Genomic DNA, 60,948 nt, shown 5'->3' with positions numbered 1-60,948 from the left:
GCGTCAAGTGGAGAATTGAGCCAAAAATTCTTTCTTTATCATCAATCAAATCACTATTCACGACCCAGGTTCCATCAATCCAATCACTATTCAGTTAGAGATTATATGGCTAAAAAATTAAGCCCAAATTTCACCACAAAAATAGATCATGAAGAAGTGCCGCATATCTACATATGAATCCTAGGACTCATAAAAATTGTTTCATTATTAAATAGCCACCGTAAGTTTCCAGCACAAATGGGGATTAAATTAATTTAGAACAACCAATCTTTGAGGGGAAACTGATTGGAAGCATTTATTGTTGGAGTTTACATCCCATCCTTCGAGCAAGTCTTCCTAATGCTATCATAAACTTAAAGAAATAATTGTGTTTTTTTTTTTCTTACTCGAGCTATTATCAAAGGGAAAAGTTTATGTAAAGCTATAAACTTATGTTGTAGAAGTAAAGTGCTCCTCAAAAATTACAGTAGAAAATAGTGCTCTGAAGTTAGAAAACCTAATATTGTTATTTATGAAGAAAAACAAAATTTTAAGTCTAAACAATAATGTATCTTGTATCAAGTTATCTTGATTGTTTATTTTCAAGATTTTTAAATACTTATGGATTATGTACCATTTTTAGAATTTTTAATTTTATAACTAGGAATGCAAATTTTGGAGCCATCTCACAAGTTTCTGATACTAAAATTATATCTCCAAATAAAATAGAGAAGTACGCCATACCTTGCTTTTTTTTTTACCACATAAGAAGGCAACTTAGGTAAGGGTGCGGTTTTTATAGAGCCTAGGCTCTAAACAATCAAATTAGAGCCTACCTTCAAATAGTGTCGAGAAATATGGTTTCATATTGGAAATCTTTGTGATAGCCTTAAAATATATTTTCATATTTATTTATAAAGTTTAAAGCTTCAAAAATAATGTAGATCGGGAGATCTATGAAAACTTGAAAGTCTTGAAAATACATTATTTCCAAAAACTTGAATTGACAGTGGACCTTGTAGTAGCGGTGGAATGGCAGAGCACCAAATCCTTTTCCTTCTTTCCGAATTTCTCTGCTCCTTACTTTTTACTTTTTTTTAAATGAAAATTCGCGGCAAGTCCGGTGGCCCTTTCCATGTGATGAGCCAACGGCCACTCTCTCTCTAAAACTCCCAACTCTCTCTCTCTCTCTCTCTCAAACTCCCATCCAGTTGCAGAGCCTTGAGAATTCTTTTTGGGGGATTCTTATCTGCTTCTTCTGGTTTTGAGCTTGTATTGTTAAATCCTGCTGATCTTGTTTCTCCTATTTCAAGCTTGGCATTCCTGAGTTTCTCCCCATCCAGCCATAAATGCCGCCATTTAAGGCTCAGATCTTGTTTAATGGTGGAAATGCAGATTACGTAGATAATTTGAACAAATTTTGAGGTTTAATTTAGAAATTCATGTCAATTTACAATTGAATTGGTGATTTGTGGAGTACCTTCTTGAGCTGACATTGAATAGCTAATTAGAAGCTTTGGTATTGAAATTTGGGTCATCCTGATACGTAATTACCGTTTTATTCACCGAAATTGGAAATTTTTTGGAGATTTGGAGATACATTGTTCTTGATCAATTTGCATTTCAGAGATTCAAGATTTCTTTTTGAATATATCTTGTTATTTAAGTGAAGTTTAGGGTTCAGATTTCTAGGATTGGCTTCTTCAGGACTTGAAAATTTCTCTTGCATTGCGATCTTACTAATTTTGATTGAGATTTCGAGCGTGGGTCTTTTAGATCTTTACAGTTTTAGGATTACCTTTTGGTTCCAAAATGGCAACAATGGAGAGTTTGATTGGGCTGGTGAATAGGATTCAAAGGGCCTGCACTGTGTTAGGTGATCATGGGGGTGAAGGATCCACTCTCCCTACTCTCTGGGAAGCCCTTCCTTCTGTTGCTGTGGTTGGAGGCCAGGTGATTAATAGTTAAACTTTCGTACAATTGTTTCTTCACCATTACCATATAATTCTTTGATGGATCTCTGGTTCGTAGAGTTTCATTTATTATCTTTTCTGAAGGCCTGTATTTTGATTGTAGATTATGAGTTAGGAAGAACCTATCTAAATAATGCTACATTTTCCGCATCTGTTCCCGGCCTTTTATTGGCGTATTTTATTTTGTTTGCTTTTGATGGGTTTTGATTGTAAATATTGTTTTGGTGTTTAGATTGTCATTATGGATGCTTTGTTTTGAAGCTTTGATTTTTTTTGTTTCCAGAGCTCGGGAAAATCGTCAGTTTTGGAAAGCATTGTTGGAAGGGATTTCCTTCCTCGTGGATCTGGTAATTTTGGATTGATATAATTGTTGACAAGTGCGGTTGCAATCTTGAGCCATAAATTACAAATCTAAAATTCGTGCCACTTTTTCTTATTTTTTTAAAAAATTCAGGTATTGTTACTAGGAGGCCTTTGGTGTTGCAGCTTCATAAGACAGACGACGGGCAGCAAGAGTATGCGGAGTTTCTTCATGCCCCAAATAAAAGATATACAGATTTTGGTATATATAACCCCAAAAATATCTCTCTCTTCATGTTATTTCCTTTTCATTTATTCATTCTATTTAAATTATTCATGTTATTTCCTTTTCATTTATTCATTCTATTTAAATTACTCACTTGGGGTGTGTACATTTGAGTGATATTTATGTTCTTTCCATTCATGACATGAAGTTCAATATTGACATAGTTTCTATTGATAGAACTGATATCATTGTTGTAAGTTCAAGGTCTTACTCTTATTTTTTGCAAAAAAGAGTGACAGGTCAGTTCTTTTTTTTTCATTCATTGTGCCTGCATGTGCAGCTGCTGTGCGAAAGGAGATTCAGGATGAAACTGATCGAATAACTGGGCGGACAAAACACATCTCCAACATTCCAATTCAGCTTAGCATTTACTCTCCAAATGGTATGCCGTACTTATGTGTTTCACTTTTGCTCGTAAGATTTACTTCAATAGCCGAAATATGTTTCTTTAAACTGAACTACATGAGTGACTTATTAAGCTCTAGTAGTTTTGTAGAGTCATAAATTTGAAAGTTGTTTGTGGTTTTCTGCATTTTTCATTTGAACTCATTGAAATTTTAAATGGTGAATTTATTGGTCACTGTGTTGCAAAGAATTTTGACAGGCATGTAAATATAATTTCTGCCATACCCAAATAAAATGGGACACAGTGCACTGGAGTCCTGCTGAACACTTGAGATATGTGGTAATGAGGCTCATCACCGTCCAATCAATGTTTTGGACAGTGATGGAGAGAGTGGGGGCCATCATCCAAGTCATGTCATGTTAGGTGGGTTCCATCCTCTCTCCATTGTATCCAACACAGTGATTGGATGTTGATGGAGCGTAGTGGACCTACCATCCAAGCCATGTCATGTTCAAGTGTGTCCTACTCACTCTCTGTTGACTCCAATCCTTTGATTGGATGGCAATGATCCTTGGCTCCATATCGCCTGTTGTCATGAGGATTACAACATACTTCCCCTTAAGTCATCTGACCTTCCCATAGAATCTTTGGCGGCAGTGGTGGAGGAAAAATTACTGCTTGCCCTACACTGAATTCATTAGAAGGTTTTATAATTAAAACTGGACAGCTGGGTTACCTAGGTTGGTGAGACGCCAGGAGGTTTCTATTTGAATTCCATTGTAGTTTTACTTGGGGTAAACAAAGCAGCCTCTTGCATGAATTGCCTGGAGTTAACTGGGCAGCTAAGGTGACTGAGTTTAGTTAAAATGAGATACCTTTTCAGGGAAATGAATAGTGAGGAGGGGCAAAAAGGTCATTTTCCCTCCCCACTGGCCCCACATGATACTCATGGAAGTTGTCGCGTGATAATTGCGAGTTGCTGCAATTAAGTTACGATAAGGTAGCTTTTAGGAAAAGAGCTGTGTGGAGGGACAAGATAGCCCTTTTCCCTTGCTGTCCAACTGGTATTGCATGGAAATGGTCGGGTGACTACTGTTATTTCAGAAGTTATGTTTTTGTGTTTGGTGATGGCAGGTATTATATGGATAAACTTGTCAAAAATATTTTTAAATAATGATCATAGTCGTACAAGAAAATTGGCTATTCTCTAAATATCACATGTTATCTGAGTTTTATGGTGCATCATGCATACAAGGAAAATCTAGTTTTACAATTCTACATGTTTATAGGCAAATCTACCACACATATCTTTCTGATCATTTATTAAACAAGCATGTAGCTGTTGACCCATTGATCTAACATGTGAAAAATGAATTTTACACCCTGCATGCTTAATAATTTCATAGTTTCTTTGTCAAGATAAATTTCATGCATTGTGAAGTTTCTAGTTTGTGCTTTGGACCACAACTCTTGCAGCTATTTCACAGTTTTATTCTTTCTATTCGTGTCCTTAAATTCTCTTCTGTTCAGTTCTCTTCCCATGCATTTAGTGGATAATGCATTTCTCATTTAGCATTTGAAATTTGAAGTTGCTATTGTGCTCATTTTACTCAGTCTACCGATAATATATGGATTTAAATTTGCACCTTTTTTAAATTGTCATTCAATCTCATATGGTTGTCTATTCTTTGGCAGTTGTAAATTTAACCCTCATTGACCTGCCTGGAATGACAAAGGTAGCTATAGGTGATAATCCTTATCCTTCCTCTTGTTATGTTAGTACTAAATCAAATTTGTTTTTCCACAGTGACCAAAAGGGTTTCTCTATTTATGCAGAGGGACAGGCGGATAGCATTGTTCAAGATATTGATAATATGGTTCGCTCTTATGTTGAAAAGGTACAGGTTATATAATTCACGATGCTGAGAAATTTGATTTGCCAAGGAGCAAACTTGCTCAAACCATGCGGACAGGGAATGAATATTGATAGAATCTAGAATAATTTGAATATTACCATGATCTTAGTTTATTTTGTTCCCACTTCTTGTAATTGTTTTGTTTACTTCCATGCAGCCTAATAGCATTATCCTGGCCATATCTCCTGCTAACCAGGATATAGCAACCTCTGATGCCATAAAGCTTGCAAGAGAAGTTGATCCTTCAGGTATTGCATCTGGTTCTCCTCACTCTTTCATTTGACTGCATACTGCCACAGTTTATTACTTTCTTTGTTTCAAAAAATCAATCATTTGGTCAATACTACGATCTATTTTAGGTGAAAGGACATTTGGAGTTCTAACAAAGCTTGATTTGATGGACAAGGGAACCAATGCATTGGATGTGAGCTGTTATCCATCTTAAAAATTGTCCCATTTTTTTCTCCATTCTATCTTTGTTATCTGTTCATTATTTCATGATTCACCTTTTCATATGAAACATGGAAAACTGATAGGTTCAGTAGTATTGAATCCCCTCTCCTATATTGTGGGAACTCCCTGCATTCATTGATTGCCAATCACTACTTTTCTTGTGTTTAAGGTGCTTGAAGGAAGAGCATATCGCTTGCAGCATCCCTGGGTTGGAATTGTGAACCGCTCCCAAGCTGATATTAACAAAAATGTTGACATGATTGCTGCTCGTAGGAGGGAACGTGAATACTTCTCTTCTAGCCCTGACTATGGACACTTGACAAATAAAATGGGTTCTGAGTATCTTGCGAAACTCCTCTCAAAGGTATATTCCTGGATGATTCCTCAAAATTTCACTTCTTTTGGCTCTGTGAAATATCACTTGCAATGTTTTCTTGTTCAGCATTTGGAGACTGTAATCAAGGCACGAATCCCAAGTATTATATCATTGATTAACAAAACGATTGATGAGCTTGAAAGGGAATTGGATCATCTTGGCAGACCTATTGCAGTTGATGCAGGGGTAAGGAAATCATTGTCAAGTATCTATTTGAACTACTATTCATTGATACAACTCCTGTCCTTTCTACATGTTGCTGAAAGAACAAACACATCATTATCTTCAGGCCCAGTTGTATACAATTTTGGAGCTGTGCCGTGCTTTTGACCGTGTATTCAAAGAACATCTGGATGGAGGGTAATTGCTATTGCTGCAACGTTTTCATTTTTATTAGTTAGTTGAGAGACCTCCTAGCAGCAATGATGCAGAAGCCAACATGATAAGATGGGATTTTGATATTTGTGGGAATATCAAATCATTCTCACAACACTTGCATAATTCATGCAAGTGCCTAAAAAACTTGAAATTTTGAGACAGTGCTTGGACTTTTTTTTTTTTTGAAAAATGGCTCAAGTGTTACTGATATACTTGTTTAGTATTTTAAATATCTGACTTAACAATCATTATTTAAAAGTAATGTCTGGGATCTATTTCAAAATGTGAAGTTGATGGAGCACTCGATTGCTGATGCAGGTGGTCAAAACGTCTTCTTGATATTTTCCTTAGATATTATCAGATCCGAAAAGAACTGCCTTCTGATGATATGATATTTTTTCCGTTTTGGGGAAATGCATGGGTTCTAATTTGAAATCTAATATGCTTTTGCCTACTGTTGCTCAGGCGACCTGGAGGAGATAGAATATATGGTGTTTTTGACAATCAACTTCCAGCTGCACTTAGAAAGCTTCCATTTGATCGCCATCTTTCCCTGCAAAATGTGAGGAAAGTTGTGTCTGAGGCTGACGGTTATCAGCCTCATTTGATTGCTCCTGAACAAGGATATAGGCGCCTCATTGATAGCTCTCTTAGCTTCTTTAAAGGCCCTGCTGAGGCTTCTGTTGATGCTGTAAGTTCTCTCTTCCTTCCATTTTTTTCTGAATGTTTGTCTTTGCATGCCTAATAGCTTGATTCACGCTTGCTTATCCCTTGCAGGTGCATTTCGTATTGAAGGAGCTTGTTCGGAAGTCTATAGGAGAAACCCAGGTGAGAAATTCAGTGATATATGTGATTCTAGTGTTATGGGACTTTTCATTCCTCAATTTAATTTCCATGTCTGTCATGGATCCTCTTATTTCTTCTATGAAATTCGATTTTTTGTGGTCTTATATTTGCGTTAGGAAGCTTTGCCTTTTCTTCAGCACTTATATCCTAGTACAAATGTGCATGACTTTTTTTTATCTTGTTCAATACCATGCTATTGACCCTGAGATCTTGTGATCTATGATGTCTTTAAAGTGTCGTAGGCAACCTTTTCTTTCAAAAGAGACCTCAAATTGCCCATCTAATTTTACAAAACTGGAAGTATACCTTGCATGTCGGAATGGGCCAACAACCAAAATACACTTCATGTCTTGTTTCTTTTCTTCTCTTGCTAGGTAAGTAAATGATATATTAAAGAATAAATGTTGAAACCTTGCTGAGGTTTTTCCCTCCAGTTGAGAAACTGCTATTCATTTGTCCAATTGTAAATCCTCCGTTTCCTTTCCAATTGAGAAATTACTTTTCAATTCTCCAACTGATGTGTCCCCAGTTTCTGCCACAATTCTTGTTCTCCTGATCAACAACCTTAAACACTAATCATCACAGGTTTGTATAACATAGATTCTATTTTCTTGTATTGGTTTAGTGCGATAAAACTCAGGAACAATAAGTAACCAATGATTTTTTGAGATGACCACAAATCCCGGCTGATATACATATTAGAAAAGTGTACCATAGTCCTGTGGGGATCTGTACATGGCACTCTCTAAGCTACAGCCACAATAAGCCTCCATTAAGAGATGATTGGAGATTAAAGGCACCGGATTGAATGTCCCTTGGGCTCCATTCAAGTTAATCTCTTACCATCCATTTGTGGGAATGGTTGATGTTTTGGTGGTTGTATCCTTGAATACCATATAGCAGTCTATTGGACTATACCTCAAGAATCTAATCAAATTTCCCCATAATTTCCAGAATGTGGGCGCAAACACACGTGAGCATGCATGAGAGTTTTAACACAAAGAATTCATTGGAGAGAGAGAGAGAGAGAGAGAGAGAGAGAGAGAGAGAGAGGGGGGGAATGTGTTGGTTTAACTCGCATGGTTTGTCTACAGGAGCTAAAACGGTTTCCAACTCTTCAGGCTGATTTGGCTGCAGCAGCCAATGAAGCCCTCGAGAGATTTCGAGAGGACAGTCGTAAGACTATCCTGAGGCTGGTCGAGATGGAATCAAGCTACCTTACGGTTGACTTTTTCAGGAAGCTCCCTCTAGAAGCTGAGAAGGGTGGGAATCCAACTGCCCCCACCAATGACCGCTATGGTGAAGGCCACCTCAGGAGGATTGGTAAGTTTCTCACTTAATGTCTGATGCCCCGGTTTTAAAGAATATGACTGTAAGTACTGAACAGTCTTCTGGTTTTGAAAACATACTGGAGAGAAAAATTTATCTTCATGATTTGCCCACTTTAGACCCCAACACCTCACAAAGTCTCTCTATTCCAGTGGTGGGCAATATGAAATTTCTAGGGGATGAATGGGTCCCCCACATACTTTAGAGATTGTAATTTTCACTACAATTGCTGGTATTTTATTAAAGATATTCTTAGAAACGGTAACTATTTTACGAATGCTGGTGATAGAAATACTCATCAGCTGCATGGGTTAGTTATCCCTTGCGTACTAACAAGTTCCTCTACTTTTCAAAATTTGCTGCTCTTCTTGGGACATGGCCATATGATGTCCCCTAATGTTTGTGGTTGTCTGCAAAACACACTAGACTGCCAGCCCTTGACACAACATTAAAAAACAAATGGAAGACTGAAATGCTGAATATCTAATGAAGTAAGCACTTCTTTTAGTCTGTTCAACATTTTTTATATTCTACAGATAATCACTTTATAGTTTTTAAATGTGCCGTAACAATGAGTGTCTATACTATGATCCTGCGGGAGCATACTGTATACTTACTCCCTCGTGTAGAAAACTTATTTGGGAAGGCTTTTTTTCATAATCAGTAGATGATTATGTTCAAGAGAAAAATATTCGATTTTGAGTTTTCTGACACTTGGATCTCAGGCTTGAAAAATTGGACGGTTTTTATTTAATCTTGAGGCATTATTTTTTTTCAAGCCCATAGAGAATGCGATTAGGATTTTTTTTATTGACTTTAGCATATGGGTTGGTGAAGTTACATCCCCGAATTTGGGGTCCTAAAATTACTCCTAGATTGGATTTTATCCGGGCGAGTAAATGTTCATTATACGCCCTTGGAAGCATGAAATCTTTTTGCAATATCAATTTAGCCATTGACTGTAGCTGATAAAAATGAAGAATTCCTCCATTTCAAACATTGCATGATCAAAGTTTAAAATAAGTCACAAATTAAGATGACCACAATGCCCTAACTTTGTTAGAATCTTGGAGGAATAGGTTCTGCCATTTGTGATAAATGTTAACATTTATTACAAGATGATTTTCTATCAAGAGTTTTTTTAATGACATTTACAAGCGATTAGAGTTGATTGGCATTTTGGATTAGGGTCAATGCATCTGAATTTGTTCCAGCGAAATCTTTTTTTGTTTTTGGGGGTGGAGAGAGGGGGACCATATGCTAAATTTTACATTGGACAGTATATAACATAAGTATCCTTTGTATGCATATGTGTGTACACTACATATCTACAGGCATCCACCATCTGTTTCCAAAACAGATGGTGGAGAAGGACTGTAATTCCAAGGTAGAGTGTCAGTCATGGTATATCTTCACTTGTCTTGAGAATGCACAGTATACCATGCCTAGGACATGTATGGTATAATTTTCCGCGATTTTTTTCTTCATATTGTTTATGTGTGAGTCTTATGTGGTTGCGTTATCAGGATCCAATGTATCATCCTATGTGGGCATGGTGTGTGATACTCTGAGGAATTCAATCCCTAAAGCCGTGGTTCACTGTCAGGTTCGAGAGGCCAAGCGATCTTTATTGGACCACTTCTATTCTCAAGTTGGTAAAAGAGAGGTGAGCTTCCTGTTACTTTTCTTTCTTATCTCTTTGCATTTCCTGAAAGCACAATTTTGGTCTGTTTTATTTTTCAAATAGTTCTCTTCCCATCAATTTTCTAAAATGTTCCTAGCATTTCACTTGATGGTGGATATGTTATGGTTATCTCTTATCTCAGTCGCTATAAAGGCCCATGGTTATCTTTTCCCTGATTATTATTTTGTGTTGGAGAGAATTTTTGACATTTGTTTGCCGGGTTTTTCCAAAACAAAAATTTTAACAATTTTGTTGCAAGTTCCCACATTAGGGAACTTTTTGAGCCCCTGAGACTCTTGGACTCCCAAATAGGAGGCCTTGTTCCCTGCTTCCATGGTGGATGTGACATTGTCCTAGTTGTTTATTTAGCTATGAAAGAACACATTCATTCAGAAGTATGAGTTTAAGTAGAGGAAAAGTATACAATGAGACCATTTATATTTGGTACATGGATGTCACAATTAATCTTGATCATCAGATGGCCACATTTGTTCAATTGACTAGGCTCAGAGCTCAAAAGAAATCTTTTCGAACTTCAAGACACACCTAAGCTATCAGGTTTCACATCTGATGGTTACATGTAATTGTGTCCTCTTTGTACCAAAAGTAAATGGTCTCATAATTATACAATCCCTTAAATATATCATACAGATCCCATAGATGGTATGAACCATCTATATGACCTCATGGGGTTCTTATACTTTTCTTTTCCTGTAATGTTTTAATTGTAAAATATATCAGCAAAGTCTTGATTCTGTTGGTCTTCCATACACCATGCTATTTACCTCGATGCAATAAATTTTTTTTCAATGTAATGTTCTCTTATGATTTCCATATAAGTTAGATTGGTGTGGTCTGCTATCTTATCTTGGGAAAATATACCATACACTATGGTGTGGTGTGTGCTAAATGGTACACAATGGTGACATCCACTGTTTCCAAAGACTTGATCTTATCCATGCTAGGGTGAACGTCTGCCATTAGGAACTATGGTCAGTCGTCACCATCGATGTCTCCACTACACATCATATAGTCAGTCATCACCATCGATGTCTCAACTACACATCACACTAGCTATAGGGAATGGCCAAGCTTACGGTGTATGATGTGATAAATATTAAGTGTTATTTTAGGGGTTTGGTCTAGTCAAATCTTGTCGGATCGTCAGTCAAACCAATTTGACTGGATTTTAAAAATATTATGAACAATAGTTTAAAAACATATAATATATTAGAAAAAAAGATGTCTACTTTGTTTAGATAATCGAACTTTGTCGAAACTGGTTGGTCGGATCGGTAAAACCATTCAAACATTGATTTTGACAAGTTTTTAAATAAATTAGGTTTTTTAACTCTCGCCTAGATTGACAAAAGCACCAGTCGAACTATTGGTTAGGTTCGGTCTTGTGAACTACAATGTATAATACTTTCCCATTACTTTTCTTCATTTCGGGTGTTTTTAAATTGGGACAAAGTTTTCGAATCGTCAACCCCATGACAATCGAGCCAGTGTCTGATTCCAAACAATTGTGCATTTTCTTTCCACTAACTTGTCTCCTTTTTCACACACACATCCGTTCGAAGTCTCTAAAAAATGGTAAAAGAAAGAAAAAGAGATAAAGCATCTCATGATTAGACATGAGATAAAGTATCCTTAGACAAAGCTCAAAACCATGTTGACTTTTGCGACAGGGTCACCGATGTCCTGCCAATGAACCAATGGATTATAATTGGACCAGTCAATGCACTGATTAAGGGCTTGATCTAATCAAAATTAGTCTAAATGTTGGTCAAACTGGCTAGATTAGTTTTCTTAGTAAAAAAATGTAAGAATAATAGCTAAACATATAAGATATATTATTAAAAATAATTGCCTTAATTTTATCTTGTCAATCCAACCAGTCAAAAATAGCCAATTAAACAAATCAAATTTTTGTTGACTGATTTTCTACCGAACCTCATTTGTGCTCTGGACCATATACATACTAAGGTATCATGTATGATAAGTTTGATTGGCCTGTACATTTTGGTCTTGATATCAGTGCTATGGACTCCCTATCTCTCGCATATGCGCACTCACACACATTTACTTTTCCCCTATGCATCCCAAAAAGATTTCGAGTTTCCATGCTTTGGGTTATTCTTGCCCAAACAATGCTAGTTTACACATTGTAAAAGCTCATTTAGGATTTTGGGGATGTAACCTGTTCAATCCATAAATTAACCTCCACAATAAGAATTCATAATCGCTCTCTCTATACAATTGAAAAAAATAATGTCTCGAGAATAAGCTCATTTATGATTTTGGGGATTTAACCTGTTCAATCCATAAATTAACTTCCACAAAAAGAATTCCTAATGGCACTCTCTATACAATTCAAAAAAATAATGTCTCGAGAATAAAACAGAGACTGTCTAATTTTTAGACAGTAGATGTGAGTGCTAAAAAAAACATTCCAAACTTCAGATTTTTATTTTAAGATTAATCATCTTCGTATTCTTAGGTGGTTCCTAAAATTTTAAGAAAAATAGTTTGATAGGGCTGCAGTCCTATCAAAATAAGTAAAGCCTCAACTCATAACTCATAAAAAATTACAATTCAAGCATTTGGAAAACCTTTACATCCATCATCTTGGCTTGAACATGATGATTGTCAAAATAAAATTGAGATTTCAAACTCTAAAACAAGTGTATGTTGTGACAAATTATCTATACTATTCATTTCACCCTAAAACTAAGTGTTCACAGATCTTGCATTTTTTTAGTTTCAAAATTTGTCTTCAGTGTTGGAAATTGGTTTTAGACGTTGCCGAAAGTGCTCTCGAGAATTTGAGATAAGACTTCTATTTTGTTTTCTTAAAGCCTATCCCTTAAAAGAAACTTCATCCAAATTTCAAATTGAAAATATCCTCCAAGTAGGTCTCAGACCGAGGGAGTACATGTAACCCAGAAGCACAGCATAGGGCGTCGATATAAAGATGGAAAGCTTATACATGTCCCAAAAAAAAAGAAAAAAAAAAGTGAAAAAAAAAATTCAAAAACAAGGGAAAGTGACTTTATGCAATGACGCAAGGAAGTAAAGGCTGAGGTAAATTCAAAAGGGTAGCCAAAGCACAGGAACCAAAGTAGAATCCAAGGATAAACCAGCCTTAATCTTTAGAGAGAGAAACAGCTTCTCTTTTCTTGTGTCACATCTCTCTAACTTTTTATTGTCAATCGCCTTTTTTCACTAAAGATTATGAAGCTTTTTTCTCTCTGATGATTTTCAGCTTTAAAATTTGAAGTACAAATGTTGTTGGTTTCGCGCAGAAGAAGCAATTGGGGGTCATGCTTGATGAGGATCCTGCTCTCATGGAGAAGAGAGAAGCCATCGCCAAGCGCCTCGAGCTCTACAAGTCGGCTCGTGATGAGATCGATTCCGTTGCATGGAAATAGAGAGAAAGAGAAATCATACAACTGCTTTCTCTCTCATCATTCTCTCACATGAGCTTCCCTTTTTTTGAAAAAAAAAAAAAATTCTTTTTTCCTCTAGAAAAATAATTCTCTCCCCTCTCTACACGTGTTGGTCATCAAACCCTACAAATTTTTGGTGATTATTTTTATTTTATTTTTGGGTAATTGGTGATTATTTCTATTGGGGCACCAGGTTGTACCATTAAAAAGTAAGGTGTAAGTCCAAACTTTGTCATGTAATTTGGGGTCGAAAATTCTTGGAATTGCTTGAGAATATGTTTTCATTTTTAATTATAAAATTTTAAAATTCAAAAGCGGTTAAATCAAGTAGATTTACAAATGTATGAAAATGTTGAAAATGGATGGTTCAGATACTCAGTTGCAAATGTACAGTTTTTAAATTTAAAATCTTTTTTTTTTTTTCCATATCTATACATTTTGATGTCGAGATGATCAACATAGATGGTTTTCTAATGTCAAAATGACATTTTCCGGTGGAATTTTAAAGTGCAGTTTAATTCTATAATATAAGGTGTCAACCTTATATAAATTTTTTCCTTTTTATTCAACGAGGGTTCTATAAGACCATGTTTAATACCTCATTTCCTTTATAGTTAAACATTCTTTTTCTTGAGAGATATATATTTAAATATTCACCACGTGCTCCCTTTCACGTGGTTCGGGATGGATGTTTTTGTGGGAGAGAAGACGAGCAAAAATAAAAAGAAAGAAGGGTAGCGGAGAGTTATGGCTTTCAGATTGTCAGTTTCAAGTCTACAAGATTGCAGCCAGTCAAATGAGGTTTTCTCGATAAATGTCAACTGAAAAATTTTAGTCTTTGGCTTTAATTTTTGATAAAAGAAGGCAAAATATTTGGAAAAGAGCCCCTGTTTCCCTATTGTTTTGTTCAAAATTCAAACTCCTAATTCTGGATACTGGGTAATGGGAAGATATTCTTTGTTGTGTTCAAAATTCAAACTCCTAATTCTGGATACTGGGCAATGGGAAGATATTCTCATGGGTCATTGTTCTAAGTTACTCTTTATGCTAGATGGAATTGGATTAATTAATGTTTCATAAAGGTTTTATTAAATATTTCATAAGGCTTTGACTGTTAAATAAAATATTAACCTTAAATTTTCATCTTTTGACTCCTTTTTCTTTTATGAAATAATGGGAAAGTGTTTCTTAGGGTTGCGGTTTTTTGAACATGCAACTCAAATCTCATCTAAACACAGTTGCAGCGGCCGCATGGATACAGATTCATTCTTCTGGTCTAGCCTAAAACACAGTTGCAGCAGCCGCATAGACATAGATTCGTTCTTCTGGTCTAGCCTAAACACAGTTGCAGCGGCCGCACATACATAGATTCATTCTTCTGGTCTAGCCAGACAATTGGGTTGGCAAGAGGTTTGTGTTGGTTGGAAAGACAGAAAGTCGGCCAGCTAAGAGCGTAACTACGTAGATAAGTTTCTGATAGTGGATCCGTTCGGTTGCCGGAAAGACGACATCACCTTCCAGACTTGTATTACACTTTCAATTTCAAGTTCTCACATATGCGTTGGATTTGCACCACATTTTAAACTTCAAATTTCACCATCAAGGGTGCAAATGGATTTGTAAGCCATCATAATGTTTTTTTAAGCTAATTCTTTCAAGGAAAAATTATTGAAATACTCGTGAGAGATAAATTATATATATATATATATATATATATATATATATATATATATATATATATAGCCAAGGCTCTAAACAATCACATTTGAGCCTACCTAAAAAATTTCACTAAACGAAATTGTTTTGATGTCCAAATATCTTCAAATTTATCATCTCGACATCAAGATGCATGGATACAAGAAAAAATTGATTTCAAGTTTTGGAAATAATATACTTTGTAATGCATTTTTTGACTGTCAATTTTCAAGAGTTTCAAGTTTTTATAGATCTACATCATTTTTGAAGCTTTAAACTTTATAAATAAAGATGAAAATATATTTTCAAGCTGTCACAAAGATTTTCGGTGTTAAAACCATATTTGTTGACACTATTTGAAATAGGCTCAAATTTGATTGTTCAGAGCCCAGGCTCTATACAAACCACACCCTCTCCATATATATATATATATATATGGGAAATGACCTTGTGAGACCCTCACACACCTATGTGTATAGGACTCCAAAGGATCACCATTAAATTTGGTATAGATATCTAGAAAAGTCAAGCCCCACACCCATGTGATGACTTTTCTAAAGATCTGTGCCAAATTTAATGAAGATCCTTTAGGTGTGGGAAGGTATCGTAGGATAATATATATATATATATATATATATATATATATATATATATATATATATATATATATATATATATATATATATATATATATATATATATATATATATATATATAAGCTGGGATTAGCCCACTAGTTCATATGAACATATCAGCCCAACGGCCTAAATTGAATGTAGACCAATTTGATGGTCACGACATCATTTCGTGTTTGAATTTTAAATTTTTTTCTACTAATCCAAATCATTTGAAATTTTAGGCATGTGTTCTTCTCATAAAGATACATCTAATAAAAATATAAAAAAAAGTATTCACAAAAAAATGACCAACATATCTTTTCGGGGGAATTTTGGTCAATTTATTTTATGTAAAATATTTTTTTAATATTTTTCAAAAATTCAACTATTTTTTATGAACACACTCCAAAAATTTCAAATGATTTGGATTTATATAAGAAAATTCAAATACTACCATACATATGTGATTGTCGGATCAACTCAGATTCAATTTGAACTAATTCCAACTTTTTCCATATATATATATATATATATATAATAAAAACAATAATGACAAGAGCTGGCCTCTTTCATTGGGGCAAAACAGTCATAATCTTTAGAATCCCGCTCCGAGAGTCATTATGGTTTGATGGTATTCATTTCATCCCATAAAGCAATCAGGGGCTTTTCCGTAATTTTATCTTCCCGCTCCCATATAGATACACTGGCTCGATACCCACTCCATTTCGCAATCAGATATTCATTTTGTGCGTTTTATAATTGATATAGTGAGAGAAAATGCAAAAGCATAGAAGAAGCTTTGATTCAATCCATGGAACAAGAAGAATTTCGGTAGAGAAAGAGGAGCAGGAAATAGTGAAGAGATCAAATCTAATTTCTCAGCTTCTCGAGATCGAAAGAAGGCTGCAGAAGCTGCAAAACAAATCGGAGTCGAGAGAAGAGCAACTCAAAGCTTGCACTGAGGATTCAGGGAGGAGTTCCAAGCCTGAATCCCTACTTTCATCGAAATCGACGGTGAATTTGTCTCTCATTTCATATATAATCTGTCATTTCTCGATTCAACTGCAAACTTTGATTCCGGCATTTGTGATTCTTTCTCATTCTTTGAACTGCAAATTGTTTTCCTCTGTTTGTTACCGAGTTCGAAAAAGAGTCGAAATGTTTGCTGTCTCTGATAATGGAAAGAACCTGGAAATGCCTTTGATTTCCTTTGCCTTTTCCTCTGTGAACTTATAATCAGTCCTGACGCCATTTCAAACTTGAGTTTCTCTCTCTAAACTCTGCTTCTCATTTTCTTGTGTGATTGTGGATGTAGAGTGTGGAAAATTTTTACTTTGAGAAAAGGTGAAAATAAAGAAAGAGGACCTATTTCACAGGGAAATGCGGTTGATTTTCTTCTAGACTTTTTAAACTTTCCATTTTTTGTATTAATTATTTTCCATTGAAGCATAACATAACAATTACTCTTCTGAGTTCCAATCTCGAGATATAAACTTTATTTACTTGAAATTTTGTGACTGTAGTCCATCCTAATTCCTAATCTTCTATACAAACGCAGGAAAGAAGCCGCAGTCGAAGCCACGAGCTCGATGATACCGTTTCTTCTGCCAACTCGGTAATTGCAATAATTTTTTGGAATGATATTTCGCTCATTTTGCAAAATTGATTCACATTTGTATACAAACTTATCAGGAGACTATGGAAAATTATAAATTGAGGAACAGCTCTGTCTTAGATGTATTTTCTTTGGCTAAAATGTACACTCTGGAGTTTTTTCTCTTTTTAACTGTTGTTGAAGAAAATTTGCTGCTCATGTTTAATCTATTGAATTGCATTTTAACCTTCTAATCTAACTTACCCATTTCATAAATAATTAACTTAAAGAGAATCTATATGGATAGTTATTAATTCAATAATTATGGTCTGAATGAGGATACGACTCTCGGTAGACTAGAACGGCGGAACAAGATTTATGTAACCGACATTGAAAGAAGGTGATAATTTTAACCCTGAAGTGTAATTATTCAATAATTATGATCTTATTAAACCCTTGATAGAGTAGAATGATGGAACATGATTCATATAAGCGACATTAAAAAAACCTGATTATTTAACCCTGGAGTGTAATTCTTTGTCTTCCATCTCATTTTGTTTCTTTCTTCTTTCTTTTATACTTTGATGAATTTGTTGATGTTGGCTACTGTGTGCATTGCATTACAAAGGGCATGCATCAGGAGGCATATAAGAGGATGATGAGGCATGTTTTAAAGCAATTAGAAGAAGAGGCAGAACAATGGGTAGAGGTGGATCGCACCTTGGTTCTCTTAAACCAACAACTCCACTCCCTAAGGGAAGATAGAGACCACTGGCAAAACCAAGCCATATACAATGACAAGAAGTTAACCAAACTTGAAGACCAGGTAACATTCAAAACTTTTATGATGATTTTTTCTAATTTTTTGGTTTGAGAGATCATAGATGAGTCCAACAAGGCCATTATTTTGGGTTTATCAGAATCTCCTCTTTAGAGGGGAAAGTTTTCTATATGCTGCTTGGTGTATGGAAATTATGCATACCACCCTTCTCCCAATCACCCTATCGGAATCGGATAACTAAGATAACCCCAATCATAATGTCGTACCTAAGCATTATTTTATTTTCAATTTTTTTATATAAATCATATTAACACCAAATTTGGGGCATCTCTCCTCTCATAGAGTCATACTTATGAAAAATATTAAAACAATATTTTCAAAAAAAAAAAAGACCTAAATACCCTTGAAATTTGAGGGATCATTTGGTCTTTTTATTTGAAAGTATTTTTTGATATATTTTTATGGGTGTGCCCTATTAAGATCATTACTCTAGGAATAAATATGATACACTAAGAATAAATTTGATACATTACTCTTTATAGGGTCTCATGGGATCATTACTCTAAGAATAAATATGATACACATCAAACTTCACTTTCATATGATTTGTAATTTTTTTTTTTCAAAAAATATTATGAAATGTCAAATCTAGATCAAAGAGTGAGAAGCTCACTCGTGACATTGTAATTGGCGTCATCTCAACCACCCATTTAGATCGGATGACTCGAGGAGAGTGGCATGTAAAAATTTTATATATGTAGTGGCATATAGAAAGCTTTCCCCTATCAAAATTCAAACACAATGCTAGCCATTCATTCATTGATATCTCCTTTAATATGGGTTCGCCTAAGGGCTAGCAATGGGTTGTGCACAAGCTGGGTTAGCCTTGGCCTTGCTCAATACTAGTCCTCATGGGTGCCAGCCCAAGCCTAGCCAGGTTTTGAGTCCTTGGCTTAGGGTTGGCTGAATCAGACCACCTTGTCATGGCCATGGCCGGCCAGGAAATAGCCCTTAAGCTACGGTGGCTTGGTCCTGGCCCGGCCCTCCAGCCAAATTTTGTGGCCCAAGCCGCTCGGAACCTGAAATTTTCTTCCTTTTGCATATATGCATGTATATTTATCTTTTCTCAGCTCCTTCATTGTAATTAGACATGAATATCATATCTAATGGATGTAGGATAGGATATCAAGGAGAAATATCAATCCATTTTCCTGCCCTTTTTTGTAATTCCAGATGCTGACGTGGCGGAAGAGGGCAATGAGGTCAGAGCAGAGAGCACGTAAGCTTGACGCCACGAACTCAAAACTTCAACAAGTGTATCTGGAGCTTCTCTTTTGCGGGGCCCACCATTCATCCGACGTGGAAACTCCTTTTCAGACTCAATTATTATCGCGCAAGAAAATAGATCGTCCCTTCTCAAGTCCTGGGGTTCCAAAAGCAACCAAACCAATAGGGACTCTTGGAAAAGAGAATGTGACGAAAACACCCTCAAACTATTCTAGAAATGGTAGACGAGTACTATCGGATATGGGAAACGTGGTAGGACACTCTTTGTAAAATGTGAGCTTCACGTCAGAAATGCCTCCGATCTTTTATGGAAATTGCAACGGTGATCTTGATCTTAATAAGTAAAAAGTTTATATAAGGTTGTCCCTTTAAAATGTAGAATTAAAAAAATCTATTGGAAAAAGCTGTTTAAATATTGGAAAACTTTTTAATTAAATATTTTGATATTGAAATGTAAATATATATAAAAAAGGATCTCGAGTTTAAAAAATAGTCCGTTTTCAATATTTACATATGTTTATAGATTTACTTAATTAGAGATGAAAATAAAATCTTAGGCCATCTTAAAAAATTTCGATACCAAAATTACATGTTATAATAAAATGTGGAAGTGTGCCTTAATTTAATTGTTTAAAGTTACAACTTTATACAAACCACTTATACCGTTGATTTTGGCTTTTGCCTAAAAAATTTGGCGGGAATACCCTTCTCAAACAATGAAAGTGTTTGTTTTACATTAAAATTCAGGGAAATTGTGGCCAGCTTCCATACTGTTGCCAGAGCCCAGAAAAGGATACAAAACCCAAATCAATAATGTCTCTCAATACCTAATAAATTAAAGCACTCATTTTGAATTTTAAACCCAAAAGTTGTCCAAACTTTGGCCTGAACTGTTCCACTACTTCATACTAAATCAAACCTTTCCAAATTTGGGTTTAAAAAACTGAGATGCCAAGTTTCATGCCTACACCAAACAAGCATCTCACGGGAAACTACATAAATTTTGGTACTTTTATTCTGAAAATTGCATAAATATGGGTTGTGTTTTTAGGCTGTTCTTTTAATTCAGATTGGGCCTTGGCATTCCCATTTTAGATCATGTGTTGATAAAAAGTGGTCATTTCGGGGAAAAGATTGGGGAATCTTGGTCATTTAAGAAAGTGATGTGGTGGGTTTTAGGGTAGGCAGGTGAGTGGAGAGAGCATTTTGATTTAATGGGCATTGAATTTGGACGTATTTCTGTTTCTCTACGCACACGTTCTTTTTGCATGTTGGGCAAGTGGCATGGCATGTACTTTTTATAATCCTGATGGGGCTTTTATATATTTCGTTTTGAATTTCGACATGGCAGAATCTGCACAATCCATTTCATTTGCAGTCGGAACAGTATTTCAGAACTCAAGACCTGTGGGGTGATCGTCCACCCCACGGATCCCTGTCGGATTGTTGTATCAATCATCCAAATTGGTTTGGATGGGTCTGAATGAGAAATCCAAAAAACTATAAAAAATAAATAATAAAATTAAAATTATAGTTTTTGGGGTAGGGATTTTTTTCTTTTTTTTGCCAAAGTTGCTTTATTTATTGTATTTTTTTGACAAGCATGTTGCTTTATTTATTAATGGAAGAAAGTTAAATAAAAAGAATTGCATCATCCAACACTAAAAACGACAGCACAGATGCTCTACTGTTAGCAAGAATATCAACCTCCACATTAGCTTCCTTGAAAATATGATGAAAAGAAATAATCAATGATTCCGTCATATCTAAAATCTATATCAAAATCGTTTTAAATTTTTAAGGCACTTTTTGCTCCTTACTGTACCATCAATAGCATTCATAGAATCCCCTACCACCATGCAACACATACCCAAATTCTTACTTTTGAAATGCTTCATCCCGTGGAAGAGAGTAAGAATTTCAGTGTGGTTAGCAGGCGCCACACCAATGGGACCGGAATAGGTAAAGATTGAAGCCCCGTTCCAATTCCTAACTAGCTCCCCTATACCTGTCACCCCCCCATTACCAAGGGAGCTCCCATCAAAATTTAGTTTGAAACCTTCCATCGTAAGCGGAACCCAAATGCTTCTAAGCCGACATCTGACGATACCCAACCGAAACCAATTTTGAAGGTTGAGCATAACATTTACCTCCGAAATACCCCACCCCTCTTTAGTAACTGACAACCGACACCATAGAGTATGCTTAACATTGTAAAGCACTATATCATAAGATAAAATATCCTCATTAAAAGTTCTCATATTCTGTTATTTTCAAATTTCCCATAAAATTGCTCCTCACAATTTTCTAAATCGCACTTTTTGGTAAATGTTTAAAGGCCAGTGGGTGCACAATCCCCATAACAAATTGGGGCATAGCAACCCTCAAACCTCTAAAAGTTAAAAAAACCAACACCATATAAATAAATGGGCCTTAGATTCTCCATCCTTCTTACACATGAGACGAATGTTCAACAGAATTTCCTTCGTCTTGATCAAATTGTCTATAGTTAGAAACTTATCTTGAACAACTAGCCACACAAGCACCTGGAATTTGTGGGGGATCGACCTTTCCAAATTTGGGCAACTTTCGGTAAAGACCAATGCTAATGATCATGGAACAACAACCTATGGATTGATTTGACCGAAAATTTCCTATCGCTTTCAACATCCCATACAATCTCATCTTCCAAACTTTGAGAAATATATATATATGTTCCAACTCCAATAATAAGCTCAACCGAGGGTAAAGCCCATCATTTGGCCTATTATACATAAAATTTAAATTCCAAACAACTTGATTTCCCCAAATCTAAAAAACTTCAGCCACCTTAGCATTTGGTTAAGCCACCTTGTAAAAAATCTCTGGATAGCAATATTCAATGCCCTATCCCCAATCCATTTGCCAAAATGACACTTGGTTGCCATTTCGAATAAACCATCGCAAATTCCGCTCTAATAAAAGCGTACATAGAAAAATGGATATCCAAAAAATTGATCGATGCGCATTTCCTCTACTACTTCCAATTCACATTCCTATTCTATCGAAGCCATATTTTGCAATTAGAACACGATACCACAAATGATCTTTCAGATGAAAGCTCCGCCACCACCATTTGCAAAGTACGGCCTTATTAATGAGCACATTTTTCTTTAACCCAAGGCTCCCTTCATTATTGGGAGTGCAAACCTTATCCCACCTCAAAAGATGGTATTTGCATTCTTCACTATAGTAGCCCCATAAAAGTTATGCATCATTCACTCAATCAGTTTTGCTATTGAATTAGGCATATGAATGAGCGACATTTGATAGATGTGTAGATTTGCCAAGCAAGATCTCAGTAGAGTAACTCTCCCACCCAAAGACAAAAAGTTAAGCTTCCATAGATCCAATTTAAATTGAACTCTTTACACAACTTTATCCTACAACAAAACTAAAAGTTTTCCATTTGAAATAGGAAAGCCTGAGTAGGTAATAGGGAAATAGTTTACCTTACATCCCATAAAAGTTTCTCATCCCCACACAAGACTTTCATCATAATTAATACCTATCACATATATCTTCTCAAAGTTGATTTTAAGCCACATGGCTTCTTCACAACATCTCAAGAATCTAGCAATATTATTCATTTGGGTCAGATCAACCTCACAAAAGATGAGTGTCTCATCCACGTATTGGATATGAGACAAACTCAGCTCTTGAGTGGCAACTTTGAAGCCTGAGAAATTGCCCTTACTTTCCACATTCTGAACTGGAAGACTAAAACACTCGACGTAAAGGGTAAACAACAAAGGCGACAATGGATCACCCTGACATAAACACCTATAGGCTATGAAAAAACCTTTTGGGCTTCCATTGATCAATATTGAAAAGTGAGCTGATGAAAGGTAACCGAAGATCCAATTTTTCCATTTGGCTCCAAACCCATCTTCTTCATGATCTCCATAAGAATACCCCACTCTACTCTGCCATGAGCTTTTTCCATATCTAACTTAATGAGCACTCCTAACAATTGACTCAGAATTCTAGAATGGATACATTCATGTGCCACAAAATACTGTCTATAATCAAACGATATTGAATAAAAGTTGACTGAGGATCAGAGATAATAACGGACAACATTAACTTAAACCTTTCAGCTAAAATTTTAGCCACAATTTTATTAATGCTTGTGAGCAGGCTAATGGGTCTGGTATCTAATAGAGTAGCAAGTACTGATTTTTTGGAATCAATATGATATATGTGAAATTGACAATACTATCTTCCATACCAACATGATCACCTTCAGCAACCCCTGGAATAACAATTCTGGAGATATCATCTTGTCTCTTTCTAGCATTAGCTCTGACTTGAAAGAATTTGGTATTGAGATCACCTACTTTAAACTACTTAGCTTTGGATCTTTGCTTCCAATAAACTTCTTCCAACCTATGGCAATCATGCAGAGCCTTAAATTTTGCATTTCTATCCACCACTATATCATCTATTAAAGCACCCGTCAACTGAACATTGTAGTCTATCAATTCATTATCCATAAGAACCGTCTCTATTTTTCCTCTCAATTGATATCCGCTCTCTACCTTGCAAGCAATCAATTTATGCTTAATATTAAAAAGTTTCTTTTGTAATTGGTAATCCAAAGAGCTATAAGTGATAGTATTTTTCCACGTACTTCTAATAATATCCACAACCTCTTGTTCCTCCAACCACCCTATATCCATTCTGAAAAGTTAGGACCGCTGCACAAATTACTAGAGTTGAGCAAAATCAGTGTATGGTCTGATGAAAGTCTAAAAATAGCCTTTGCAAAGACAAAAAGAAAAGGTTCCACTCAACGTCCAGAAACAAAAAACTTGTCAAGCTTGGACATAATAAGATTAATAATACTGATATTCAATAAAACTATTGAACATCTACATTGCATAATTAATAGAGCCTCCTGAGGAGGATTCATTTGGCCAACGAATGAGATTGAAATTCCCCCAATGCAAATAGGAGAATTGTAATTGAATAACACATCGGTCATATCATTAACAAAAAGTTGTTTATGCGCTGAAAAATTCGGACCATACATTCATTGACCCCCCCCAGAGAAATCAAGTAAAGGCCCATGAAAGAAAACAATTAACAGTAACTTTTTTTAATGATCTCAAAACTTTGTAAGATCAGATGATCCCACAAAATCCATAACCCAATCGAGGTGCCTAGCAAGCCTATTCCATCCAAATTAATAAACTCAGAGCCCCAAACTACTCTAGGTATTAATTAACTCCCTAAAAAAACGGATTAAAAAATTAAATAAAAATGAAATAGGTTTTCTTTTCTTTTTTTTTTTTTTTTTTTTTTTGTGGGTTGGGTAGGTGGGGGGGCTAGGCCGCGTTACAAAAACACTATTGAGTGCTAAATTTTGAGAGGCACTTATATTTGCAAATGTTTTTACTCTATAGATTATTAGTGGTAATTACTTGATTAAAATGTTTGGGTTAATGTGTCATTGCACTAAGTTCTAGCAAGGATAGTGACGTAGGGTTTGTATGAAATGTTAGCACTTGGGTTTCCTACAGTACGCTAGGACCTTCCCAACGGTGGTACTAAATCTCCCGGAGCCATTCCTCTACCGAAAGTCTCAATTTGTTGGAGACTTCCGGCGGCATAGTGATACAAATCACTGGTTGAGGTGATGCCAGCTAAGGGTAGGGAAATCCAAAGTATTTCAGGTGGCAATGGACCCAGATTCAACTCGGGAGCCGAGGGGTAGATCCGATCCAGGTCCAAGTTAATAAAAACAAAGTTCAAAATAAAAAGGTGTAACAGGAAAGACAAGGAAAAAAAGATAGGGTCAAAAAAATTGGACCCCATGGATTGGATCCGGGTTTAAATCTTAGACCTGAACACGATTTGGATCCGGGTCCAGTCGGGTCCGAGACCGATAATATTTTGTAAGTCCCAATATTTCATAAATATAATTAAATATAGATATTTAAAATTTTGGATCGAGTCTCGGTCCCACACTATATTTTCAGGTCCGGGATCTGGCCGGACCGAGACCCGACCTATCCCGTTGCCACCTATAAAAAAGTATAAGTATAAGGTGCTTTTCTAATAAAGTATTGGTTACACTGTTAAAAAATAAAGGAATTGGTATGTTGAGCTCTATGTAGGATAAAACAGCAAGCAAGTTACATGTAGAACAACGCATGTCACAAATCCCATTAGCATTATTTACGGTATGCACTATATGATTAAGGTTCCTCATTCTTCCTCGAGCAAAAGTGCAACTTTGAGATGGTTTTTTCTCGATTTGAAATTTGGAGATCCACTTAAAAATCATCAGTTAATTAATTTTATAAAAAGAAGTTTAGGGTTCCTAATCTCACTGTCCAAGACTTCACGGTCTTCGTTCAATTTTGATATTTTTTAAGGCACATATTGAGTGTAATTCGATTTCGTTTTATTCTTCATCAATACGTTGAAGGGGTTTGGGTTACATCCCAGAAATTTGGGACCCTAAGAATGCTCCAATATTAGGTTCCATCCGAGTAAATGGACAATATGCCCCGGCAGGAACACAAAATCTTTTGGAATAAAGTAGGTAGTGGTCTAGTTGGCCATATTTTGGACTTTAAATGTGCTTGTTAAAGGAATTCAATAGAAGAGAGCCATGCTTATTACGTTTATAGGAACGAAGCTCATCCTTACCTCCCAGTGTCTTAGAATTTAGCCGAGTCCTTTCCGACTCAGCCGAGTTACCCAGCCTCAGCCTCGTACCAAGCCAAATACCCATACACTGAGTTGGGAAAATAATTTGAATAAGATCTCTAAAAAATTGTAAAAAAAAATGCTTTTCTGAAAACTTGATGAATTTGGTACATATTTTGACCAAATTATCCAAAAAGACAAGAATAGTGAAAATTTGATTCTTGTTTGAGTACCACATAGTCATTTTACACTATAAAATGAAGTAAATATGAAAAAAAAGTAAAAAAATTAAACCCTAATTAATGAAAATACAATGACAACCCTAGCTAACAAAGAAAAAAAAGAAGATATTTATAAAAGTTTTAGATTTTCTAAAATCTATTCAGTAAAGGGAAACCCTATCAAAATAAGTAAAGCCTCACCACATAACTCATTAAAAATTGCAATTCAAGTGTTGAAAAACCTTTAAATCAATCATCTCATCTTGAACATTATAGTTGTAAAAAAAAATTCGGATTTCCAGTTCTAGAAATAGCGTATATTGCAACAAATCATCTCGACCATCTATTTCACCTTAAAAATAAGTATTCACAGTTCCGCAAAATATGTACAATTTTTTAACTTCAAATTTTATTGTTGGTGTTAGAAATTGATTGTAAAGCCACCATGAGGATTTCTGATGCTCGCTCAAAGTTCTATTCTCGATGAGAAATTGAGGTGAAGCTTTGTTTTCGTTTTATAAATCCTAAGCCCTACAGAAACTTCATCAGGGAATACCCTAAGCAAAGACAAAAAAAGTACAGTTAATACAAATATTATTAAAACATTAACTACACCCTACGTAAGGGATATCAGACAAAAATCATTGTAATATTTATGAAAATTTAGATATCTCAAACATTTTTTGGGAAGCCTTGAGTCGACACAAAAAAAAAACCATCCAACATAACTCGGAATATACATAAATATAAAGAAAACCTTTCTAATCTACAAAAAGTTTCCAATTCTTTTCAAATTTTCAGAAAACAAAATGAATACATATATTTTAAAAATTATCTAAGCCTTTCCAAAGACAATCTAGGGCTTAAAAAAGGGGAAAAAATGACAAAAAAAAGGAAAAAACCTAAAATAACAAAATTTGGTTAAAGTATATAAAAAAACTGTAAAAAAAAAAAAAAATCATTCGGAATCTAAGTCGATATTATTTCATCTATAAAACAAAATCAAAATAAAAAATCACTTCGAAAATAACATGAGCAAAAAATGGAAGAAAAACAAAAGTCAAAATTGGAGATTTCCAGGGTTTTTCTTTTTTTTAACCAGAAAAAGTGCTAGGGAGTAGATCAATGCGATAGGAACACTTGAGGACAAATTTCAGCAAATTTCGTGAAAAATGAGATAAATCAAATTATTTCATTTTTAAGTACAGAAAACCCACAAAATTTGAACTTCCGATTTCTTGTATTTTTACTTTTACATCCAACAAAATTTGAGCTTTGATTTCTTCTATTTTTACTTTTACATCCAACAAATTTCTATAGAAATCCATTAGAGGGCTCCAAGACCAATAATCTGAATCACATATAAGATGATTTGGTTAAAAAACGATATTAGAATAAAAGAAAGGCCGACATTTTTTTTCCAAAAAATCCCAAATGCAAATTTTTTTTTTGATAATTCAGTGGGGAAGAAAACCCCTAACTATTTTTTCAATAGATTAGAGAGATATTTTGAAGGAGTTAATTGATAGTGTCAGCAGTAAGAATGGATACGATCGAAACAGGTAAAAATAGGGATTGGATATGAATAAAAACTAAAAAATCCAACTCTCCTTGGTTTTTCATGTACAAACTCAAAAAAAGATACTCAAGCCGATAGCCCGAGTCCACCTGCTGATTCTGAGTGGAGTAGAAAATCCCCATTTTCATTAGTAGAGATAATAAGATCTGTACCAATGCTTTAAAACCCAAACTGTCACACCAAAACGGTCACCAACCAAGCCAATTCAAACCAGTAAACCGGATTAAGACTCTGTTTTCAAAGGATATTTCTTTATAAACCAAAAAGAATACAACAGATAAATAGATCGGTGGAAACCGCATGAGTCAAGAGGCTCTTTAAAGCTAGACCGATCCCCACCACTTCTAGAGCTCCAGAGGCAGCTCCGAGCTGGCTCACCGGTTTTTTAAGACACTGACCCGTACACTTGAGGAAACATGACTTTAATACCGTAGTTAGCTCGAAGTAAAATTTCAGTTTAAAAAATACTGGTGCAATGTGAATCCATGCAATCAATGCCAACATGCACAAAACACGATAGATTAAACTCATCCATCAATCCTGTCACCAAACAGTTGTACAACATAAATAACTCATAGTTAGAAGACAACATGGAGAAGTGTGGTATGCTCTAAGCCAAGAAAATATGCACGATGTTAGACAACAGAAGTATGAAACCATAACCCTAATCTTGATCAGTGACCAACTATGATACACTCTTCAATTGAGTTTATAGAGGATAAAGACTACACAAATGTTACATGACAGCCGTGTTCTGAAAAACAAAAAGAATATCATACCCACAATACCCTACCAACTCTACTGAAATTAAGAGGCACACAAACACATCCCAACCCAAAATCCAAAAAAAAAGAAAAAGTAAACGAAACTACAGTGATCCAGTTAGATGTTAATGTACAAAGATAGTGGTTTCAGTCCCCTGCAAAGTCGGTTGCTCGCTTAATGGTTACTGGTCATCATCTCCGGATCCATCTCTGGTTTGCTCACCAACGATAACTCATGGAGCTCATTCAATATCCACTCTTCACCAGTGTTACCACCTAACACCAAAACTCTAGTTCCTCCAACCACACAGGTGCTGTGACCCCACGCAAATTTCGGTTGCTGACCAGGAACATTTAACATCCTCCATGTTGGTTTCTCTTCTCTTGGATCAAGAAGAAAGAGCTGAGAAGCTGAGTGCAAACCAGCAACCGAACCTCCAAATATGATACTCCTCCCACAAGGCAAGCTCACTGCAACATGGTCAAGTCTAGGAGGAGGTGCTATGGCACTCTGGCTACCAACACTAGGAAACCCAGTTCCACTATGTTGCCTCCACCTTGGCTCTTCCTCTTCAATATCAATTGTGTATGCCTCATTAGATCTCAAACGAAGAGGCCCACTCTTTGCTAGACCACCAAACATCAGTATCTTCTTACCATCGTAGACAGAAAGCGTGTGCCCTAGCCTAGAGGGCGGGGTCCAAGATGTGGGTATCTCCCTCCACATGGGCTTGTCCACCGTGAGATCCAACAAGAATGTATCACTTAAGAGCACTCCAGCATCAGTGCAGCCACCCGAAACAACTAGTTTTGAGCCATCGACTGTGCAAGAGCTATGCCATGATCTTGGAAGGGGAGGTGCAATACCTAAAACCTCTTTCCAAGCTGGTTGTTGGGCATCTAAGTCCAAAACAAATACATCGTTTAGAAGTCCTTGACTTCCACAACCCCCAAAAACCACAAGCCATGAGCCATTCAAACATGAGAGTGTGTGGCCCCACCGACCAGGTGGGGTTGATGAGACCTTAACTCTTCGCCATTCTGGATTGGCTGAATCAAGATCGAGCACAAAAGTATCATCCATAGGCTGCATATTAACCCCCTCTCCACCAAAGAGAACCAGTCGATTACCAGCTGCACAAGCACTAAAGTTGCATCTTGAAGGCTCTACAGCACCACCAACTGTGAGCTTCTTCCAAGCTGCTGCTTCCAATGTAGTGAGCTCTCTAGCTAAACGGCCCCAACCCAATCTTTTAGTAACAGGAATTGACTCTAAGATCCCGGTTGCCTCTCTTCCCCATGCATTTTGACACACCATCTTCCACAAATGCTCATTTTTCGTTAGCTGGCGAAGCCTTCGACACACCAAACCAACTGATGCCACATCTCTAGGTGACAGGCGGGCCAAGATATTTTGTGATAGAACTTCATCAGAGAGCTGAAGAATTCCACATATGTGGCGACAAGGGTGACCATGGCTATTGGGTGCTTGGAGATAGTAGAAAGAATCAGTGTTCACTTCATTGGGGTGGTGGCAAGATGTTTGCTTGAAGACTGGGTAGGATAATCGGTCTATGTCAATGTTTGCTTCACTGAATATTTGGATACCGAGTATGTGGGTCACTATGCCATCATCATTGTGTATAGGACTCAGCCTTAGCCTGTTCACTAGGGGAGTTCCATCCTTTCGGAAATTGAGGAGCTCCCCTTGGAATTCAATCCCTTCTTCAAGGCATTTACGTATCTCTGAGACGACCACAGGGTCCACCAAGGGGTGTCGCCTTTGTGCGAAGGGGTCCCTATATTGTAAGAAACGGCTGCAAAGGGAACAGAGACAGAGAGGCAATTTAAGTGTCAAAGGATTGAAACTGTGACAAACTATATAAATTAGGAAAAGTAAATGATACATGTCCTCTGTATGTGCAGCTGCACTATCTACCGTCTGTCCTCAATATGGACAGTGGAGACAAACTGCAGTTCCAACCACCAAAATATGTAACTGGAATTGTGGTTTATTTCCAGTGTCCAATGTTGAGGATCCATGGTGGATGACACAGCTCTGGATAATGTACTATACGCAGGATGTGAATGATATGCTTTCCCTATGGATTATTGTGATTAATAGAAATAGTGAAAACAGATAGTACAGTAAGACACAGTTTACAAGCATATGTTTCATATTGCATCTCATGCATTGAATAAGATATATTGAACTTGTCATCGCATTTGTAAGCAATATCTTACAGGCATTAGCTCAAATAAAAACCAGAAAAGCTTTCATGTCTTTCAGATAGTTGTTCAATCTTTACATTTCTATTATCATAATTTAACCTCTATATTCTATTATCATCAAAATATGTGTCTCCAAGGTTTTAAAACTTATAGAATCAATTTTGACCCTATCCCAAAGCCCACCGAGATGAAATATACAGGAGAGATCATCCCAAGCAGAAGTTTTCCATGAAATGTCAATCAAAGTAGGACGCACCTTCAAATAGTGCCGAAATATGTTGTTTCAGTATCAAAAATCTTTATGATCGCCTGAAAATCTATTTTCATCTCTAATACAAAATCTAAAGTTAAAAATAGTGTAGATCGAGCAGATCTATGCACAATTGAAAATCTTGAAAATTCACAATCTAGATAATACACTACAATATGCACTATTTCCAATACTTCAAATTTATTTCTTCTCATGTCCATACATCTTGAGGTCGAGATGATCGAATGGAGGGTTTTTCAGCAGCAAAACAACATTTTCTAAGGAATTTTTTAGATGCACCTTAATTTGATTGTTTAGGGCCTCACCCTTATATAAACATTTTGACTAGACATTGTTCCCACAATCTGTAATGTAGACTTTGACACAATAGATATTATAAAGACTATCAAGAAAAAAATTATTAAATGAGTGGCAAGACAAGAATGGATAGAATTTGAAATTAATATATTCGGGAGAATTTAGGTGTGTCACTGATAGGAGATAAGATAAAAAAAAGTAGATTTAGGTGGGTTGGCCATGTGCAAAGCAGACCTAGTACAACACCTGTTAGGAGGTATAAGTTAGTTCAAGTGGAAGGCTAAAAAAAGGCAAGGGGTACGTCTACAAGAATATGGTTGGAAGTTGTGAGAAAAAGATATGGGAACTAATGGCCTCACTAAGGGTATGGCCCTTGATAGAGCAGAATGCCGGATTCGGATTCATGTAGCCGACACCAATTAGTTCGGAAAAAGCTCTAATGGTGATGATGATCAGGAGAAAGCATACCTCAAGTTGCACCAAAGGTGCTGACATATGGAAAATAGCTGATGACTTAGCCTAATGTGAGAGACACACCCCAAATAAAAGAGGACTTGGTTGCCGCTCTAGATTTGGCTAGATGAATAACAACAATGACAAACACTCTCACAATATTAAGGTACAGGAGCCATCTCTCTAAAGTTTCCCACCAACACCTCCACTGTTAAGATGATCACCAGAAGTAATTGATTCTCTAGTTGTTATCTGAATCATTGGAGTTTGGGGTAACTCAGTTGAAGGCAAGCAACAAAGCACAAAGATATCTAAGGTGCAAAAAAGAGGAACATGGTAGAGGGGTAAGCATAGACTAACATTCCATAGAATAGAGGACAATTTGTGGAAAGTGGCGCGTCAATGATATCCGGTGGGCATCGTCAGCAAGCACCTACCTGTGGACACTCGCCCATATTTTTGAGGAAATAGCCCGTCTTTGCTCAGGAATGTTTGTATCTTGGAATCAAGTGTGGCGCGAGAGTAACTCTCTTGCGGATGTCTTGGCCAAAGAGGGAGCCGTAATCCTGAGGATTGAGTAGTTCAGGGCTCCTTAGGCTCCCACCCTAGATGAGAGCAGTTTGTTTTCCTTTTTGCTTTGCCTGTCCCCCCTCTCAAGGGACATACCTTGTAACAACAATTTTATAGTAATACAATGTTAACATTCTCAAAATAAAATTGTGCAAAGTGGCGAAACTAGAAGGCCAAATGCTTGAAATGGTGGAGATTTCATGTCAATGTGTAGCTAAGAAAGGGGTTCAAAATAAAATCAAGAAACCAAAAGTAGCAAAGGAAAGTAAAGTATATCTTGTTGTCCACTAACCAATAGAATAGTTGTCCAAGGTTTCTCAAATGTTGATTGGATTGGTTGCCCCTTAGAAAGTTGTTTCTTTCTTTACTTTACTTGTTTATCATATTCTTCAGATTCTAGATAAATTGAACATACATCAGGGGTGATGTTAAAACGTTTTTATATGGTCGCAATCCCTTAAATGGTGCACAGAATGCAAATTATTTAAGAACTCGCAAAATTTGGTGGCCTAATCTGTGGGTTTTCTCAATTTAACTCTCATAGGTCACACTTAATCCCGAAGGACACTGATACTCAGTTTTGCCTTCTTAATCCTCATAGATAACACCTCCAAAATCAGGTCACCTAACGAAATTATCTTTTCAAACTTTGACAAGGTCATTTTTCTTGTGCATCTATTATAAGATATTCATGAAGTCCAAAAAACATCCTCCATGGTAGTCAACTATTACAAAAATAATTATAACACATCTTACTATCATCATATCGTTCAAAGCTTCAAGGTTGGGAGAAACACATCTAGTCCCACAATACCAGGTCTCAAATCAGCCTAAGACATCTAGGGCAATGACCAGGAGGGAGTTTTGAGGACATTCTCATATGAACCTATAAAATCATTGGAATACAATTACATGGTGCACTATCACGGCAAATAGCAGACCGAGGATACTTGTCTAATCCTGCCCCGATAACCACAAAGCTAAAAATTCATGGTTACCATTGTTGTCAAACTCACTTTGCTACGGCCGAAGAGGCCTAAGCCTTCGGATTTTAGGCCTAGACAGAGCAAAGCGAAGCCTGGTACTACCGCTTCGGTCCACTTCAGTCAGATTCGGGTTTGCTTCAGGCCAATTCGATCGAACCTTCAGCCTCTTCGACCTATAAGCAAAGAAATATCTACATAAAAGTATTTTATTTTTTATTTTTATGAAATTTTTTATTATTTTTTATTTTTATGAAATTTTTTATTATTTTTTATTTTTATGAAATTTTTTATTATTTTTTTCATTATTTTTATATATATAGACATCTAATTTATTTATATTAAAAAATAAAAATAAAAATAAAAATCCGAAGTCTTCCCCTGAATTGGCCGAAGCACCGAATTGCTTCATTTTTCTCACCAAACCAAAGAAGACTCTGAAGCGAATCTGACAACGTTGATGGTTTCTCCAGGGACAACCCTGGGCCAGCAGAGATTGGTTGTGCCTAATAGAACTTGGATTGAGAAGTGTTATTGTCCATTTCAGGGTATATAGCTACTGTTGATGCATTAGAAGGTTCCAGCTCTTTAGATTAGTCAACCACAATTTGGGTAATATTTTACAAGAGGAACTTTCCACGAGCCATTTCATGGGCTAAAACATGGGCAGGTCATCCTCAGCGATTCAATGTGATCTTCCAAGTAATCTAGAGAAAGTCTCAAACATCACAATTGACTACCAACACATCTGAGAGAGACTCGAATGTTTAGGCAGATAGCTTAGCACATGGAGTTACAAAAACATTACCAGAAACTAATTGAGCCAAATGAATTAGCCAGTCTCAATTGCTCAATTTGTACGTTCTCTTTTTAGGTGTGCATAAAGCCCTTAGAGGCTCGGGAATACAAACATTTTTTGACAAAAATTAGTAGCAATGGGAGTATAGTTAATGATCAGAAAAAGGAACAAAAAAAAAAAAGGAGGCCACAAAACACTTGTTCCACTAAAACAAACCTAGCCACCATATAGCCTTGTAATTCACCTACATGAGTAATCTACTTCACCTGAAGACTTAGCCACTGCTCTACAAAGTGTAATCACTCAAGGACACATAGATAGCTGTTTCATATCCACTTAAGCAGGAAAAAGCTCAACTCACCAGCCTGAAAAGAGTGAATGGAGTAATGCTCCCTTTGAGCCATAGCCATCACACAAAAGAATAAGATAATTTTATTTTTACATGTAAACCTCTGCATTCATGAACTCTGATTACAACTGATCACATCCAAAGTTAAGGTACCCATAGCTCCTCATCAACATCATCTATTTCAAAGCCTACCCTTCGGATCTCCAACTAATGAGTCTACCTTCCCTTCTCCTAGGCTAAATTCCACAAAATTTTTCTACCTCACCAAAAAACTTTTATTCAACAATTCAAGCTCACTCAAAGAATTACAAGCAATTCAAAATTAATTCAAATGGGGACATCTGAACTATCAAGGAACCAAATTTGACAAATTTTCTGGGTGTTGGAAATCTGGAGGTTTTGGTCCCCACAAAAAATTTCATGCTATTAAGGCCATCCTGCTCTGTGTTAATAATGTTGTGTCCCTTTGTATAGCAATACAAGTAGGACTTAAAAGGTAAGTGCAGCTCTTGGAAGTTCATCATCATCATTATGTCAATCAAAAACTGTCATCATTGTTTTTTTTAGTTCCCTTTCCTTTTAACATGGTATCACAGCAGATTCTGATCAGTTTTTTTCCTTGCTATGAGTTTTAACTGTTGCGTGCTCCATGCCACATATATCATTGAGTCCCAGCACATAAGAAATTAGGAACCACTTCCATAGTCCCGCACATGGCTAGGAGTTTTGATGGGAGATAAGCATTATTGATGCAAACAGTAATAGAAAAGAGAAATGGAAGAAAGAGTGGAGAAGGAAGAAACAGAAAAGGAGAGGAAGCAGTAGAATGGGAGAATGACTGAGATGTTCATGGTAAAAAAATAAAATGCTAAAAGATAAGAGGGAAAGAACAGAGGAGAGGAAGGAAGAAATAGAAAGAGAGGAAGATGAAAAGAGAGATGAGAGAAGCAATAGAGAGAGTAGAGAGAAGCAGCAGAAGAAACAACGGAGAGAGCTCTTGCACATGTGTTCAAAAAGAATGATGGAAGACACAAATGGAAGACATATTTATCATTCACTAAAGCAAACCAACATGAAACAAGTGTATCAAAAAACCAATTTCGTTTTATACCAAGGAGGGCAACAATTGAGGTTATTTATCTACTTAGGCAAAATAATTGAGAAGTGTAGGGTGAAGGGAAAATACCTTTACATGGTCTTTACGGATCTAGAGAAAGCTTATGATAGAGTAACTCGATATTTAATTTGGTGAGTGATTGAAAAAGAAAAGAGTCTCTAGATACTATATCGACTTGGTGAGAGAGATGTATAAGGGAATGTGCGAACAACTAGTTGAGAGATGAGTGAGTTTTCAGTGACAATAGATCTACATCAGAGGTCAGCATTGAGCCCATACCTCTTTGTCTTAATTATAGATGACTTAACAAAACACCTACAAGATGAATTTTACCATAGTTTATGTTTGCAAACAAAAATTTTAATCGACGAGACCCAAAGCGGCGTTAGCACAAAGAATTTTGGAAGAATGCTCTAGAATCTAAAGGTTTTAAAATTACCTGACTGGGACATAATGGAATGCAAGTTTAGTAATAATTGTAGTAGAGACAAGGAAGTAGTGCAAATTGATGGCAAAAAAATACCACAAAGAGTACAGTTCTAATATCTTGAGTTGATAATCCAAGAAAATGGAGAGATTGAAGAATATATCGCACATAAAATTAGAGTTGGGTGGCCAAAGTGGAGATGTACAACCAAAATTTTATGTGACCACTGCATGCCAATAAAGTTGAAGGGAAAGTTTTATAGGACAGCTATGATACCAACTTTGCTTTTAGGGGGCAAAATATTGGACGGTCAAGAAACAACATACCCATAGGATGAGTGTAGCTAAGATGAGGATATTGAGATGGATGAGTGACAAAACAAGAAGGGAAAGAATTCGAAATGAATATATTCGAGAGAACTTAGGTGTGGCTCTAATATGCTGTAAGATGAGAGAAAGTAGACATACGTGGACTAGCGACGTACAATGCAGACCCAGTACGACAACTGTTAGGAGGTGCGAGTTAGTTCAAATGGAAGGCTAAAAAAGGGTAAGGGGTAAGCCCAAAAGGTATGGTTGAAAGTAGTGAGGAAAAGTGTGAGGACTTATGGCCTCACTGAGTGTATGGGCCTTGATAGAACATAATGGCAGACTAGGATTCATGTGGCAGACCCCAAATAGTGGGGAAAAGGCTCTGATGATGATGTCCACTTTTTGAGTTCCATTTATTAACATAGCCATCGATTGTTGTCTCACAACCTCGCCTTAGCCACGTCAGCAGAACCAATTTTACCATTTTGACTATTGAAAAATAAGGTCTTCATGGAACGTACTCTTCTTGGGATATCTAGTTTGCCTTCCCAAGCTAAGTGCCCCAAAGTCCAAAAGAACACATATCTAGTCAAAATGCCATTAGATCCTCATAGATGTTTCTCCAAGAAACATAGCTCCCCTAAACATAGTATAAGAACATTTGCCATCCAAATACATCATCCCCGCAACGATCATCAACTGAGACATTCCTTTATTTTATGAAAAAGAACCAATCACATCATTGTTCTCCCAAATATGTTGCCTCTAAACCTTCTCTAATGGAATCTAGTTATGATAAAGAAGGTCTAAAGAAGTATTTCATACCAGCACCAGGCACATGGAGATATATTATCACATTATTACATCTAAAAAGAGGAGGAAGTCAATGGAGAACTTTAGGCATCCTTTATTAGCTTAATTAGAAACTAAAAGGCATCCTTACCAAAAGTCATGTCAAGGTTCTTCATACACATTTGCTTAATAAGCAAAGGATCTCTTGTAATTAGCTAGTCAGTGGAAGTCGAAATAGTATATTATATTGTCACATTTTGAAGAAAGAACTACTATCAATAAACTATCATGATAATTTTTTTCAATAATTTCAAAATTCTTCTGATACAATGAACAAATGCAAGTTTTTGAGAGCCATCATACTTTGAGAAGTCTCAAAATTGATATGTATAAACAAAATAAGAGCGATTAAGAATACAATATCTATGCTTCTTGTCCATTGGATCACATTGATGCAAGAAAAATCATTACCTTTTACACCATTAATGAACGGATATCACATTTGGCACAACTTGATTGGGTGGAGGCTTTTGTACATTTGTACATTTTACAAACATGCAAATTACCATACATTTGTATATTTCAAAAGAAAAACTTCAGACATCATCTTCAGGATGATCATGTGCAAGATTCCTCCATCACAATACTCATCCAGCAACCCAGACTTAGAGCTGTGACACTTGATTACCATTGAGTGATTCAAAGAACATGAGACTCCACAACTGGATTACACCAGTTTGAATCAATTTATGAGCCAATCCATCTACACTTGTCACACAATTATTCCCTATTTCATGACAAGTTTCACCAGATCCTGAGTACAATTCATCAACTGATATACCACTTCAGGTGTAGACAACCAAGTTTTTAAACCAGCTAGAACTATCACCATTTTCCCACTTTCTATCTTGACCACCATTGATCCTTGAATCTACTAAACATGCTCTGGAAAATGAACATAAAACGAATTCTAAAGTAAAATGTACGATTTTTTTTTTTTCTGTATTTCTTTTCTTTTCTTTTTCGGGGGTTGGGGAGTGAGTGGGGGAGTTAGTACAATACCAAACATGGTCAAACAACTCAACCATCTCTAGGCAAATCATATAACTGGAAACCCCATGACTTGCTTAGTTCAACCTATAATGCATAATACCCATTTTCCAACAATAAATTAGTATGGATATATACAAAACCAAATACAAAAACTAGCACACTAGACTCAGATACGTCATAGAATATCCATGACTTGGGATGATTAAAAAAAGAAAAAATTACGATTTGGATATGTCTATGCACACACTAATTACATACACAACTTTAGCCACAAGAACAAGTCACATGTGAGGGAGATTATAGAACTTATAGTCTATATATAGATGGGGCCCCTTGGAGAAAGAGTTGAGAGGAGTCACCTGTGAGGGTGATTATTTTGTGTGATCTACCATAGAGTAAACCTATTTGAGTAATTTGGGACAAGCCTAAAATTAGACATACATATTGGGTTTTTGTCAACAACCCGCATTTGTTGGGTCAAAGCTAGTTATGTTAAGCATTAAAGGTGTAATGGCAATAATCGATAACTGATGTCATATCTTCCCCTTCATAAGTTAAACAGAAAGAATCATCGATTACAATTTGCACTCCAACGATGTGGGGGGAATTTGAAATCCAAACGACCATGATCCTAGCAAATCTCACAAACATACCACCCCCCCAACAGAGAGACACAATTGTGTAGCTATGCATAGGTGAGACCCAATAGAATTTAACGAAGGTATGGGGAAAAAAAGGGAAAAAAACATAAAAAATAAGTATAATATCAGCATTAATTACTGAAGAACATCATTAAAGCCCATACCAAGAAAAATATAACCATAGCAATAAAACAACAAGATTCCAGAAAATTACTAAAGACCAACATTTTTAATAATCACAAAAAACCAGCTATAGCTCTCCAAAAAACTAACAAAGTAAACCCGCAAAATTCTCAATCAATTGACAAGAGGCCAACATTTCATTAGTTGCGGTAACTATTAAAACCCAAGCAAACCTCTCCAGAATTAAGTAATAAAGAAACACCCACAAAGACATTCATAACAACCAACATTTATATTTGTAAGAAGGATGATCAAGTTCCAGCTGAAATTCTCAAGAAAATCACAAAGCCCACGATCTTAGCTCACAACAACAATGACAAAAACCATTCAACTCAAAACACAAATGCAACAGAACAAGGATTCACATGAAACTTGGTAGAATTTTCATACCAATTTCTTCCTAGAACCTCATCTGCTCTGTAACCGGTGAAGAGCTCGAAGATGGTGTTCACATAGATGATGGGGTGGTCAGGGTCCAAAGCATCAGTGACCACAAAGGCTGAAGGGGTAGGATAGAAAAATATTCCTGGTTTAAGGGAGAAGTTCTTCTCTTCCTTTTCCTCAGTGCACTGCCCGCTCCTCAAGCGTTTCCCTCCTGTGCATAACTCTCCCATGGCGCCCTCTTTCTCTCTCTCTTTCTCTCTCTCTCTAGAAGTTCAACTGTGTGTACAAATGCTGTTCAATACATATAGAGAGCGAGAGGCGTAGAAAGTTAGTTCAGTACCCCTGGATTTCCAATGAGTTTCAAAAACACCCCTATATTTAAGAGGCCGTGAGAATGTCTTTTATGTTGATTTTTTTTAAAAAAAAAATTATTTGGGTGGCTCTGGGTGATTCTATTCTAAGGGCTGGGTTTCCTCTCTTTCTCTTTTCTTTTTTTTTTTTCTTTTTTTCCTCTTTTTTTCTCTTCTTTCCTTTTTTTAATATTTTTTTCCTTTTTTTTTTTTACCTTAAATTCATCGCATTAGATTTGACAATAGGCCAGGTCCGGCCGGTCTTCCAAAAGTAAGGGCTAAGCCAACTATGGCTTGAGGGCTGGGTTAGGGTCAATACTAGCCTTCTTCAGCCCAATGTGACCGTTCAATCGTTCGTGTTTTTTGTTATTTAACACAAAGGGTTAAAAATATTTGTCCTCGAATTGAGTGATGGGTATAGTATGGAAATTAAGCGCACGATATTTGGTTATTCCTGTAGGTAACCTGAACCTGAGTGAAAGGTCTAGTTTAGACACGTGGCAGTGGATATTTTGATGGGAAAAATATCTCTTACAACTGCTGTCCGCGGGATGCCACGTCATCAGTTTCGGTGGCGGGATATGCGTTAGTTGGACGTTTGGGACGGCCGATATAGAGAGAGAGAGAGAGAGAGCGAATGGATTTAGAGAGAGAAAGGATTTATTTTGAGTTGAGAGGGAAAGGATTTATTTGATTTGATTTGATTTGAGTTGAGTTGAGTTGCGTGAGAGAGCGAGTGAGGATATTTTTTCTGGGGTAAGTGGGGGAGAAGGTTCCGATCTTTTTTTTTTTTTTAATTATTAATAAACTATAAAGAAGGAATAATGAGGCAATTACGTCAAATCATAAGTGAAACTAAGAGACGTGGGAAATCGTATTTCTATATAATTAGGGGTTAAGCCTCCATGGATAACTATTGTTGAGCTTATCAAATATCTAAACACAAACCTTAATTTATAGGGTTACAAAATAGTATTATAGAAACTAATATATGTAATGGACCACTTTTTATATATGAATACACATAAAAGAAAAGTAATATTATTTTTAAAAATAAATGTAAGTTTTTATATTTCCCGATACTTCCCCTCAAACTCAAGATGCGTTAATAGAAAACGTCATGAGTTTGGACATCTGAATGCAGGCCTTAGTGAACAGAAGAAACATGAGCAGCTGTAAATTAATGATCTGCAGAATCTGACATCAAGTCTTCAGGTGTAAAGCATGACCGATAGAAGTAGTAGTCTCCATGCTCAGATTGCTTGAACAACAAGAACAGAAAGCAGTAAATCTTAGGAACATACGGCCTCAAGAATAGACGACCTCATGAACAGACGGAACATTTGAGATCAAGAAATTCGATCATCAAACAGGAAGCCTGTAGAAGAGCTACCAAAAATCGGTGGTGGATCAACAATTGGATATTAGATTTGGAGTTGAGAACAGTAAAATCCAAAACACATTAGAGAGTCAAAACACGACTTGACAGATAGACAGATCAGATAGTCGAATCACGACTCGACAGATAAAAAAATCAGATAATCGAAACTAATGGTTTAAAAACCGGATCGATGACCCGGATCGGGCTTTTCAAAAACCGATCCGGATCGGTGAATCGGCGATCCGGATCGGAATCGGGTGAATCGGTCAGAATAAAGCTTCAAAAAAATCCGAAAAAATTATTAAAATTCATTATAAATATTGTTTTTTAGGAATTCAATAAAAAATGAGGGTACTCCATTAAGAATTTTCATGTTTTTGAATGAATATGCGAATATTGATATGTTCTTCCCCTGCATGAACCGCCATTCAACATTTAATTTACATCACACAAAAGGATAAACATAGAATTATCATGGAATAAGTATATCAACATACATGGACTACAATAAAGCATAAAATTAGTAACATACGATCTAAATTAAGATGTAAAAAGTTTAAATTAACCTGACAGTTCAAAAAGAAAAATAATCACCATATGTAGTGATAATATGTTGCGGTAGTTCATGTAGTCATATTCGTTGTTATTTGTTATTGCAAAAGGACAATAATATTTTCGTACATATCAATTACAAACATTTAGAATAATACAAAATGCAAGCTCCAAACATGGCTACAACTCAATTATCAAGAACATACATTTTTTGCATTAAAAAATTAATAATAAAAACAATTCTTCAAAGAGCCGGCTAACATCAGTCATTCCAACTAAAAAATCTATGAACAACAGATAAAAAAAATACAGTTTTGTATTGAAAATATAATAACATGCATTTTTTTGCATAAATAATCCATCAACATACAAGAACAGAAAAAAACAATTCGATCATGGATTACAAAAAATTCAATCATGGGTTACAAAAAAAAAAAAAGCACAAAAAATTCGATCATGGATTACAAGTAAAAAAAACAAACATTTCGATCATGGATTACAAAAAAATCGATCATGGATTACAGAAAATTCTATCATGGATTACAAAAAATTCGATCATGGATTACATAAAATTATATCATGGATTACAAAAAAGTCGATCATGGATTATAGAAAATTCTATTATGGATTACAAAAAATTCGTTCATGGATTACATAAAATTCGATCATGCATTACAAAAAAAAAAAACAAAAAATTCGATCGTGGATTACAAAAAAAGAAAAAAACAATTACATCATGGATAACAAAAAATTCAATCATAGATTACAAAAAACTCTATCATGGGTTACATAAAAAACAAAAAACAAAAAACAAAAAACAAACAATTCGATCATGGATTACAAAAAAAAACAAACATTTCGATCATGGATTACAAAACATTCGATCATGGATTACAAAAAATTCTATCATGGGTTACAAAAATAAAAAATAAAAAATAAAATTCGATCATGGATTACAAGAAAAAAAAACAAACATTTTGATCATGGATTACAAAAAATTCGATCACAGATTACAAAAAATTCTATCATGGGATACACAAAAAAAAAAAAAAAAATTTGTTCTTCACAGAGTCGTTTTACATAAGCGATTTTAACTCAAAAATTCACCTCCAAGTGAATAAATTACATCCAATTGACTATATTTTCTGATAAACAACAATATAAGGAATCAAAAACCTAAATTTTTAACACATTATTTCTAATATATCATGAAAACAAAATCAAAAGGCGGAAAAAAAAAAAAAAAAAAACAGCGAAATTTGGTTCCGCAGACATCTCACTGTTCATATCAAATTTCTTGCTGTAATTGACCAGATTACGTAAAATTGAAAATTTTAAATCATACTAGACACAATAAAGATTAAAAACCCTAATTATTGAACTCATTTTGTTCAAAATATGCCGTGAAATAAATCAAATGGCGGAAAAAAAAAAACCCAAAGTTCTTTCCTGTTTTTGTGAACCGAAGCCTTCAATCTCCAAAAAACTCTATTTTTCTCAACGATTATCACAAATTAGTAACAAAAGCTTTTGATTCACAGCTTTAAGATCAATATGCCTACAAATTTTGAAAGATTCATGCCCTATTTGGCATGAAATTTCAGAAATGGCAGAAACCCTAAACCCCGAATTTTTCTTGATCCAAAAACAACCAATTTTTCCATCATTTAATCCTTGAAAAAGCTGAATAAAGCTGTTTACAGCCTGCAAAACAGATCACATGCATAAAAAAAACAAAAAAAATGATCAAAAAATGACAAATTTGAAAAAATCCGTGAAGAACACTGTACAACCCGTGTTCTTCACGGACTCGCCGATTCCGCACAGTGAATCGGCGAGTCGCTGTACGGAATCGTCCGGTTCTCTCTAGAACCGGACGATTCCCGGTTTTTGAACCGATCTGGTACCCTTTTCGTGAATTTCGAGTCGAACCGGGCGAGTCCGATTCGACTCGGCGATTTTTAAAACGCTGGTCGAAACACAACTCGGTAGAGAGAAATCAGAGAGTTGAAAATACGACTCGGTAGAGAGAAATCATAAAGTCTAAAATACGACTTGATGAGGAAGTCGCGTAGAGAGAAGATGAAAATAGTTTAAAGAGAGACGCAAAGGGACAAAACTTTTTTTTTTTTAACAAAATTGACAATCTCACAAAATAGATCTCTTTAAAATGTCAAAAGTAGGCCTATTTTGAATAGTAAGGAACGTGAAGGTGTACTTGCTCAAGGTACACGTTTTCAAAGATGCCCTAACCAATTACCCAAACGTCTATCAAACGAAGGAAACAATTTACTTCTTTTTTTTAATTAGAGAGAAAGCGAGGATGCGCAACAACAGGAACTAATTTCTCCAAGAAAACGTCCTGTGTACAAAATAAAGGAAGCCCAACAAAATAGGATAGAAAAAAGATGGAGTAGAGAGAGCGAAAGCAAAAAGAAAGACCCACTACTGCTCAGCCTGATTTGCTTGAGTGTTTGAGGCTTGATGAGCAGTCGGTCGTGCCCCTACTCAGATGAAACCAAAGCCATATACGAAGGGGCGTCGTCGAAAACAAGCCCGCTTTGTGAGGCTCGTAACTGAAGAAGGAAATTTGATTGTTTCAATACTTGAAAAACTGAAGCCAAATATGGTTGAGGTTCAACGCTTAGCAGATCCACCCACAAACGAAGATCTAGTTGACTAAAATAGGGAAGAAGAATGGATACAATATCGCTTGAGAAAGTTGATTGACAGAGAGCCCTTCAGATCTGGGCAAGGGAACTTTAGAGCCCACTAGAAACCCTCAAGTTTCAGCTGGCAATTTCGGATGGTTTTGCAGTTTCGAATGGTTTATCAAATGGTGGTTTCTGTGGTGGTTTTAGAATGAAGAAAATCAGAGATTCAAATCAAGTTTCAAGGGAGAAAGAAGAAGGGGCAAAGCAGGAGAGAAAGAAGAAGGGTTTTTTTTTTAACTTTTAGAGAGATAATGGCAAAGATTGTATAGAGAAAAAAGATGGGAACAGAGAGGATGGACATGCTTTTTGGTTGATTTTGCAATGGAGCAGCAGAAACAAATTCGGGAGAGAGAGGAGGAGATGAGAGAGAAAGAGGAGATGATGATGAGAGAGAAAGAGAGGACAGAAAGGATGGGACGCCTTTGATGGCTCGGAACCATGTCTTCAGGCTTTGCAGATCGTGAACAGCAGATGTATGGCATTGACTTAGAGAGAGACAAAGTTGCAGCCTAGCAGATGAGGTTTGGAGTTGCAGAGAGAGACATAGAGAAAGAACCTCCTTGATCGAAGCAGGCAGGAAGGAACCAGACATGTTCGCAGAGAAGACGACAAAAGAAATTAATAGAGAGAAGAGAGGTGGACCTCATATACAGTAATTAGCAAGACAACGAGATTGCTTCGACCGACTTTCTGAGTCCGAACTCAAAACGAGATTTCAAATCCATGATGGTTGAACAAATCACAAATTTCATCAAGAAATTGAGGGCAAAGGGTAGACTCGTGATTCAGTGGTTTAGAGATAGATCTCGACGGGTAACCTAGCTCTGATACCATGTGAGAAACTGTATTTCTTTATAATTGGGCTTTAAGCCCCCATGAAGAAGTATTATTGAGCTTATCAAAGATCTGAACAAAAGCCCTAATTTATAGGGTTACAAAACTGTGTAGTATTATAGAAACTAACATATGTAATAAACCACCTTCCTAATATGAGTACACATAAAAAAAAAGTAATATTGTTCCTAAAAATAATTGTAAGTTTCCATATTTCCACAAAAGAGGCTTTCTTAGCAAGAGCATCGGCTACCATGTTGGCCTCACGATAAATGTGGAACATTGACAATATGCGAGTGGAAAGTCTGCTCTGACAATTAGCGGCAACTGTATGTAACCTCCATGGGGCACGACAACGATCATGAATGACATTTACCAATAAGGAATCGCTTTCAACTTGAAGAGGAAATCAATTATCTGGATAGCTAGATGGAGACTTTCTTCAAGAAAAAAAAATTATGCACAATTGTTTGTGGCATTGCCAAATGGCTTAGCAAATGCAACAACAAAAGCACCATTACTATCTTTGATAACACCATCACCACCCACTCCATCAATATTCAACTTGAAATGGTGGGGTTCAGGGAATGGCCCAGCTACCGGAATGATGGGATCTAGGTTCCTGTTGTCGCTATGTAATCTAGAAATTTTCAATGATTGCTCTCTTTCACAAATGAAAAGCCCATTTCTTTGCGTCTCTCAACTCCTTGATATGAGATGAAATACGTTGAGCAATTTGTTCCCTTCTTGTAGACTTTGACTCAAAGATTCACCTATGTTCTCTATCAATAAGAACCAAATTGTTGTGAAGAAGATAGAAGTTCAAATATTTAGGAGACCATTTGATTTAAATTTGAACCTTAACCATCTTCTTAACATATCAGGAGCAGAAATACCAGGGGTGAAACATTTGCCACACCACCATGCGACCGACCTCCATACACCCTACGAGAACACACAGTGAAATCATAGATGATAAAGGCTATCGTCACTATTTCTACGGAAAGGGCGTATAGAATCAAAATTAACACCACGATGCTGCAAAAGAAATGCAGTGGGTAAGCGATCATGAAGAGCAAGCCAATAAACCATTTGGCTTTGGGATGACATTTGAAAGACCAAAAAACTTGGAAAACAAACTGCGACGATCCTTTATCTAGAATAAAATCCCAAGCTTCCTTAATTGAAAATATGCCACTAACAGAGTGAATCCAGACTAAGAAATCCTTTCGAGGTTGTAAGGATATAGTGTAACTCTTGACCTTCCTCTATATACTAATTAAAGGAGCTGATGTGGTTGAAGGAAGAACCCAAGACCGTGATGAGCCTTCCATATAATCAGAAACATTCCTCCCAACAAAGTTCCCCAAATCCTCATGTAGATGGCCACCATAAGAGTCGCATATAGATTGACCTGATAACCAGGGATCTACCAAAAAATTCACGAGCAGGTCATTTCCAATAATCCATTGGACATTATCATTCATATGAGATAAACCCAATAGAATACCTTTCCAAGCATAAGAGCAACACCGTTTCATCTTGACCTCCCATATAGAAGTATTTCTGAAATAGTTGTGTTTAAAAAATCTAGCTAAAAGAGATGAGGGATCTGCCAAGATTCTTCAGGCCAACTTCATCATACCTGCAGTATTAAAATCAACAATATTGCGTACCCCTAGCCCCCCCTCTACACGAGGAAAGCAAATTGTCTTCCATTTGACAAGGTGAACGCATTTTTTCTCTTCTACACCAGCCCATAGGAAATTCCTCTGTAACCTTTCAATCATCTTACAAGTTCATTTCGATAGAATAAAATATAGCATCTAAAAAATAAATGAGGTGTTAAGTATTGATTTTAGCAGTTGTAAACGACCTACATAAGATAAACAAAGAGCTTGTCATGTATCAATCTTACCAATAATCTTTCCATCTAGACTGCAGTAATAATTGTGCTTTAAATGGCCATGGAAAAGGGCAGCCCCAAATATCTTATTAGTAAGAAGCCTTTCCCAAAGTCCAACTCCTTCAAAATCTTATATCGTGTAGCCTGTGTTATTCCAAATAAAACAACTTTGCTCTTTGTAGTGTTTAGCTTTTGTCCAGTGGTAAGCTCAAAGTTAGAGAAAATCCCTTTCATAGCAATCGCAGAGGTTGTAGATGCTTCACAAAAAATGACAACATCATCAGCATAGAATAAATGTGAAACCCCATAATCACAACCCAAAGGAAAGACCCTAGGAATTATCCCTGGCACCATAACATAGTCAATCTGTCTAGTCCATAACTAGTAAGAATAGTGCGAAGATAAAGGATCCATTTGCCTTAAGCTTCTTCTCCCTCTAATGAAACCCTCTGGAGAACCATTTCTTAACATAGAAAAAGTAACGGAAATGCATAGTCGAACCCAGGAAATAAAATTTTCTAGAAACCCCAAAACCTGCAGCCTAGCCACAATAAAGGCCCAAGAGACTCTAGCATACGCACTACTCAAATCAAGCTGCAAACCAGTGGTTGAAAAAAAGGATCGATGCCCCGGATCGGGCACCCCAAAAACCCATCCAGATTGGTGAATCGGCGTTTCAGATCGGGAATTGACTGAATAAGTTGGATTCGACCTTAAAACAAATTCAAAAAAATTATTAAAAATCATTACAAATGTTATTTTTTAGGAATCCAATCAGAAATGAGGGTACTTCATTTTTAACTTATATTTTTTTTCAATAAATATGCCAATATTGAGATGTTCTTTTCTATATGAAGATTCTCATCAAATATTTATTAAAACGCTACTAAATACAATATTATACATTGATATTAGATTTATTGGTTTGTATTTTATTATTTTTATCATCATTTTACAATACACATAAGAATAAATTTGAAATTTGTCTTATAATACCATCTAAGTTAAAAATCTATTTTACAACTATAACAAAAAATAATACATTGCATAATTTATAATATAAATAAATTAATAAATAAAATATAAGATTTGATTATCATTGTAATTAGTATAATTATTAATTGCAATATTATAATAAATATGATTCAAGAAACAAGTGTATGACCCTCACAAATAAATAAATTTAATGTATAATAATTAGTGTTGATAGAAATATAGAATTTATTAACATAAATTTGCAATCATATTTTAATAAAATTAGAAAAATAAATAAATAAATTCATATTTACAATGTAAGATAATTGATAAAGCAACTTGAAATAAATTCTAAAGTTATATGAGCTAGTGTTATTTTTCTCTCTTAAAATATCCTATAAACTAATATTTTTTTTTAATGTTCAATAAACCAATGTTAGTATTATTTTTTTATTTTTCCAATATCCTATGAGCTAGTACTAATTTTTTTAATAAAACTTCTTATTGACAACAATAAGGAAAAATAAAAAAAATCACTAAGTACATAGAAACTCAAAATGCTTTTTTCTTTTTATAATATTGATAGATTGTACAGTGGAATATAATATTTTAGATCCTTTTTTATTGTTCAAGAAGAAAATATTTTAGATTCAAAAGTACTCCATAAGTATGTTCTTTCACCTAAAGGATTAAATGTACATTGTGATCTTGTAGAACTATGATACATGCACTCTTTGTTATGTCCCTACGACCTTACCACTTGTGTTCTTGAGTTATGTGTAGTGCTCCTATTTATCATCACTAAGAAGTAAAACAATCCCACATGGAAGCTTTGGACTTGAGCAAGTACATATAAAAGCCATCGAGACATCTTTGGAAGCAAGCGGATGAGGTGGGGGTTCGTGCACTTTTACATTGCACGGTTGTTATTGGCCTGACGGGTAGATTGTTGTTGAGTTACTTTTAAATTGCACGGTTGTTATTGAGCTGGCAGGTGGGTGAGCCGTTGTTGTTACTTAAAAAAATTGAAAACTACATTGATCCGTGGCGATATTGTAGTCCAAAACCCGTTTCATGATGTCATGGAACAATCCGTGATGTCATCAAGCAAGAAAAATGGAAAAATGATAGGATAACGTTTTGTAATATTATAGATTGTAAAGTGGAATATAATATTTTAGAACATTTTTTATTGTTCAAAAAGAGAGAAAATACCCCTGACGACCATCCTGAGCATGCAATCCCTTTTTCTCTCTCCTCTTAGGCAAGGCCACTCCTCAAGCTCGTCTCTCTCCTCTTTCTCACATTCTCTCTTTCCACTCGTTACTTAACCTACGCAGGAATTTAGACACGGGACAAACACGCGGTCCCATCTCTTTCCCTTTCTTTCTCTTATTCTCATAGCATTGAAGGACTCAGAGTTGCGGAAGCTGTGGTCCCGATGAATCTTAATTGTTGTTTCGAGCATAAGAGAACAGAGCGGCATGTTAAAGCCTGAGGAAGTTTGTGTCAAAATACTGCTGGCAAACAACCGGAGGGCTTCGTAATTGTTCTGAGAGGGCAAACTGCCCGGGTGTGTCCCCGAACCCCAAACGACGAGGTAAGCACCTAAACGCACCCCTGTCATAGAATCTCTCTCTTTCTTGCTTCCTATTCGCGCTTAGGAGAGCACGGGTGCGCACACTCACAAACGTGCAGTGCTTGACGCCATCACTAAATCTATGGTTGTCATAGCATGATCCGATCTTTTTCTGATACATATCCTACTAAGCCGACTATTCGACCAAGAAAACCAACCCCTTACAGCCCCAAGGTCAATTAATCTGCAATCTGACATAACCAGTACAAACTCACCTGAATATGAAGATAAATAGCCACTACCTCCCATCCTTTCCGAATCATCCAATAAAGTATTGAAACCTCTTAGTACCAACCAAGGCACTGTACTAGCAGCCCCAATACTTCTCATATGATCCCAACGTAAATCCCTCTAAGCTACAGGATTAAAAGCATAAACCTTAGAGATAATTAAAACATAACCATTACATAAATGAGTGGTCTCAATAGTAATCATCTGATCATTGACATTCAGAACATTGATTGAATAGATAGAAACCAAATAAGCATAATTCTTGATCTACCATCAACATTATTACAACCACATCATTATAAAACCAAATTTTCTCGACCACACATTAGTCAAATCCACTGGAAATTTAGTTTCTAGAAGAAATAATATCCCTTCATTATTCGGAGTTTTGAGAACTCTTATATCAGAAACTCTACCATGGCCTTGAAGGCCACAGATTTTCCATGCTACCACTGACATATATAAACTAGGTATTAAAGGACTTGTCAGTAGGTGGCTTACGTTTGCTAGCTAATGTAGTGTCCTGAGAAGTGTTGCGACCTGCCTTCTTCATACTAGAATGTAACCTGGCTTTATACATCCATTCACCAACAACCTTCTCTTGCATATGACTAGAATTGTGTTTCTGGTCAACATTATTGCTCTCGTCGTTAGGAACAATTGTAGAGACCAAAGGGCTCTCATCAACATTCTTATTTGAAAGTACAAAGGGTTTACAACTAGTAGCATTATCAATAAATGTGAACTCTGAAGCAGCATCCAAAGAGGCTTTGCCCTGATCATTAAGATCTTCCATCTGTCCACGATCACCACCAACATCAGTGCCATCATCAAGAGCCATAGTCACAAGGTGAACAACAGCCTTAGCCAAATCATCATCAACAACAGTAGTATTATGTGAATCAACACCATGGAAACCTTCATCATATTCACTAAGAGTATCCAAGTGTTCTCGACCTTTAATCATAACATCATCCACCTGCCCTTGAAGAAGAACATCATCACCAACATAACTGTCTTCTGAACCAGTATCAGAGAGTACCTCAATATGATCACCACCAAACTGTTCGCTTGCAGCATGAGCCACAACAACAGTTTCCTCTAATTTCTCACTATCATTAGCAATAGTAGCAACAACAACAAGACCATCCTTTAGGGCCTGTTTGATAACCAGAAGTTAAATCATGAACTGTAAATTGAAAGTTCCTCTTTACAGGGAAGAAAGAAGTTACTGTAAGAAGTTATGGGTTTTTGTGTTTGATAATCTTCTGGAATATTAAAGAAGTTTTGGGTTTATGTGTTTGATAACCTCCTGGAATGTTTAATAAGTTCTAAGTACTTGTGTTCGATAATATGCTGAAAGACTAAGATGTTTTGGGTATCTGTGTTGGATTACTTGTAGAAGTAATAGACAAGATATAAAACGTTAAAATTGATACCTAGATATTATTTATTATTTATTAATTTTTATAATTTTTTTTTTGGATAAAATATCAATTGAAAGTAAAGTACATTGGATTGAGAGAGAGAGAGAGTTTTATTAATGAGTGAGAGAAGTGTCCTAGAGAGAAATATTTTCGTACAACAATTGAAGCAGATGTTGCATGATAAACTTTATTGCACCTCAAAATTGAACCAGTTTATAGACAATGTCAAGCACAATCTCAATTCAATATTGTGTACCAAATCGATAGTTTCCTAATCCACTGTCTTAAAATAGAAATCCATATATTTTCTTGACTATTGTAGGTATACAATTTGTTGAGTCTTGTTACAATTATGAAGTGGAACAAGTGTTTAAATCTCATAAGTAGGTAGTCGATGACTTTCTTTTTAAACCGAATTCAAACTCTCTCAGTCTCTCACTATTTCTTACACATATACGTACATACACACACGCACACTCATATCTATCGGCGGTTATGGCAATTATGGATTTGGTTTCTTGTATTCTATTGGACTTGTGTTTTAATAGCTTGAGCACAACATACAAACACACATGCACAATTAATGTATCCATATGCAAGCAGTAAGAAACCAACCCATTCAACAATAACCTGTAATAGCTTGAATATAACTTAGACATACATTCACCACTCATATATTCATATCCCAACTTCAAAAATATATCTCATTCAACATTATTGTTTGTCCCACAATGTTCCCAACATTAAAAATAAATAAAATTAGACAACAATTAGAACTTTAATGAAAGCTAAGACTAGATGTTTAAGAAGACAGTCTTGAGATGCCGAGATGCCTTGAGGAAGACATCAACAGCTATTTCTTCCCCCTTCCACATGGCTTCAATCCGAAGCATCCGTGCCAAATATCTTCTCTAAATCACAAAGAAATAGACAACAAATGCATTTCAACTCACCGCCGTACACTGATCCCATATAGCTGGTTCGACATTCACCATTTGATTAGCCTTATCCTAGCCAAAACCTGGTTGCCTCAAAATATTTATTACTTCTCTGTACATTGCTATAAACTGCTTGATCTTACTTTTTAGCCATTCCAAGTCATAAAAGTTTCCATAATTGCTTACCATACACTACGTCATCCGGTTCTATTTTTATCTCCCTTTTTTTTGAAATATTCACTTTAATTCTTCAAAGATCACCCAATACCATTTTTCGAGCCCCAAATTCATGAGATATGTGGTGAAAATGGATTTACCATGATTTGGGATGTGTATCTGGTCTTGAATCCCTCAAAAATCAAGATGGATGCTTGAATCACTGACTCACCTCGTATAACAATTATCTTATACTGTAAAAGAAAAAGTTTATATAAGATTGCAATCTTACTTGTAGAAATAAGGCTACACTAGTCTACACCATCAATTTTCTTTAGACAGTATAGATATCTCAATATCTTAAAAGACATGACTTTTTGATATTGTCTTAAAAGATGTATCAGATTTAGATTTTTTAACTAAAATGAAGGGGTTAAAACATCACAATTTTACTTCGTGAATGTATAACTCTCTAATATTTCTGAAAGTTGTTGAACTTTGAGGGGACCAAATTATGGAAACTTTGAAGATAGCACAAGAGTAAAGGTGCACCTAATTATTTTCTTCTATGAAAAAAGTGAAAATATCTTTCTAGAAAATGAGAATTTGTTTTTTTTTGTAATCCCCAAAGAGTAAAGGTGCACCTAGTTATTTTCTTCCACGAAAAGAGCGAAAATATCTTTAAGACGAGAGTTTTTTTTTTTTTTGTGGGTAAATTAATGGGACTAGAGAGTATCTTTAAGAGTCAAAACATCTATTTAGATGACTAGAGAGTTTTTTTTTTTTGGGGGTAAATTAATAAGACTAGAGAGTATCTACAAGAGCAAAAATATCTATTTAGATGACTAGAGAGTATCTTAAAAAAAAAAAATAATCTAAGCCTTCAATTCCCAGCTCAAATCAAATTTGGGTAAAAGTCAGATCCAACAAAATGGATAATTGAATTATATTTGAAGTTAGACAAAAAAGCAAAATTAAAATTGATATGTCCGTAGAACTTTTGATGTCCTTCATATAGCTAAGACTCAACTTTGAACATCTTTTAAGGCACATTTAATGAGCTATTTAAGGATGACATACACAAATCGTGAAATGGTCCAAATTTATATATAGACGTGGTTAGCATGCAGCCAGCCCGCGTATTGTAGAAATCCAAGCTTGGCGATAAATATATATATATTTAGATGTAATTTGATCTTAATTTTTAAAGTATATGTAATTTTTAACATGGAGATCATTAATATGATTTTTTTTTAAAAAAAAAAACTAGAAATAATACTTGTATTAAAAAAACATTTAGACTGTTAGTTACAATTGGTTTTAGATGGACCGCCTATTTGCATCCATCTCTAAGATGGATTCTTTATACCTTTGGACCTCATATTGTTAAAATACGGTCCAGTCCACATGAAACAATTGTTATTTATTTATTGGCCTAGTCTTTTGCTTAGTGCTAGACATATCAGTTTGAGTGAGGGAAATCAAGAGTTCGATTCTTTGACGTATCTTGGAAAGGCTAAATAAACTAAAGCATTATCTACAAAGAGACCACTTATCTTTTGTATATGGAGGTCACAATTATTTCTTCATTAAATGCCAAATTGGATGACTTGGGATAAGTCACAAAGTCTGAGTTTTTTTTTTTGGAACTTTGTGTCTATTCAATAACACTCTTACAACCACCCATTTTGAAATTTAAAGGTCAAGAATAATTGTAACCTCCATGTACAAAAGATAAAAGATGAGGTTTTCATAAAGCCTAAGCTTTATGAAAACAACATAATGCCTCAACTGAAATCCTCGTTCGGAAAGTCCTTTCGTTTATGGAAATATCTATGATAGCTCTAAAATCAATTTCCAATACTGGCAATAAATTTGAAACTTAAAAAATGGTACAGATTTTGCGAATTTAATTTTAAAGTAAAATAGACTGTCTAGATAAATTGTTACAATATACACTATTTTTAGAGCTTGAAGTCCTATTTTTTTTACAACCATAATATTCAAGTCGAGATGATTGATGTAAAGGTTTTTCAATGCTTGACTGACAATTTTCTATGGGTTATGAGATGAGAATTTACTTATTTTGAGGGTTGTAGCTCTATCAAACCATTTTTCAAAGATAAAATTTGTTATTTGCATTGCTTGTTATTAATTATGCTTTAAATAAAAGAGGTACTTCATTACAAATTGACTCATGCTATAGCCAATTGATGTCACTAGTGCCATATTGGAATCATGGAAGTAGTACAACCATGATTGTATACAATGAGACTATTTACCTTTCATATAAGGAGGTCACAATTCTTATAACTACCCAATGTGAAATCTGATAGCTTGGATGTGTTGCAAAGGTCGAAAAATTGTTTTTTGAACTTTGAGCTTGGTAAATGTGATAAATGTAGCCACCCAATTTCACATTTAATGGTCAACATTAATTGTGACCGCCTTGTACCAAAAATAAATAGTCTCATTATATCCTTTTCCATGTGTATATTCTTAGATTTTGCATGAACCTGGGAGCAAAAGAAATAACACAACAAGAATGAAACAAGACAAGAATAATGGTGACATATGATTGTAAGTAATCGGTATGCACTAGGAGGTGTAGAATAAATTAAGGTTTCTAACAACTAGGGTTGAGTAGTTTTTTTCCCCCAAACACGGCTTGGGCCTAGTTTCGAGTGCTTAGGCAGAGTATTCGGGCTCGCCACCCATGGTGAGCTCGAATATCCCTGATTTGGTTGTATTACTAGGGGATCTTAAAAAAAATGTAAAAAAATATGAAAATCAACCCCCCCACCCCCTAAAAAAAGGAATTTATTTGTGATATATATATATATATATATATATATTAATGTTTTCTATCATTTTGGCAAAGATTCGAAAGTGTTTTGGCCATGAATACTTATTTTTACATTTTTTCTTTTTTCAAGATTATTTCTAAAATATCCCCATCGCAATTTTTTTTTTCAAAATCAAAATTTTCACTACTTTTTTGATAATTTTACTTTAAACATATTTTTCCTATTTTGAGGATTTTTTTGTGTACTTTTGTATACTTTTAGCTTGGCCAAAACTCGGCTATACTCGGGCCGAACATTCGGCTCAAATATTGGACGAGTACCCAGGCCAAGTTGTTATTTCGAACACTGGTATAAACTCATAATATTTTTAAGATTATGCAAGAAAATTGCACTGCACAAGCTATATAAAAGAGAATTCGATATGGTCCTCGAATAACTATGTGGAAAGAAAATAAAGTTACCTCTCACTGTTAATTTTCTTTATTATTTTACCTCTCCATTTTTTCTTCATTTTAATCTGGACAAGTTTCTAAATATTGATTTGAATCTATTAAAACCAAATGCAGATTTTTAGGAGTTGCATTCAACTCGGTTTAACTTGCGGACCTAACTAGTCAACTCAACTCCCTTGGGGAAGGGGCACCCATACACTCTAGTCACCATGTTGTGGTTTTCATTCCCACTGATACCACCCCACTAATACTTTAAAAAAACTAAATGCTAAACTATTTGAAAAAATAGGTAGGAGCATGTCTTCCCCACTGAATTGCCAAAAAAAATAAAATTAGCCAACCCTACCCAAGTCAAATACTAGAACTGGTGACTCGTATCCAGGTCCATTTAACCTAGAGCCGACTTGGGTTGGGCCTGGCTCCCAATCCATCCAAGACCTTATCAAGTCAGGTGGTGTCTAGGGCGGGATCGACATGTAACAATGGCCATGACTTTCACAATTTGAGAAGTGGTGAAAATATATGCACTCTATCGTGACTTAAATTTTCATGTTGTATTTTGCATTTGCTTTGACAATGATGATGATTTTGCGTTTGCTCGAAATGATTATGGGCATACAAAGCGTTCCTCTCCAAATGGTCCAGTGAAAGGCATTGTTATTGGACAAACTGGAGAGTGAAAGGCATTGTTATTGGACAAACTGGAGATTATACAATGGAAAAATTTATTGTGCACCCAAATGGATGAGACGATGCCAGTTTTTTTGTTGATTTAGGATTTTATCATTTCGTTGATTTAGGATATATAATCCTAAATCCTGAATTATTTCTACCTTAGATCCCCCTAATGGAAAAATTTATTGTGCATCCTGAATGCATGAGCCGATTTTGATTTAGGATATGAAGTCCAAAATCTTAAATTATTTCTACCCTAAATCCCTCTATTTTTATTTTTATTTTTACTTTTTTTGTAACAATGAACCTTAGATCCCTCTGTTTGCAGCTTCAAAAATAGTGCAGATTTGATGATATATGAAGAACTAAAATGAACAATGCCTAAAGTTGGATTGCGATGGTTGAGACATGAGATTATGAATTTGAGTGAGTTTTTTTATCCAAAAATTCATTCCTAAGATGGATTCTTGAAAGGGGCTCTGCTCAGGCTATTATTGGGGCCATAATTGGTCCGAATCAGGTCCAAAACCTTTTATCTAGGCCTAGGCTCGACCTAGATCCAGAAATTCTGGATTCGGGCTAGAGTTCTGACCCAGCCTAATAAAATTTTGGCCAAGCTTGTGTCATAGTTAGAGGTGGCAATAGACCCGGACCCGACCCGAGATCCACTGGGTATACCGAACGGGTCCAGGTATGGGTCCAACATTTGGATCCGGCGGGTCGGATCTGGGTCCAAAATCTAAACCCAAACACTATTCGAGTTCTGGTTCAGTTGGACCCAACTCGTACCCGACCTGTACCCATAAACTATAGAAGATAAAATACTTCAAGTACTATTCATTTGGGTGTATTAAAGATGGTATGCAATAAAAATTTATAATCATCTTTAACTATTAAACGACAAATAAGATGGCCTAAAATCTGATGGCAGGTTGTGATCTTGTTGCCAATAATTTGGGCATATGATGGTAAAGAAAGGGTAAAAAAAAAAAAGAAGCTCATAGTGAGGGTGGCAATGGACTTGACCAGACCCAAGACCTGACGGGTATGGATATGGGTCCAACTTTTGGACCCGACAGATCGGGTCCGAGTCCAAAACTTGGACCCGAATACATTTGGGTCTGGGTCCAGGTTCAACCTGACCAGACCCATATGTTGGCACCCCTAGCCATAATATATAAAGAGAAACCATTTCGGCCTACAAAGCCTGGCTCACGGGCTTTATTATGTGGCCCAACCACTCGGTCCATCCTCCGAAGCCCAATGGCTGGCTTGGCCCGACTAGCTGCCCTGCAACACATGCAGAAGTGCGACTGCTGACTCGCCAAAATTTTATCCTTACATGATAATCATGGTGCGGGGAATGATTCTCAAAGCAATGCTGATAAGGCTGCAGATCAAGTTCGATTCTTGAGCTATCAGAAAAAGCAAAAGGCTATACCGATGACGCTTCTATATGCCTAGCCATCCTAATGGATGAGTACAATGGATGATGACACACATAGGAACTAGGGGTGGCAATTGGGTTGACCCGGACCGGGAAGAGGTCCTGTCTTTTGACCTGACATGTGTGGTTCGTGGTTCAGGTCCAAATGATTTGGACCCATCCTGGGTCCTGTCAAAACTTGGACCTGACTTGGGTTTGGTTTAAATGACTTGGACCCCTATCAAGTCGCGTCGGGTCGGTTCTCGGTTAGGGTCGGCCCCAACTTGGTATAAAATGTATATTCATGATACAAAGACTAGTTTTTTATTGACTTATTTATTTTTAAATTCCTAGACTCAGGTTCAGATTAGGTTTGGTTCCAAATGATTTGAACTCGGGTCGGGTCCGGGTCCGGGTCAAGGTCGGCCCCAACCTGGTATAAACTATATCAAAAATATATATTCACGATACAAAGAATGGTTTTTTTATTGAATTATTTATTTTTAAATTTCTAGACTCGGGTCTTGATCAAGCCTAGTTCCAAATGACTTGAACTCAAGTCAGGTCCGAGACCCAAATGGGTCCAGGCCGACCCAAACCCGACCTGACCCGTTGACAGCCCTATTGGGAAGTGACATGTGCCCAACTCATAGAATTATTCCTTGTACAAAGCCTTTGCAAGATTGTCCTACAACCCTCTTTTCAGTCTTGACAACTTCGCACTATGAGTATAGATCCTTCTCAACCTAAGTCTCCCAGTTGGATACCTCATATCAACTGGACCGTTTTACAATGTTCGTTTCTAGTCTCTAAAAGCAAGAAGGTCCCTTCTCACCGAAAGTGTACGTGCTTATGTAGGGTATATTATCACTTCATTTCCCATGAAGAATCAAGTAGAATCCTTTTTATGAATGTTTTAAGGGCTAAAAATATTGGGGATATAACTTCTCAACCTGGTCACTTACCTCAAATAAAAACCAAAGATGATCATATGCACTGTGGTACTTGAAAATCTTGTTGAATGGAGTTTATCCTAGTTTTGGATGATCCTCAATCCATCGACCACCCTTGAGAGAGAAAAAAAAAAAAGAGTGAGTGAGAGAGAGAAGTTCATATGTTTCTTTCACATAATGTTTTAATATTGAACATAGATCTATTGGATAGCCAAATTTAAGTTTAGGGGAAAAAAAAACAAAATCAAATGTTTCTTCTATCAAAATACCAATCTTGTGATTTTAAAGTGCATACAAATATTCTAGACTATGGATATCCTCTTGAGAGTTCTATATTACAGCTAATGTAGATGATGAAATTATTTGGAAGATAAGAACGATGGGGCATTCATTGTTAAATCGTGTTACAACCTCCTTTTTTTATGACCGGTTTAGATGGACCTATCCTAAAATTGTCCAAATATGGAAATGGCCAATCCCACATAAAGTGCAAGTCTTTATTTGGCTTGCATTAAAAGATGTTAACTATTGATAATTTGATCAAAAGGGGGAAAATTTTTCCCAACATCTGTTTATTGTGTGTAAAGCTGATGAGGAATCAGGTGTTCATCTGCTTATTCATGGCTCGTTTACTACAAGGATTTGGCATTGGCTGTTTGGGGATCTTGGGATTCAGCTTGCGCTTCCTCAATCGGTTGAAGGTGTAGTTTCACAATTCTTTATCTCACATTTGCCTGTGATAGGGAAAACTATCTGGAAAATCTCTAAAGGTGCCATCCTCTGGGAAGTTTGGAATGAGAGGAATAGAAGGACCTTTGAGGGTAATTCATTGTCTTTGAAGTGACTGTTAATCAACGTTAAGCATTACATTCGGTTGTGGTTGTCTGTGAAAAAAGAAGGGTGGGGTATTCCAAAGGTTGATGTTATGGAAAATCTCAACAGTCTCTTTCTCCTTGGGTGTGTTAAAAGTAGGCCACGAAGCTTTTGGACTGCTCTTTCCATTGGATGTATGAAGCTTAATTTTGATGGTAGTTCCTTTGGTAATCCAAGTATTGCTAGAATTGGTGGTGTGTTGAGAGATTATTCTGGCACTATAGTTTTCTTCTTTGTTGGTCTGATTGGGGTCAAAATAACAAATTATACTGAATTAAGTGCTCTACTAAATGGGGTGAAAATTTTGATTGAGAGGAATCTTGGTAGAAATGTTTGGATTGAAGGGGATTCCATGAATATTATTAAATGGTGCAATAAAGAACAGCGGATTCCCTGGGAGCTTCGTTCTTTTTGGCTGTAAATCATGGATCTAGTGGAACCTTTATCAGTTTCTTTCTTTCATGTTTACCGAGAAGCTAATTTACTAGCTGACACCTTGGCCAAAGGGGGTGCTTATCTGCCTTCTCTCATGATCTCTTCTAATGTAATCTCTTTTACATAGTCATTAACAAAAATTTCGAATATTTGTCAAAAAAAAACCCTCATGAGAGTCATTTATTTGACAATGTTACATAGACATTCCTTCTCTCTTTGTATCGCATGTTGACATGTGTCATAATTAACCAATAATAAATACTAGACCCGTCAAACTTAAACCAATGATCTCTTAGTTGGATTAAGTTCTGTCAACAATTTATAAAACAAAAGCGCACCATACGAGCCCATTACATTGGCTCCTTAACGTTCCGGCGTTTTACCATCTCTGCCACTGGTTAATAAGATTACAATGTTGCCAAATTATTATGTAACCATAAAACTTCAGAGCTACAGTATTTACAGACATGTTGGGATGTACTGCCTTTTCTTGCTCATGCACTAGGCACTCAAATACGTACTAAATATTAACATACATTTTCGTATCCATATAACACCATGGCATGACGGAATATACATACATTATGATATCGCGCGAGTAAGCTATAAACGCTCTCTCGACAGACAACAAGAGATTTTAGGTTTGAAGGGCCCAAATTGGAAAATGAGAGAAGATATCTTATAAGTGAGCTTGGTTAGAGAGAAGCAACTTTTGTTTACTCTTTATTCTTGAAGCCCAACCTCTTAGTGGTTAAGGCTTTTCGGAATCAGATGGGAACTGGACTTGTTAATTTAATTCCAGGGGGA

At 35.9% G+C, this 60,948-nt stretch overlaps 3 protein-coding genes across 3 annotated transcripts; 2 read left to right on the top strand and 1 right to left on the bottom strand.

Annotated features, from left to right (window-relative positions):
* Positions 1 to 978: 978 nt before the first annotated feature.
* On the top strand, positions 979 to 13,645 carry DL1C (DYNAMIN-like 1C). The gene is made up of 16 exons (XM_006849742.3): positions 979 to 1,932; positions 2,236 to 2,299; positions 2,407 to 2,514; positions 2,819 to 2,920; positions 4,580 to 4,630; positions 4,721 to 4,782; positions 4,958 to 5,048; positions 5,160 to 5,224; positions 5,423 to 5,617; positions 5,696 to 5,815; positions 5,919 to 5,989; positions 6,473 to 6,698; positions 6,785 to 6,835; positions 7,948 to 8,176; positions 9,709 to 9,848; positions 13,175 to 13,645. Exons 1-16 carry the CDS (start codon positions 1,792 to 1,794, stop codon positions 13,298 to 13,300), a joined length of 1,842 nt encoding a protein of 613 aa, XP_006849805.1. The 5' UTR covers positions 979 to 1,791; the 3' UTR covers positions 13,301 to 13,645.
* A 547-nt stretch (positions 13,646 to 14,192) lies between these two features.
* LOC110007739 (hypothetical protein) lies at positions 14,193 to 19,666 on the top strand. Its single transcript, XM_020670569.2, has 5 exons — positions 14,193 to 14,937; positions 16,399 to 16,644; positions 17,189 to 17,245; positions 17,853 to 18,050; positions 19,239 to 19,666. The coding sequence occupies exons 2-5, from the start codon at positions 16,408 to 16,410 to the stop codon at positions 19,560 to 19,562; spliced, it is 816 nt and encodes a 271-aa protein (XP_020526228.1). The 5' UTR covers positions 14,193 to 14,937; positions 16,399 to 16,407; the 3' UTR covers positions 19,563 to 19,666.
* An 8,776-nt stretch (positions 19,667 to 28,442) lies between these two features.
* Positions 28,443 to 39,691, bottom strand: FKF1 (flavin-binding, kelch repeat, f box 1). The gene is made up of 2 exons (XM_006849740.4): positions 39,424 to 39,691; positions 28,443 to 30,372 (listed from the first exon to the last, which is right to left on the bottom strand). The coding sequence occupies exons 1-2, from the start codon at positions 39,645 to 39,647 to the stop codon at positions 28,731 to 28,733; spliced, it is 1,866 nt and encodes a 621-aa protein (XP_006849803.2). The 5' UTR covers positions 39,648 to 39,691; the 3' UTR covers positions 28,443 to 28,730.
* Positions 39,692 to 60,948: the final 21,257 nt, after the last annotated feature.

This window comes from Amborella trichopoda, chromosome 4, assembly GCF_054954075.1.
Source record: "Amborella trichopoda isolate Santa Cruz 75 chromosome 4, AtrichopodaSantaCruz75HAP2 v2.0, whole genome shotgun sequence".
In the NCBI taxonomy this organism is placed as follows: Eukaryota; Viridiplantae; Streptophyta; class Magnoliopsida; order Amborellales; family Amborellaceae; genus Amborella; species Amborella trichopoda.
The sequence above is the reverse complement of the archived record's forward strand: the minus strand, read 5'-3'. Positions and strand labels throughout refer to the sequence as shown.

Coding starts and splice junctions, on each gene's coding strand:
- DL1C (XM_006849742.3), top strand. CDS start 1,792: ATGGCAACAATGGAGAGTTTGATTGGGCTGGTGAATAGGATTCAAAGG. Junction 2,515..2,818: donor TAAAAGATATACAGATTTTG/GTATATATAACC, acceptor CTGCATGTGCAG/CTGCTGTGCGAAAGGAGATT. Junction 6,699..6,784: donor CTGAGGCTTCTGTTGATGCT/GTAAGTTCTCTC, acceptor TATCCCTTGCAG/GTGCATTTCGTATTGAAGGA.
- LOC110007739 (XM_020670569.2), top strand. CDS start 16,408: ATGCAAAAGCATAGAAGAAGCTTTGATTCAATCCATGGAACAAGAAGA. Junction 16,645..17,188: donor TACTTTCATCGAAATCGACG/GTGAATTTGTCT, acceptor ATACAAACGCAG/GAAAGAAGCCGCAGTCGAAG. Junction 17,246..17,852: donor CCGTTTCTTCTGCCAACTCG/GTAATTGCAATA, acceptor TGCATTACAAAG/GGCATGCATCAGGAGGCATA.
- FKF1 (XM_006849740.4), bottom strand. CDS start 39,647: ATGGGAGAGTTATGCACAGGAGGGAAACGCTTGAGGAGCGGGCAGTGC. Junction 30,373..39,423: donor GAGGTTCTAGGAAGAAATTG/GTATGAAAATTC, acceptor TTCCCTTTGCAG/CCGTTTCTTACAATATAGGG.